This window comes from Mustela nivalis, assembly GCF_964662115.1.
Source record: "Mustela nivalis genome assembly, contig: HAP1_SCAFFOLD_1052, whole genome shotgun sequence".
NCBI classification, from domain to species: Eukaryota; Metazoa; Chordata; class Mammalia; order Carnivora; family Mustelidae; genus Mustela; species Mustela nivalis.
In genome coordinates, this window is record NW_028135612.1 from 24,586 (window position 1) to 96,674 (window position 72,089).

The window sequence follows — 72,089 nt, forward strand, 5'->3', positions numbered from 1 at the left end:
TCTTTGGTATGTATGCCCTAGTTTGGGATTCATAGAGTCAACTATAGTTATGAATATTTTCTTTCTTTTTTTGTATCTAAGTTTTAATCCAGTGTCTTGACTATTTTATGCTTGAGAAATAGATGTACATTAATATTCAAATATTTCTTTCCTTTTTCTTCTTTCATTAAAAAAAAGTCATTTATTTTATTTTATTTAAAAAAATATTTATTCATCTATTTGGAGTAGAGAGAGAGGGTCATGAAGAGTAGCTGATTATATACTTTCAATTTGGGAGGAGGTTAGGGATAGCACAAGCCTCCAAGGTATTTTATAAACAAGGTTTCCAGGACCTTGAGGGGGCTAGCTATTGTTAGGGAAAGGTCATTTATTACTATTTAGTAAAAACTCAGGGAAGAGACTCTTCTGATGTGTATCAGTGGGTATATGCTTGGGAGATGATTGCCAATGTATATCTTGAGGGCAGGGGTGGGGAATAGAGATAAAGAAGTTTCCAAAGTAATTTTTACATGTGAAAGTAGATTTTCAGTATCCTGGGGGGGGTGGACTAAGAATGCTTTTTGCCCTGAGTAGATGTGTCCACATGGAAGCAGCTGAGTCCCCAGAGGAACTTCAAGGACTTGTCAACAGGCTATGAGTAGTAAGGAAATCTAATTTTTTCTCTAGCTTTTGTTCCACACGTATCACCTACATCTTACACCTCTTTTATATTGATAATTTTAATGCTTTGCTGGTATCCAGATGACTATGTCCTTAAGTGACTTCTTATCTCTATTGAATCCATTACGTATTCTATCCATTGTATTCTTAATTCAACTAGATTACATATATTTAATCTATTAGTACCACTAGGTTCTTATTCTTGTTATTATTTCAAAATCTTTCCTTAATTCCTTACATTATTTATTGGGTATATTTTAAATCCCTGATATACTCACTTATTATATATAAGCTGTCAACCTTATTCTTATTTTGAGGTAGCTATATCTTTTTGGGTTTTAGGATGAAAGAACCGCGGATCCCCTTACCCAAGAATCCAACACTGCCACTGGATGCAAACAGCAAGAGGTTTATTGTCACGCAGGTACCGGCGGGTGGTCGGCAGCTCCAGCTAACCGAGCACACCGACTGGAGTGAAGCGGGGTCTTTTATAGGAAGGTACAAACAAGTTTTGGGTGGGGCGCAACTGATTGGTGGACAGTTCGAACTTTTGAAAAAGGCATACTTGGTGTTAGTGGATTGGCCCTGGAAGACACCCCTCGCGGGAAGAGAAAAGCGGGAAGGGGAAACAAAGAGGGGAAGTTTGACCTTATTACTGGGCAGAAAGGCATCCTGTCTACGTGACCTATGTGACCATGCAGCCCCCTTGCCTACGTGACCTACGGGACCATGCCCCGGCTATTAGGAGAGGGTATCTTGTTCAAACAGGAGTCAAGTGTCATGCCCTAAAAGCCAAGCGGTTACAGAAAGGCAAAAGAGCAGTTACATTGAATTCAACCCTGGGGGAAGGGTCTTTTCATTGCAAGGGGAGGAGGGGTACTTTTACACAACAAAAGAGCAGTTAATTACTTAACGACGGGGGGGGGGGGTCTTTCAAGGACATCATACCAACAATGCCAAATAATTTTCAGACAACAGCAGGATATCCAAGAATTCAACTAAATTCTGACACTATCTACCTGAACATAGCGTAAGATTTCATCAGTTAAGGGATCAGTCCTCCAAGACTATCTCCAACCCCATCTCAGATGCCAGTCTCACTGTAGGCCCCAGGTTATTACCTGTGCTTGTGACTGAGCAACTACAGGTTGGAGGTCCCAATGGCCTACTTCTTACGTTCTTTTAATTTGCTACAGGGGCTCACAAAACTCAGAAAAATACTTACTTTATGTTTGCCAGCTTATTAAAAGATATAATAGAAGATTTAAATCAATAGATAGATAAAGAAGTGCACAGGGCAAGGTATGGAGAATGGCCACAGAGCTTCTATTACCTTCTGTAAGACTGCCACTCTTCCTGCCTTTTTATACATTTCACAAACTAAAAGCTTTCTGAACCCAGTCCTTTCAGGTTTTCTGTGGAGGCTTCATGACATAGTCATGACTGACTAAATCATTGTCATTTGCTGATCTAATCTCCAGCTCCTCTTCCCTCCCCAAATAATCCTGAATTGGGAGGAAGGGGAGGCATGTTGGGCAAAAAGTTATGAAGGCTTTCACCAAGTGGTTGGTCCTTCAGGCAAACAGCCCTTGCCTTGAGTGAGGTCTGAAGGTCACTTCATTAACATAACAAAACACACCTCTCTCACCCTTATCACAGGAAATTCCAAGAGTTTTAGGAGCTGTGAGTCAGTAGCCATGGTTGAAAACCAAATATTCAGATGACCAAAATATATTTCTTGTAAACCACTATATTACCCTACATGCTTAAGTATTTAATTAGGTGATCTTTTAAACTAATATTTTTCTAAGAGTCTAAACTGTTCTGTCAGTAATCTGGATTGGGGAGTGATGTGTTGCCAAATTTCTGTCGTTTCAGTCCAGGAAGTCAAAGAGAAACAACAGGAGAGCCCCTTAGGGCAGAAAGTTCAAAGTAACAATGTTGACTACTACTCCCTTTTCTTGATTTTTTTTAAAACAAGCAAAGCATCTCTTCAGAGTTGCAGTTTAAAGCCAAGAACATGCGGAATTGGGAGAAAAAAATAGTTAAATTTGGAGACTTGCAGAGGTAGAATCAGAGTAGTGAAAGCCATTACAGTAACGGAACTAACTGAGGTCAGTCTTTGTTGAATCACAGAAACAGGTGGAGTTGTCAAACAAAGGAATCTTTGTTTACAACATACAAGGAGATCACAGGGAATAAGTTCCAAAGCCTTGACTGTTTGAACAGGAGAGAGATTTTTATTTAGTATTTAAGATGAATACTCAGAAGGGAGAGTTTTATTATCCCGTGTATGGTTGGTCATAAGGTTGTGGATGCATGCACATCCACATATGTATTTGTGCAATATGTATTGCATGTTCACCTGAATGAAGCTTGTATTCCACCGAGGGCAGAAACTTCAACGTTAGAATAAAGCAGAGGTAACTGTTGGACAAGGGAAAGGGACTCTGCAGGCTTCAAGAGCAGATATAAACTAGATGGGGTCTTGGACTCATTTTCTGGGACAAGGAATGCAAGGCCTTGATTACTTTTGAAATAGCACTAGGAGTTTTACCACTGATTTATTGTCTCAATAGCTTAGGCTATTTCCTGGTCTGGTGGTGACTGTTAGTTTTCCCATTGCCTTGTTCCCTCAAAATCCTTAACTAGTGAGGTTTTTGCATTTCTTTGTAAGAGCCTCCCAGGAAATTTTGGAAGAAGTGTGCTTGGGCAAGTACACAGGTGGGGTATAGATCATTGAAAATAGCTGGGGACAAAAAATGACTTTTCTTATGTCAGGAAAACTATATCTCATCTTTAATTTTCTGGGAACCTCTAACTCTTTCTGCTGATGTTACCAGCAGGCATCTGAGATATTACTGATTGTTCTCTTGAACCTAAGGAAAAGGAAATGTAGAAAGCAAATGACAAAACTTTAAAATCTATCCTGCAACTCATAATTCACTGCAGCCACCTCTCTGTCTTTCCCTTTCTCTTTTTCTCTCTTTCTATTTCTCTCTCACTTTCTCTCTCACATACGCACAACACACGCAAATCAACTTAAAACAATTTTTAGTTTTCCCTATTCCATTTTAATATACTTGAGGCATGATCATTTTCTTAGTAAATACAAGAAAAAAAATCTAGGATTCCATCATTCTGTGTGATTAAAGTATTGAGGAATTTACTTCCAATAGCACTTATAAAAACATATTTTATTTAAGAAATATTATATAATCAGGTGCCTGCATTTTTCTTATTCTCCAACTAGTGTTATTTGGCAATTAATATTTTGTCAATCAATATTCCCCTATATCTGAATGTGTGGGCAGTGAGAGATGAGTTAGAGGCAAGGATGGTGAACACTCCCAACAACTGCAGACTACATATATCTTAAGCCATGATTTTCTTTGCAAAGGTCAACATTGATAATGTTCTAGTCATACCTCCGTGTACCAGGAAAGAAGTAGCATATTTCTTGAAAGACACAGCTATCAAAGCTCCATTGAGAAACCGTAAAGATGGAGAAGGGATTTGCAAATTATATATCTGATAATGGACATCTATTCTGATTATTAAAAAATGAATAAAAATAAAAAACCTTACTAATAACCAAACTGAGTATCCAATTTTACATGTGAAGGAAATAATGAAAGAGACATGTCACCAAAAGGATATGGATGGCTTATAAGCACATGACAAATTTCTCAACATTTAGGCATTAAAGAAATACAAATTAAAATCATAATGAGACATGCTTACATATCTATTAGAATGGCTAAAATTATAAAGGCTAATTGTACTTCGTCTGAGCTAGATGGAGAAGCAACAAAAAATCTAAACTGTTGTTGGCATATATCATGATACAACCACTTTGGGAAATAGTCTGAACATTTTTTTAAATGCAAAATATGTTGCAGTTACACAAATAGCCATTTTACTTCTAGGCATTTAACCAAGAGAAACAAACCCTATGTTCATACAAGGACTTGTATATGAATTTCATAGCAGCTTTATTTTTAAGAATTGAAAACAATGGAAATGTTTATCAATGTCCATCAATAGAGCAAAGACAAATTATGATCTATTCATTAAAGAGATTACTATTCGGGGCGCCTGGGTGGCTCAGTGGGTTAAGCTGCTGCCTTAGGCTCAGGTCATGATCTCAGGGTCCTGGGATTGAGTCCCGCATCGGACTCTCTGCTCAGCAGGGAGCCTGCTTCCTCCTCTCTCTCTCTCTGCCTGCCTCTCTGCCTACTTGTGATCTCTCTCTGTCAAATAAATAAATAAAATCTTTAAAAAAAAAAGAGAGATTACTATTCAACATCAAAATGAACTATTTACAGTTGGAGATTCTCAAAATAATGATGCTGAGAAAAGAAAAGCCAGGCAACGAATAATATATACTGTGTGATTCCATGACTATAAAAAATCTAGAAAATACAAATTTATATATAGTCACAGTCACCAAATATATTGGTGAGATTTTAGTGCCTTCTTCTGTGCTCCCATAGCTTCCTACACTTGGATCTACGAGCATTTGTTACACCATGTGAAAATATGAACTCTTTTTCTTTATTCTGTCTTACTACAATAAGAATCCTTGAAATTTTATGGACATTTGAACTCTCAGTTATTAGCAGAAATTCTATCACACAGTAAGTTTCCAAATATAAAAGCCAGAGTTTTACAATGACTTCTAAGCTTTTACATGATCTAGCCACTCATTTAACCTCTGTGACCTCTTTCCCTGCTACTCTTCAGTCACTCACAGTGGCCTCCTTGCTATTCCTCAGATATGCCAGGCATGATCCAACCTTATGGCCTTCAAGATAGCCAATTCCTTTGTCTGGAGTGACCTTATTGCTGATAGTTCTGGGCAAATTCATCACCTTTCCATACCTTTGTTCAATTGTCAGCTTCATTGTAACTACCCTGATCTTCCTATTAAAAATTTTAACTCCCCATCCCCTGCCTAGCAACCTTGATTTTTCTCACCCTGATCGAATTTTTCTTTTTCCCCATTATACTCATCAATTTTGAATGCACTATGCAATTTTTATTAAGGTTTATAGCTTTTAATTGTCTCACCCATGAAAATAAAAGTTCTACAAAGCCAAGTATTTCATTTACCAGTGTAGTCTGAAGTAATATCTGCCATATAATAGGTTCAATAGACAATTGGTAAATTTCAGAATAAATTAATGATGAGAGTATACTGAATTTCATAAGTCATTTCAATAATTTTTTTCCAAAATATAAACTATGTAAAACATACCTTAAATTTACTTTCAAAATATTTTATAGCATATAATGGACAATATACATAAGCCTTAAAGAAACAATCATATAAATAACCATTTCATACCTACTTAAAAACTGCATAATACCGCACTCCTAGATCCTCTCTGAACGTTCTAAATTAACCCTTCAAAGGAAATACATTTTTAAAAATAACAGATTTTTTGTCAAATAATTTAATAAAATAAAAGTTTCATTCATCTATGTAGATCATAATAAATGTTTTTAATAAGCATGAAATTATAACTCTGAAGTGTGCTAAAATGAAACCACCTGTGAAGGGTGAGAGAACAAAAATAAACATCATTTTTCCAAATAAGAGGAATTTATTACTTTTGAATCCAAGCATGTGGATTTGTTCAAACTGGCAATAAAGGAATATGGAAACACAAACCATAGAAAGTCATATTTTAGATTTCTAAAAGACTTCGAAGTGAAGAGTTTACATTTTTTAAATGCTACATAATGCTACATAATGACAAGATGACAGGTTGTGACAAATAGCATTTTAAAAGCTCTACTCATAATGGAACGGAAGGTGTCATTTCCCTATAATTTTATATATATATCATTAATTTACTATATCTGGATACAACATATTAACAAACAGATGTTCATCAAAGACTAAATCATTTTTAATGGAACATAATAATTTGAACCTACATGTATTAATCATTTTTTTCGATCTAACATTTATAGTCTCGCTAAACATTTTATCAGTTGTCGACAAAATTAAAAAAAAATAGGATAAAAAGTCGTGTTTGGAAAAGTAGATTTTTTTTCAAATTTGCATTTAAATGAAAATATTTGCTGATATTTTTAAAACTTTAAATGTAATTTTATATATATCTGACCTATCAGATGATATAAAATTTTTGGAGAAAATATGACATATTTTTTTATCTTGGTTGAAGGTATTAATAAAGAGCAACTGTTTGTATTATTTGTATTGTGATATCTTAGTTAATAAACATGAATAACTGGTATAAAATATGTTTTTTAAAAAATTTTATTTATTTACTTGACAGAGATCACAGGAAGGCGGAGAGGCAGCCAGAGAGAGAGGAATGGAAGCAGGCTCCCTGCTGAGAAGAGAGCCCACTGTGGCACTCAATCCCAGGAACCTGGAATCATGACCTGAGCCGAAGGCAGAGATTTTATCCCACTGAGCCACCCAGGCGCCCTAAAATATGTTTTTTTTTATATATATAGAATTATAGTTCTTGCCAAAATATGGAACTAGCTGGAACTGAATGCCTCCTTCAAAGTCAGCTCTGGAGAAATTATGCAAGTGTAATATGGAACTATTTCAGATATTAACCAAAAACAAAGAAATGATGATAAATTCCTTAAAAGACTCAAAGTTGCTCTTGACTGGTATGTTTCAAGCTCTATTCCTGGTTTGAAGACAGGTTTTAACAGGCCTGTCACTGTAGAAATCAGCTGGATGTTTAGAGGCTATCAGAACTGTACAAAAACCTTGAAGGGGTAAAGACTTGAAAATTCTTTAGAGAGATTAGCTCCCTAAGGCATTATTCCTACACACATTTTCCTCCAATCAATTAAGACTGATGGATGAGGGGCACCTGAGTGGCTCTCTCATCACGTGGGTGGTGGGTTAAGCCTCTGCCTTCATCTCAAGTCATGGTCTCTGGGTCCTGGGATCCAGCCCCACATCGGGCTCTGCTCAAAAGGAAGCCTGCTTCCCTCCCTGCTTGCCTGCCTCTCTGCTTACTTGTGATCTCTCTCTCTCTCTCTCTCTTTATCTCTCTCTGTGTCCAATAAATAAATAAAATCTTTAAAAAAAAGGCTGATGGATGATAAATTATGAAAACTGCTCCCTCCAAATGATGCTTTTTCATAAGGATTTAAGAATTTAAAATTGTAAGAATTTAAAATTGAAACTTGATCGTAGGATTTATCTTATAGAATAACATCAAGTGAAGGCAGTTATTATTAGTTTTGAAGTATTTGTGATTCTGAATTCTTGGCCTCATTAGTAAATTTATTTTTAAATTCTCCCATGGAGTGGTGATTGGCCTTCAGTCTTTCATTGATGTACATCATTGGGTCAAATGAGATGTGTGTGCCCAGAACTATATGTAATCTTCTTTGTATTTCGCTGGAGATGGCATTTCTGAGTTTTGTTCAATTGAATTTGGACAGATGTTTTAATAGTCACTTCTAGAGTTGGCCCTGGAGAATATCCTCCTTTTTTTCTCTTCCCGATTCTCTGAAAAACCCTGACTAATTCACATTATCACAGTGATATCACAATTCAAGTTTTTCCAAACACTATAGCTGCAAAATAGAAGGAAGCTACTCAGAATGTAATACTATTGTGAATGATTGAGAAAGAAAACATTATTATAATTAAGCTACCAGGTTTCAATGTATTTTATTGTTGCTTAGAAAATCCTAGCATACCCAGACTTTACAGAGATTTGATGATCCGAAGAAGAGCTGAACTCATGGACCAAAATAACTATGCATATAAAAAGTACAATTACTTACCTAAAAAAGATGATGTGGTTAACTTTATATGGCAATCCAAGTGTTATTGGAACAGGAATTAAAAAAAATAGCTTAGGGGCGCCTAGGTGGCGCAGTGGATTAAGCCGCTGCCTTCTGTTCAGGTCATGATCTCAGGGTTCTGGAATCAAGCCCCACATCGAGCTTTCTGCTCAGCAGGTAGCCTGCTTCCCTTCCTCTCTCTCTGCTCGCCTCTCTGCCTACTTGTGATCTCTCACTGTCAAATAAATAAGTATAATATTTTTAAAAATAGCTTAAAAGTATATGATAAAATAATGATATACATATACAAAGAAAAGATACTATACTGTGAATATAAATTAAGTGAAAATTGTTGAAATAAAGAATACAATAAATGGAGCCTAAGATGAATATAGCTGTAAAATGAATAAATGAGTTGGGAAAAACAAACAAACAAACAAACAAATTAATGACTTCTGCCCAAATGCAGCAGAAAAGAAAAAAATAAAGAAAATATTTAAATAAGTACTGAGATAAATTTTGGAGAATTAAAGAAAGATAAAAATTACCAGACTTAAAATGATGCCAAACATGAGAAATCAGAAACAAAACAAAACAAAATCCACACACACACAAAACCACTCATATACATTATGGTGAGTTTTAAGAATATCAAAAACATAGAAGAGCATAAATGATGCCCAAGAGAAGAACAGATCACCTAAAATGTACAAGAATAATACTGACAGCAGAATTCTCAATAGTAATAGCATATAAAGGAGAGAGCTGGGGGTTTGTATAGATGGAAAAGATATTTGAAACTAGATATTATACATCAAGCCAAATTATTGATTAAATTTGAGAGTACAGTAAAAATACAATGAAGCATGTTAGGTCTTAGAACATTTATCACACAGAGACACACATTTTAGAAAACTTCCTTGGAGGACAGCTCAATTTAGATAGAGAAAACAGAATTATGTACTCAAAGGCACATTTTGAAGGAAGGATTGAATATAGTCTGCACTGCAAATATTCTTTAATCGTATGTTCTGAATTTCCTAAATTTAAGAAGTATTTGTTCAAATATTTATCTTTAAATAAACCCTAGGAGACTTTTTCTTGGATTCTGGAAAATCAGTCCATTTGGATACAAATCTTTTTGTCACTGATGGAAATTTTGATATTTCTTAACAGTGGAATGCCTAATGTATTGTTACAGCAATTGTAATTTGTCAATACATGGGTGATGTGTGTGTGTTGTGTGTGTTTATTATTATTTTTGATGGTTTTACTCTTCTATGAGATTTTTAAGTAGACATAATTTTAATAAATTATGATTTGTTGAAATTTATCTGAGGTTATATATAATAAAATGAAATTTGTGTGAACTAAAGAAGTGCGTCTCCATTTTTTTGTTTTAAGAGTAGACTGGTCTTTAAAAATTGTCCAAAGAAGTACATTATATTCATTATTAAATTTGATGATATACAATAAAGTATTTATGGGCATATGGAACCATATCAAATTCTACTATTAATTCATATTAATAATTACCATAAGAGGAAAAAGGGATATTTTTCAAAATGAAAATTAGCGTATTTTTCAGAATATGATATAGTGTTATTCACTGAACAGAGGGAACAAATGTCAAAGTTTAACACAGTTTACAGAATGTTTTAACATAAATTGAAATTTAAATCTGACCCAATTTCACAGTTTTAAGTAAAATGGTAGCACTTACAGTTGGGGATGCCCAGCTTGCTCAGGGCGGAACACCGCCCCTTCACAGAAGCTGGGCAGCGGGGGATACCTCGCTTGCTCATGGCGGAATGCAGCCCCCTCACAGAAGCTGTGCTGGCTGGAAGCCCGGCCGGCCCAGGGCGGAATGCCGCCTGCTTCAGGAAAGCGGAGCACCCGGGAACGACAGGTTAGCTCAGGGTGGAATGAAAACCGCCTGCCTCCCTTATCCGCCATAGAGCCTTTCTCTTCCCAGAAGTGCCTGTTGCTAGTTAGAAGAGTTCTTTCAATGTGCTTGTTTAACTATAAACTTTATCCTCCTTCTTGCTTGTCAGCAAGATGGGATTAACATTTGACCTTCCTCAATCCTTCTTTGGCTATTGTTTTCTATCCAATAAAAGTGAGACTGTAGAGTTGCTCTTGGCAGACGTCCTTTTCGACTGTTGTCCCCTGCTCCCAGTCTTTTCCAGCTGACTGGTTCGTGCCTAATTCTTCTCTCGTCGCCATCTGGAAGCGGCACCCAAGCTTTCTTGGGCTTCCTGTTTTTGGTGTTCTGTTCCACTCATCTCTGCCACCGCCCCCAGGTCCTCAAAATGGTTTTCTATGGTATCTTCCAGAAAACTTCTGATGTCCTCTTTAGTATGTAGGCTACATCAGTAGGGAATAGCGTTAAAACCTCTTCTGTTCCATGTGGATATTCACGTCGTTGAGCACCGCTTGGTCAAAGTCTGCCCTTTTCTGTTGGTCTGTTTTCTCTGGTCACTTCAGGAGTCCTTTTGTAAGAAATCCTATCCCATCAGATGCTCCTCTCACTCTCTTTCTCCCTTACTCTTGCTCTGGCTTCTTTCTTCAGATTTGCCGGGGAATGACGAGTCCTTTTCATTCCTATGAAGATAGAAGAATTGGCTAATCCACAGATACCATTTTTAGTGATATACAAGTGTATATATAATAACTGATATGGAGATGTACATGTGCACCTACGTATATATTCTATAATCTATAAAGTATGGAGGTTGGATTAAGTCTGAAGTCTCTCATACAGCTTGATAACCTGTGACTCTTTGATCAATAACTTCCATTTTCCCACAGGTCAGAGAAATGGGAAAAAATGCACATATGAACATATGTAGCACGTTAAAAAATGATCACAAATCCTATGACTCCCATTTCCCTTTGATTCACATGGGCTATGTGACTGTGTTAAACAGTGAAATAAACGTGTCAGTTTCAGGCCCAAGTCCAAAAGGAACCCCTCTCTTGGAACATTTGCTATTGGAGCTCTGAGTGGACAGGAAATAAGTCCAACAACCTTGTTACAAAGACTGCACGGAAGTGGAGGGCCATCTGAGCCTCATCTCCCAACTGTACCCATCAAAGTGACAGGCATGTACATAAAGTCATCCTGAATCCTCTAGACCAAGCAGCCGCCTGCTGAAGGCCACCACCCACTGACCTCAGTTAATGCCGTATTAAGCATAAAAATTGCCCCATGAGATCCTGCCACAATTTCTGACCCCAAAAACATATGTAATATGACAAAAGGGTTGTTTTAAGCCCCCAAATTTTGAAGTCATTACATAACTAATTGGGTAACATGGCAAATACGTATCCAAACTAATGGAAATCAAGGAATATGTTTAAAGGCACCAAGTTATCTTAAAAAGTTCTCTGAACACACAGAAAAACAGAAAGAGACCCATAACTACAGAGAACAAATTGATCGTTTCCAAAGAGGAGGCAGCGGGTGGACAGGCAAAATGCGTGAAATACAGTGGGAGATAACAGGCTTCCAGTTACAAAATTAATAAGTTGCAGGACGAAAGGCACAGCATAGGGAATATGGTTGGTGGTACAGTACGGTGAGCACAGCACAACATACAGACTTGTCAAATCTTGTTGTTTTATATCTGAAACGAATGCAACATTGTGGGTCAGCTATAATTCAATTAAAAATCAAAGGAAGTTTAAAAAAATTAAAAGTGAGCTCTGTTATCCAAATAGGACATACGAGATGGATTTCCCATCATACCATAAATTGAAAACGACTTCTCTTGATAGAACAATGCTTTCCTTAGTCTTAGTCCCTACTCCCTCCACAAAAACAAAACAAAACAAAACAAAAAAACAAAAAACAAAAAAACAACTACTTTTGAAAAACATCTTGGTATTTTGAAAATTATAACTGCAGTGAGTGATGAGAGTGAAAACAAACTGATAATCCACGTTTCCTCATTTCTTATCCCTTTTATGAAGATGAACAGTAAAATCATAGTGTAAGAATTAACCAGAGAGAGGTCCATTTTCCACTCACTATAATCAAGCTGGAATTCTCAACTATTATTTAGATTAGTTGATTCTGGTGGCAAATGCAAATATGGTTTCACTTCTTGGGCACATGAGGAAGATTTGGTTGGTGAAACAGACATACCAGGTTGGCCCAGGCCTGCACTGCCAGGGTTCAGAAAATTGCAAGATACAACCTGACACTTAAAACTTCCCATCAACAACTACCGCTGCCCCCCCAACATCTTGTTTCTTCCCACAGACAGCTCATACTGAGACCTGTCCACTGTCAGGGTCAAGCTAAAGGGGGATGCCCACAAACTAGGTGGGAAATGAGAGGATGCAACTGCAGCTCTCTAGGGATGCCTAAGGCCACTGAATGCCCCGTCATGATTCTCCAGCACAGATGGGGGCAGCCTGCACCACGTGGGTGGAGCTCGAGGACACAGAAAGTACTGGAGTGGCAGTCAACAAACAAATGTGTTTGTGTAATATATAAACCCCCATAGGGTTGTCAATTGGTGGGATTCACTTTTTCTAACTGTTCACCCCATGACATACAACTTCAGGAAACCTAGAGCCCATGGATTATTGTTGAAGGGCACATTAGGACTCAATCAAAGTGTAACTAAGCGTAATCATACAAATAAATACAAATATCATTAAAAAATCAATACCACCTCAAACTTTCTTTTTCATTCCCAAATGAGCTTTTATGGGTTTTAATATCAATTAATGTGCTTATAGAACTGGTAAAAAAAAAAACAGTCAATGATGAAATTTTAAAATTACCACTCTGCTTTCCCTAATTTCTGTTGATGTACTTTTATCTCACACAAAAATGAATTACTAAGGAATAAATCATACTTCACTGAACATGTTTCAGCTGAAATGATGCACCAAGATGTACAGCTTTGGTCAGGCTTATACTGTTGTTGTCAACATAGTATATGGGGTGTAAGAGCTACTGTTTTTTCCTTCTCCCATGAATATTAGTCCTAACAGATTCTTCACGTGGAAAGAAAACTTAGTCTAGAAGATACACTAATTCCTCTCCTCCCTGGTGAAAAATACTGTTAGAGGTATTAGTTTTAGATAGAGAAGCAAGTTCACTTTGGAAAAAAGCACACACACACAAAACCCTCCAACATGACCTTTAATACAGTGATAAGGGTGAAAGTGTAAACTTCATTTGGAAACAGCACTCAAAATACTGTTTTGAAGGGCCTTTACAACAGCGGTATACTCTTTGAAAAGATTTTTCAGATCAACTGATTGAATCATATTTAATTTACCTAGGGACAATTAGATAAAATTTAAAATTCCAAACAAAAACTTTTAGGACACAAATAAAATTATATGTGCTTTTATTCCTGCAACTATCTCCAAAATCTAATATTCAATGGTTTAAATTGCTGCATTTCTCATTTGCAATGCAGATGAAGAGAGGAACACAGCAGACACATGTGAGATGAGGTGTGAGGCATAAAAGGGAGCACAGGAGGCAACTGACCAGCTGAATAGCGACTGCCCCAAAGATGACCATATCCTGAGCCCAAGAAGCTCTGAGTACTTTACCTTACCTGGCAAATGGGATTTAGCAAGCATGATTAAATTAAGGTGTGAGGGGGGAGAGATTATCCTGGATTACCTCGGTGGTCCCAATGTAATCATGAGGATCCATAAGGAGACAGGAGGATCAGAATCAGAAGGCAATGTGAAGTTGGAAACAGAGGGATAAAAGGTGGTGCAATGAAGGGCCACAAGTCAGGGAATGCAGGCAGCTTTAGAAGCAGGACAAGGCAAGAAAGTGGATTCTCCTCTAGAGCCTCCAGAAGGAACACAGGCTGCTAACACCCCGATTTTACCACACTGAGACTGATTTTTGAACTTCTGACCTCCAGAACTGCAAGATAATCAATTTGTGTTGTTTCAAGCCACTGAGAATTTGTCATTTGCTACAGTGGCACTAAAAACTACTAGAAGAACTCACTGAGACATATTGAGTCTGTACAATGGCAGGGACCATTTCTAGGTAGGACTATCTTCAGGGTGTGGTAGTACTGGATCTGGAGAGTTGACTGCCAGCATCCTTCCTCCCTCCCCCTCCCTGAACCCCAGTGCACTGTGTGCCTCCTCCACTGCAGCCCAGGTGACTCACAGGAAGCTGGCCCCATCCACACTACAGGGAAGGGGTCTGTCATGGAAGCCAGTCATGTTCCTCCTGGGCCATTCACACAGCCAGCTGCACGACAGTCAGTGCCTTGTTACTGTTCTATGAGAGACAGTAACCTAGGTTGTCCCACACACACAAACGGGAAGGGCTTTACAGAAATATCTGGGTTGTCTCTGAATGTGAACAAGAAAAGCAGTGCCCCCACTGCGGGCAGCCATCACACAGTCAGCAGGGGGTGGAAGACAAACTGGCCAGAGGGAAAGGGCACAGTAGGGAAAAATGGAGAAAATCATGGAGACAGTGTGAATAAAACACATTCTCTGCAAGATCTGCCATGAGCTGCTTCTTCATGAGATTGAAGGTTGTTTTTTTTTTTTTTAATCTTTAAGACAGTTTGAGTTAGGATGAGACAACCATCCAAACTGATTCAGGAGGTCAGACTTTACGGAAACTAAGAAATCCAGATAATAAAAGTAGATGACTCACATGTGTGAAAAGTTTCCTTTCCCACTAAGGGCGGGGGGAAAACTAGAACCTTGAATTTGTGGCTATTCCATTATTCTTGCTATTTTTCATCACTCAAATGTATTTTTCAAGAATGAGGAAATTATTCTCAATAAATACAGTGATGGTTCCCTGAAAATTTGTAACCAAGTAGGGAACAGTCAGAGTCTCTAAACAGATTGTTTTGAATTGACTTAACAATCACACAAAATAGACTGATGAAATCCAGGGTCATTTCTGTTTCCTTTTCCATGAACTTCTCCTTCCTCTCATTTGGTCTGTTTTTCAATCGGACTGTTTGTCTTCTTCTCAATTTGTAGGCACGTCAGAGACATGAACTCCTTGAACAGCTGATGTTACAGATGCTTTTCACAGCCTGTTGCCCACATGCAGCTTTACTCTTTTTTGATATACAAATCTTTTTCAAATTTTTAAAATAAAGAGGCATGTCATTTCTTCTATGGCCTGTGGGTCTTATCTCTACCTAAGGTAGTCTACCACTTCCCAAATTTTTACATGCCCCTAGATTGTCTCCAAATTCTTTATCATTTTGTTTGTAGAGTTAGAACTTAAACCAATTTACAAGGTTAATCAACCTGAAATCTCCTTACATATGTGATAGGAAGCAAGAGTTCTAAGAAAGAGAGTTCTTTCAGCTCTGAGGGATAGAGCTTAAAGTCAATATTCAATGATACTCTGTCTCATTTTCTAGAAGGAACTGGTGGTTTCTGTTTGGAACTCTGACAATTTTTTCTTAGTCCCTTAAAGTCAAATAGGTTTACGTCTGTTTTGGTTTGAGTCTGTTCAGCTAATTCTCCCTGGGACTTGAAGGCTTTATGAACTGAAGGCATGACTGTTTTTCAGCTCAAGTAAAAGCTGCATTAGTTCAGTTATAACTTCTGTTATTTTCTCCTTTTGTCCTCAGGGTACTTGCAAGGTAGATTTGGACCTGACCTCAGATCTTACTTATTCGTTTCTCATTTCCATCTCTTTGAAATTTTCCTCAGTGTTCTGGGATATTCCTTTGGAAAATCAATTTTGTGGGGCACCTGGGTGGCTCAGTGGGTTAAGCCACTGCCTTCAGCTCAGGTCATGATCTCAGGGTCCTGGGATCGAGTCCTGCATTGGGCTCACTGCTCGGTGGGGAGCCTGCTTCCTCCTCTCTCTCTGCTTGCCTTTCTGCCTACTTGGGATCTCTCTCTGCCAAATAAATAAAATCTTTAAAAAAATCAATTTTGTTCTCAGCAGTGATCATTACTGTTTACAGGGTTCCTATTACATGTTACAACTAGTGAATTTAAGTTTCAAATCTTTCTTGTATTTTTATGTTTTAAAAGATTTATAAAATTTATTTGACACAGAGAGACAGAGAGTAAGTGAGCACAGACAGGGAGAGTGGCAGAGGGAAAGGGAGAGGGAGAAGCAGACTCCTCACTTAGCAGGGACTCCCCACACCCCACCACAGGGTTTGATCTCTGGCAGACATTTAACCAACTGAGCCATCCACGCACCCCAAAGCTCCCTTTCAAAATCTTCAGTAAGTATTTTGCTGCTCTTTACTGTAACTGTATCCCCCTCAGACTTCTTGACAATAAGTTTGTCTAGCTCTGTAGTCAGTTCTTAATCAATGAGGACACGTGCTCTGGACCTCAGTTTGGTGCTCCTCCACCAAGATGCTACCTGCCACTCAGGTGTGTGAACTCTTGCAGCTCAGGCCTAGTCACACTTTTGGGAACTCTGGGGCATCAGCGAAGCTACTCTAAGGGGACCATGCTTTGTGCATAAAAGCAGGCCCCTGCCATGAAGCAGCCCCTCTCAAACCTCCCCAAGTTGTCCTTCCTTACACAGCACAAAGTCTCTAAGAAACTCAACCTGCTGGGAAAGCCCATTTCTCTATGACCAAGGACCACAAGAGAGGGAAGGTATACCATGGGCCCCACACAGAAAGAGGTCTCCACTGAAAGCCTTCTAAAGAGAGTCTGCCTTTTCTTCCAGGCATTCTTTCATGGCACCTCAAAATCCTGAGATCTCTTCCACTGCTCCCTCTGAGATGCCAAGAGGCACTTGGCAGTCAAATAGGTCCTTCCCACAGCCCACCTACATGATTATTGAGGGCCTGCCTGGTGCTGGGGATGGGTGAAGGCAACACAGGCCCCTGGTCTTATGCTTTGATGTCACTGGCTCTTGAGCAAAGGAAGGAAAATGAGAGGGTCCAGGAGACTGCACACAACATCATGTTTTCAGAACATCTCCCTGGCCCCCAAGATCACCTTGTCATGGCAATGTCAGCAGGGCATGGCAAGTGCTATCTCAGAAGTCCCTCTGACGCCTCAGCAACAGAGAGAGAGCCCACCCATAAACATAATCCCTAGAACCAGCATCCTTTAGGAACCAAAACCCCTATGAGTCAATTACTTTGGTATGTGTTAGTGTATTTTTACCTATGTAAAATATAAGAAAAAGAGGAATGACATACCTGTATGATTTGGGGCAGTACAGCAACTCGATTTTGAGTGTTTTGGATTATAGCTAGATACTTTTTTCCAAAAAGAAATTTATAATCCATTTAATAAAAACAATGTGAATTGCCATGTATGGAATTTTTATACTATAAATGTTTTCATTGTCTTGAGTTGTAGTAATGTACATACACTGGCGCTGGTCTCAAATGGGGGATGTCTGGAAGGAAACAGAATACATGATTAGGGGAGTGAGTGTAAGCCACCACCCTAAACAGTTCAATTTCTCACAAACATATACCTCAGCTCTATATTTGATTGGATGAATATCAACTAAAACTTTAAAATTAAAGTACCAGAAATTATTAGGGATGACATTTTTTGGTAGACTTGTTTCTGATTCTGCCTTGTGACCTGACAAAGGTGGGATGGTGACTCCTGTTACTGCTTGCTTATTATAGCTATGGCATACAGCGGTGGAAGTACTAAGTACTAAGCCACTAGAAAATTTGAGAAAGGATAAGCAATTCTAATAGTAAGGATATTTTCACATACATTATAACTAATTTAATATTTTAGGACTGAAACAAATCTAGAAGAATGTACAGACATTCTTCATCATTTCAGGTACTTTAACATCCAATACTACCCTAATCCAATCCATGGGACTTTAGTTTTATAGCCTTTTCCTTGTCGATGAATCTGAAGAATAGAATCAGTATAAACTACTTTATGTCTGAAAAAATTCATCTTTGAATTTTGACTTGACCAGCTCCACAGAATTAATAACAAGTCCCTTTCTTGGTGCAGCCACATTGGGAAACAGTGTGGAAATTCCTCAAAAAAATTAAAATGGAGCTGCCCTATGACCCTGCAACTGCACTCGGTATATACCAAGAAGATACAGATGTAGTGAAAAGAAGGGCCATCTGTACACCAATGTTCATAGCAGCAATGGCCAAAGTCACTAAAGTGTGGAAATAACCAAGATGCCCTTCAATGGATGAATGGATAAAGATGTGGTCCATATACAATATGGATTATTATGCCTCCATCAGAAAGAATGAATACCCAACTTTTGTATCAACATGAACTGGTCTGGAAGAGATTATGCTGAGTGAAATAAGTCAAGCAGAGTCAATTATCATATGGTTTCTTACTTCTGGAGCATAAGGAATAACACAGACGACATTGGGAGATGGAGGGGAGAAGTGAGTTGAGGGAAATTGGTGGGGGAGACAAACCATGAGAGACTGTGGACTTTGAGAAGCAAACTGAGGGCTTTAGAAGGGAGGCAGGTAGGGGGTTGGGTGAGCCTGGTGATGGGTATTATGGAGGGCACATATTGCATGAAGCACTGGGTGTGGTGCATAAACAATGAATTCTGGAACACTGAAAAGAAATAGAATAATAAAAAAAGTCCCTTTCTCCTTTAAATTTCATAATCAATACAAAAAGTTACATGGTATTGGACTTGAGCTACTACTTGCTGTATGTCCAGCTCTCTTACTTTCTTTTTTTTTTTATTATTTTCAGCATAACAGTATTCATTGTTTTTGTACCACACCCAGTGCTCCATGCAATCCATGCCCTCTATATTACCCACCACCTGGTACCCCGACCTCCCACCTTTTATATACCTGGAGGCACTTGCATGAGGCAGACAAGTTCTCAATAAAGAACTTTAATTCAATATATTAAAGTATACTATGTTTTCCACAGTGAATATAGACTATTTATCAAATCAGAATCAAGTTCTGAAAAAAATACCCATATACAGATAGCTAACAAATACACAGCCCGGTACCTCTAAAGGTTAGTACTTCTACATATTTCAAAAGGCATCAAGTTTTTGCTGCTTTCCCCTGATCCAAGCATGCACATTTGTGTGTATGTAAGTAAACACCCAAAGACAACTGAATTAGTAGTCCACATTCACCACATGGATTAATGCCTGTTGTGATCTCTTTCCCTCCCAAATTGTTTCTGATTATTCACTTTAACTAATTTTGCCTGCTTTCCAATAATAGGGAGAAGAAAATTTGCTTCCCCACCCAGCACCAATCAAAGGGATACTTATGTCCTGTGAGCCTTCATTTTTCATAGGGGAAAACAAACAAACAAACAAACAAAAACCCAAAAAACCCTGAGCAGTGAAACTAGAAATTCCCTCATGTTTCCTTCCTTTCTGGAGCTTACTGCCCTTAGGTTGCACAGTTGCCCAAATATTGGCCCCTCCATAAGAAGCTGTAAGTAGCACGTAGTGGATGAAAGATTCAGGGTATAAGGAAGGGCTACTCTGGGCAGTTGCATGGCCTGGGATGGTCTGCCTCACCACTGGGCAAGGTCTGGGGTCTGAGGTCACCGTACCTCAACACCGTTAAGAGAAGACTTCAACGAGAATGTTTATTTCAACATCTTTGCATGAGAAAATAAACACTGCCTTCAATAAACAGTTTCAATTAAAAATTAAAATTTTAAAACTTAATTTTAAATATAATTATACCAAGAAGAATCATGACACATGTTGAATTATTTTAGGAGCCACAGTCTTCCTGAGGTACAAATAAATAGTTTGTACAAATAGGTAAAATCATTTATTAGGAAACTTTAAACCTCTTACAATAAAGTTACCATTAAATATAAGAATAAAGTGACTATTTTGCTTAAAAATAAACAAAGGTCACTTTGAAAGAGAATGGCAGCTTCCCTGTGGACATCCTCTATACCCAGCCCAATCAGTACTTACCAAGTACAAGTTTGTAGATTTTGCTAACATGGTAAATGATGGAAATAAAGGAGGAAGACAATATTTTCAAAACAGTGTAAAAAGAACTTTAAAACAAGTATCTTGATTCTCCTTATTCTTCCACTCTAATTTGTAGCCTTTGGATAATATGTGGGAAAGAACATATATACATTTAAATTTTAACTTAAATGTCTACTGAAATAAAATGCTATCTTATTAAAATTCCTATCCGAAATTTAAAAAAAAGTCATGGTGACAAATAATGTTGACAATCATGTAATGTAATCCTATCTTAAAACTCAAATTATGCTAAGAATGAATATTTCAAAACTAAATGGTTCACTTTGTTAAAAATATTCTTACTGAGTATTAAAAAAATCACCCAATGGTATCATGTTTTTAAACTCATTCTACTCATCATGCCTGTATTTTATCCTACCAGTTCTCTCTAATGACAGCATTCTTTCTTGTCTGCTCTCCTCTCTCATTTCCTTTCACCAGCACCAAAAACACAAAGACTCCAAAGTCCTGAGAGCAGACTGAAGTATCCCTTTGCCTTCTAGAAGCTGTGCATTTTGACCCTACTGGTCCATTCCACCTGCCCAATAGGCAAGATTGCCCAATAGGACAGTGCAGTCAGAAAGGGAGGCAAGGACAGAATCTTGAGGGATAGCAGAGAGAAAGAATCACCTTAAGAAAACTGGCAAGAATTCCTATCTTACATTGAGGTCTTCCATCCATTTTGAGTTTAATATTTTGTTCTAATAACACAACTCTGGGTGGGCTCCGAGATGGCTCCTCAGTGGGGACACATCACCAGGAAGACCACACCATGATTAGAATTTAGAATCTTCGGCACCCCCACCCCAACCCCTACATTCCCCCAGAGAGGGGAGGGGGCTAAAAGCAGAGCACATCTATGTAAGGAAGCCTCCATAAAAATCCTCATAGCAGGGACGCCTGGGTGGCTCAGTTGGTTAAGCAGCTGCCTTCGGCTCAGGTCATGATCCCAGCGTCCAGGGATCGAGTCCCACATCGGGCTCCTTGCTCAGCAGGGAGCCTGCTTCTCCCTCTGCCTCTGCCTGCCATTCTGTCTGCCTGTGCTCGCTCTCTCCCCCTCTCTCTCTTTGATAAATAAATAAAATCTTTTTTAAAAAATCCTCATAGCAGGGGTTTCAGGAAACTTCCAGGTAAGTCAACATATCCAGGTACCAGGAGGGGGATAAAACCCAGCTCCACAGGAATAGACATTCCTGTGCTTGGGACCCTCCCAGACTGTGCCCTTTGTGTCTCTGCATCTGACTGTTCATCTGTATCCTTTATCATATCTTTCATAAATTGCAAATGAAAACAAATGTTTCCCAGAGTTCTGCGAGCCACTCAGTTGAACCGGAGGAGGAGTTGAAGGAACCTCTGATTTGTAGCCAAGTTGTAGAGAAGTTGTGGGTAACCTGGGCTCCTCCTACTTATGACTGGCACCTGAATGTGATGGAACAGTCTCACGGGACTGAGCCCTTAACCTGTGGGATCAGATGCCATATCAAGGCAGACAGTGTCAAAGCTGAGTAAAACTACAGGACACCCAGCTGGTGTTGCAGAGTTGCCTGGTGAGGGAAAAATCCACAGCCTCAGCCACAGTGTTAGAAGTGAAGTGTTCTGTGTGAATATGGTAATATAAAAGCAGATGGGAGAACTGAAATGTTTGCTTGACATACACTGTCACACAAAATATTATGTATGCCAGGTCTTTGCTGATGTGATATAGCACATATTCAAGTTCTAGTGAAATATCATAAAGAGTCAACTCAAAAAACAAACAAACAAACAAACAAGCAAACATACAAAATATGGATGAGCTGGGAGAATATAAGCAATGTTTCCTCTTTCCTATCAAGAGAAAGACCATTCCTGAATTATCCAAGATTTTGCTTTTACCTGAATAACCATACAGTTCAATAGTACTTGAAGGAAAAAGCATGTTTGGTCCTCAGCGATCCTTTCCCCTGATATGGCCGGCAAGAGTGGAGTGATTCTTGTGGATATATCTTTGCTCCAGAGTGGGGAAAAAAAGGAGTTCTTTCACCAACGTTCAAAGGGTTTTTAAAAAATGGCCTTCATTAAAATACATCTGCCCCTCCTTTGGAACCTGCTCACGCTACACTCCAGGCCAGCGAGCATCAAGGGGTTGGAAATACGGTACAAACTCCCATGAAGCCACCTCTCCCTCTAAACTATTCTTCTCTCTGCCAAATTCTGCTTCGGTCAGCCTAAGGATCAAATACCTGTCTTTGGGCAATAAAGTGATGTGCATTAATCAATCATTGGCCCTAACTGGCAAGTTCCTTAAAAACTCATGGGACACAGATGGTTGCCATGACTTTCCCAGGAAGCAGCTACTGTCTTTCCATGAATGCGGCATGAAAATACAGGGCTGGGTGAGCAGATGAATGTCCACTCGTGAAACAATCATGCTGAGGACAATAAACAGTAGTTTTGGATGGCAGATTTAATTTCATTCACAGCCAAGGAAACACTCCAGATACATGATGTGTCTCCACTTCCTGTTGTTCCCAACATCTGAGTCCTCCCTTCCATTCCTGTTTCCACCACTTCAGTAAATGTCTCCCAGCCTCATTGCATATAAAAAAGGCTCTGATTCTTTCTATTCTAATGTCTGTAAGACATTACTGTGAACAAGAGCTGGGGATAATTCCTCCTCCAAACCCATCTACGAAATAAAGGGTTCTATTCAGGATCCTGACAAGCTGAGGAATCCCTCAAGAGAACTTCCAGAGTCATTTCAACCTGTAAGGCTGGCTAAAATGTTCCTCACCATCCGCCACACCAGGGCTAGGACTGATGAGTGTCTCCACCATGCAGGTCCCTCTGGATGACATGATCGCTGGGAAACCAGGCATGAGGCAAGCAAAAATCAGCACCTGCTCTTCTGCAAAGTTTGTCTGAAGTGCTTGAAGCCACAGAAGAAACAGATTGACTCCTTCAGATCTTACCTAAAAACAAAATTAAAGGTGACAAAATTAAACACATGTTTATGCAGAGATGCACTGCAATGCAGATTCAGTTCTGAGAAAGAAAAACTAGAAGTTAAAGGTACCGTTAAACTCCTGCACCAAGTTCTTAGTGACAAGAAATCAGGCGTGCTGCAAGAAGCCCAAGGGTGAAGAGTTGGGGTCTGGAGCCACAGTGCCTGGTTCCAATGCAGGCTCTGCTTTTTGCTTTTTGCTTGCTTAGCTGTGGCCAGTGGAGAACCACCAAACTTCTCCCTTTGCATCAGTCTCTACCTCTGAAAAATAAGGATGATAAAAGAATTTACCACAAAGTGTTTGCACAGGGATAAGTGACTTACAACAGTGCCTGTATCATCAACTGTCATTTAATCACAAAAATAATGCAAAGACAATCATCCTCCAAATTTACAGTGTGCTTTGAATAGGGTTTTTTCTATAATATGCTTATGTATCATGGAAAGTTCTTGAAAAATCTCAGAGCTAAATAAGACCTTAAAGACCTGGCTCAGTTATTTGACCTTGAAGCCCATTCATCAGGCATTTCTACACCAGCCCTCTTTTTTTTTTTTTTTTTTTTTTTGCCTGTGCAGGTAGCTACCTTGAGGGCTGCCACCAAATCATCACTTCCACAAAGAACCATTCAGAAATTTCTGGAACTCATATCATTGCTGGACTTCTGGCATAAGTCCATTGTTCCTGGTGGATGCTTCCAGTAGTAGGAAATGGAACATGCTCAATGAGGGCAGGGGGTTGTGTTTGACTTGCCCACTGCCATATCTCCAGCACCTAGAAAGGTGCCTGAAATACATAGCTGGCATCCAGTAAATGTGTGCAATAAATGAGTGAACTAGACAAAAATAGATATGCACTGGTAGATGTGGCCTGTGGAGTACAGCTTCAAAAGCAGGAGAGTATTGAGAGTCCTACATGGTAGGTTGCATGGCACTGAGTTAAAGAAAATGGGTCCTACAATCAGACCAAAGGTTAAACCTCGAAAGTTGTGCGATCTTGGACAAGTCACCTACAAGAACAAAGACCCCTGTCTTCTATTGATAACAGCTGGGAAGAGAGAATCCATTTCAGAACGAAAGGGGACACAGGACGGCTGTGTACGACACTTATATTGTGGTCAAGATGGCAGTGTAAATTCACTTCATGGGGTCCCACACCATCATCCCTCACTACCATTTGAAATACATGGTAATAAGAGATGAAATATATATATATATATATTTTTCAGTGTAACAGTATTCGTTGTTTTTGCACCACACCCAGTGCTCCATGCAATCCGTGCCCTCTCTAATACCCACCACCTGGTTCCCCCAACCTCCCACCCCCTACCCCTTCAAAACCCTCAGATTATTTTTCAGAGTCCATAGTCTGTCATGGTTCACCTCCCCTTCCAGTTTCCCTCAACTCCCTTCTCTCCATCTTCCCTTGTCCACCATGCTATTTGTAATGCTCCACAAATAAGTGAAACCATATGATAATTGACTCTCTCTGCTTGACTTTTTTCACTCAGCATAATCTCTTCCTGGAAGAGATTATATATATATATTTTTAAAAGATTTATTTACTTACTTATTTATTTGACAGAGAGAGATCAAAAGTAGGCAGAGAGGCAGAGAGAGAGAGGAGGAGGAAGAGGGCTCCCTGCTGATGCAGGACTCAATCCCAGGACCCTGAGATCATAACCTGAGCTGAAGAAACAGGCTTAACCCACCCACTTAGCCACCCAGGTGCCCCTAGATTAAACACATATATTTTTTAAAGATTTTATTTATTTATTTGGCAGACAGAGATCACAAATAGGCAGAGAGGCAGGCAGAGAGAGAGGAAGGGAAGCAGGCTCCCTGCTGAACAGAGAGCCTGATGTGGAGCTCAATCCCAGGACCCTGGGATCATGCCTTCAAGCCGAGCCGAAGGCAGAGGCTTTAACCCACTGAGCCACCCAGGCACCCCTAGATTAAATATATTTTTTTTTAAGAGAAGAGAAAAGTTAGCAAGTGAACCTCGGTAAAAAACAAAACAAAACAAACAAAACCCAAAACTGACAAACATCTCCATGAAGCAGCAACCGCAGAAATTCTCAGTGATGCACAGATGTGTAGCGACAGGAAAAGATGTCTGGAGGCTGACTTCAAGGAGGACAAGTCGCTCCCACTGGAGATAAAGGCAGACAGAAAGGCCTGCTCGCTTGCTGCCTGAAGCCACAACTTCAACTGGGCTGCGGACTTGATTGCACACCACTTGCTTCACCAGAACACTGTGAGGTTTCCAGTAGCTCATTACATCTAAACACTACTGCCTCCTTTAACAAGGTTTCCCTTCCAGATTGCCCCTGACTTACAGGGATAGGCAGTAGGTGTCCCTCCACGTGCTCCTTCCAAATTCTCTCCTCTCTCTGCTTTCTTCTGATCCACTTTTTATTTATGGGCTAGCTTTACAGGATATCCCTTCTGTGATTAAACAGGTCTTAATAATTCTACCTTTTGTAAAGGAAGCCTTCCCCAATTATTTAGATGTTGATAAATATTTACCTCTGAATCTCCATAAATCATCACTTTATATGGCACCAACATGTAGAAAATAAGAATGAAGTTACCCAATTTTCAGAATGAACCATACAAATGACAACCTACCATCTAAAGCCAGAGACAGAAAGCGAACATCTGCATAAACTAAAGTAATGCGGGTTCCTTATTCATTCATATTTATTATGCAAAATGGAAGTTTTAGGAAGATTAGAATAATGCATACTTGTTCTATTATATAGGCAACTAATCCTCTGTAGATGGTAATGTATCCATAACTCCATCTCCAATCTAGAATTTCTGAACACGAGGAGAGGGTATTAAAATCTCCTCTGTGGGAGGCAGAGCATTACAGTGTCTGGCTCTGGCCTTCCTGCTGCAGGATGAGACTTGCAATTAGTGATGGCAAATGGAATTCACAAAACATTTCTGGGCTTTAGAAGACATCGGAAAACTAGCAAAGGACTTAGAAAATGGTAGGAAAGGAAGCAGGAAGAGGGAGGTGGCAGAAACAAGTGAGCCAAAACCTGATCTGTAAGCAACAAGCTCAAGAGAAACAAATCAGGGTGCCAGAGAACAAATGCCATTTTCACTGCAGGATCTCTACAGGCCTGTGCCCTCCAGACCCCGTTCCCACCACACAGTAAGTTGGGGGAACTGATCCTGAGATTTCCTTAATAAACCAGGACCCTCAAATGGAACCAAAGTGATCCCAACCAAGAACACTCCCAGCCTCCTGGCAAAGGAAAGACAAACCCTCCAGGAAAAAACAGACAGACAAACAAACAAACAAACAAACAAAAAAAAAACCACCAAAAAACAGAATTAAAAGAGATTACATCTATGTTCCAATAAGTCTGGTCTCAAAATCCCTTCACAGAGCATGCAAGAAATGAGGCCACTGTGAGAGACAGAAGACTGAGGGAAAATGAAGACTTTAGACACTGGAATGATCAGATACAGAATAGAAAATATTACATGTTAATTGTTTAAGAACACAAAAGAGGTTTAAAAATAAAGAAGGATCAAGAGCCTATCAAAAGCAACAGGCCAAGTGTGAACATGGAACTGAAGGAAGTTAAACAGGGACCAAAAATCACTGAGACGTAAAACACAACAGAAAACACACCAGAATGGTGGGGCAGTAGATGAGCCCCGAATGAAGGACTTCACAACACTGCACCAAGAAGTGAAGACATTCCCCAGAATGCAACACAAGGAGGCAGGAGAAGAGGATGAACGCCAGCTTGAGAGACACGAACAACAGACGGGAGGTTTAAATAAGAATCCTGGGAAGTACAGCAGAAGGACAGAGTCAAAATTTCAGAAGAAAACAGCTGAGGATATTACAGAAATGATAAATCCAGAAATACAGGAAATGCACAGATACCAAGCAAGATGAGAAATCTTCAATTAAACATTTTGTGGTAAAGCTATAGAACACCAAAAACTAAGAAAAGGTTTTAAGGAAAAGGCATTTAAAGGAATGAACAGGGTGGAAACAGGGTTTAAAGCTGCTACAGTGGTAAGGAGATGCTAGTAAAATGGTACCTGTAAAGGGTGACAGGAGTATTTTTACTGCCACTACTGCTAATACTGTGTCTAATGCACATAACAACTGAAGACTGCGAAGGTTAAGCTGGAGCAGAAAAAAATTAAACGAATTATGACCCTCAAAAGAAGGATCATGTCGGGGCGCTTGGGTGGTTCAGTGGGTTAAGCCTCTGCCCTCAGCTCAGGTCATGATCCCAGGGTCCTGGGATCGAGCCCCGCATTGGGCTTTCTGCTCTGCAGGGAGCCTGCTTTCTCCTCTCTCTGCCTGCCTCTCTGCCTACTTGTGATCTCTGTCTGTCAAATAAATAAATAAAATCTTTTTTAAAAAAAAAGAAGGATCATGCCAATGAATTTCACAACTCTGGTGATCACTTTAAAAGCATCTCTTCTTTTTATCATAGCATTTGTATCATGTCCAGGATGAGATATTACAGCACACATGATAGAATATTTTAAAACAATAGTCCATTTTGCTCAAACTCCATGTTGAAAGCAAACGACTCTGTCAAACACTTTGAAGAAGGTAAAAGTAGTGGAACCATGTTTTGTCAAGAAAGCCCAGGGAGAAAAGCAGGTAGTAAAACCAAGTAGCAGTATCGAGGAAGGGCAGCCTCAGGAAGAAAATGAACACCGTTTTCTTCTGCTTTGTTCTCTTTTTTGTTTTCTTGTTGTTGGTATCTTTTTTTTTTTTTTTTGGTCTTTCCCAGAAATCACTTCATATATATACATTTATCTGTTCAACTTCAGTGAAAGTTGGGAGGAAAAGGTGCCAGAACTTTTGAATGGTTGTCTTCAGCTGAGTGCTTATTTTCTTCCTTCAGTTTCTCTGGGGTTTCCCACTATTCTTCAATAAACATGTGTTGCTTTCTGGCAGGGTAAAGCCAAATGCATTTTTAAAAGAAGTAATGGCAGGTCATCCGTCCATCCAGATCAGGAGAGAGCCCATACCAGAAAAGGCAGAGAGGGTAGTAGACTCCCCTCTGTGAGTTCCTGCCCTCTTGGTCTTTCCTCAGCCCTTGCTCTCTGCTATGTCTCTCCAGTCACACCCCAAACCCAGAGAAACAAAAGGACTCTTCAAAACTTAAACCCTGTGAGAAGGGCCACGCGGAGGCAAGGAGAGCCCTGTAAGACTCTGAGCCATGTGGTCTGTATCTGAGACTGCACATCTCCTTGAGCCACGTTCCATTCCCTCCATGCCTAATGTTGGCCTTGTGTTCTACAGAAGCAGTCAGGGCATCCATACACTCCTCTCTGTGTGCTTTTCTGTATACCTGATCCCATCTCAACCCACAACATCCAGCAGCATGCACCATCTGTCATCTCCCTTCAGTCAACCTGCAAATAGGTAAACACAGCCTGTAAAACCCACCCTTGTCCAAGCTATGTCTGGAGTTATGATCGTCTGTGTCTTTACCATCAAACTTTCTAAAAGGCTATTCTTGTGTGTGACCTCCATGGTCTCACGCCCAGGCACTCTATCTCTATGTCTGGCTTAGGACTCCACTACTCACCTCCCATTTTCTTTCAGTACTCAGTGACAACCTCCTTGATCTACCCCCACCCCCTAATCAAGCTGCTTTGCAACTTTTCACATCATCGAACTATGCTGACATTTCATTCCTTGAAATCTCTCTTCTCTAGACATCTGTGCAAAAATGCCTTCCTGGCATCAAAGCCATGTCCCTCCCCTTCCATCCACTACTCCTTTATTCTTCCCCTTTATCTGCCCAAGAAAAGAAGGAATTACCCTAAATCCTTAACTGTCACTTTCTCTACAAGGAAAATATCCCTTGGCAACAGCATGATTGCATCTCTCTTCCCCCAAGCACCCATTCCTACATTTTGACTGTCCAACCAGAACCTACACCTGCACGTCCAACAGACACCTCAACTCAGATTGCCTAAAGCTGCACTCCTCCTCTTACCTCCTGCACCTGGCTCCCTTCCTGAGTTGCCATGATTGTTGTGGCAGTTGACACATCAGACTCAACATTCTGAAAGCACAGAGGCACCCCTAAGCCTACTGCAGCATTTTTTTTTCCATAGCCGAGATATGGAAGCAGCCCAAGTGTCCAGCAACAGAAGACAAAGTGGTACATACACACAATGGTATATTACTCAGCCATCAAAAAGGATGAGATCCTGATATTTACAACAGTATGGATGTACCTAGAGGGTATTGTGCTAAGCAAAATAAGTCAGACAGAGAAAAACAAATACTGTATCTCCAGGGATGAATCCTTAAAAAATGCCCTACATATTCAAGTTTTAAGGCAGGACCAGAAGCAACAGTTTTAGCATATATCACCACGATATAAAATAAAATCTTTAAAAAAAAAAGGAAATAATAGGACAACAGCAATTAGGGTAAAAAGACTTAACAACTGTCTTGCTCAACATCACCAGCACCACACCAGCTACACGTCTGACCCCCAGACCAGCATAGCAGGTGTGAGGACAGGTCCAAGCAGAGAAAGTGTTACTTGTCACATTTTTTGAAAAATGATAAACAGAAGGGATGCCTGGGTGACTAGGCTGGTTGAGCGGCCAACTCTTGATCTCAGCTCGGATCTTGATCTCACGGTGGTGAGTTTGAGTTCCACACTGGGCTCTGCACTGGGTGTGGAGCCTGCTTTAAACTAAACTAAACTAAACTAAACTAAAATAACACCTCTGTCAAAAGTACGTGAATTCACAACTTACATGTAAGTCAAGTTCTACTTGTTCTAAGACAGCATGAAAACCAAGATGTCGTTAGCGAGACAGGAAGCAAGATAAATTGTGTATTCCATGTGCCGTGAGATGACTCCAACTGCATCCAAGTCAGCCATGGCCCTCCACACATCTGCAAGAGAGGGTATATTATCCACATTAGCACAGAGGAAACCAAGGCTCAGAGAGGTTAAAAAAAAAAAAAAGAGTCCAAGATCATAGCATCATTTAGCAGCATAGCCAGAATGTATAGGAATTACCTCAAAACAGGCCACACTAGTGGAAGAATACCTTAGTGTGGAGTTATGAAAACCCAGGTAGAACGCTGCCTCAGAAAGGCAGATAATCAATAAAGGAAAAATAAAGAGGCGCCTGGGTGGCTCAGTCGGTTAAGCATCTGCATTGGGCTCAGGTCATAAATAATCCTGGGATCTTGCCCTATGTCAGACTTCCTGCTCAGCAGGGAGTCTGCTTCTCCCTCTGCCTCTGCTCCCCATTCATTCTCATAAACAAACAAATCAATAAAATCTTACCCCAAAAAAAGAAAAAAATAAAGATTATAAGCTTACAATAAAGATATGAATGATGAGTCAAAGCTTTCAGTGACACACCCACACCTGCCTACAGTTCTCTGGCTAAAACATGGGTGGAATTGATGGGGTTAGAAGAACAGGAGGCACATAGGCCCGGACAGCACAGCCCCAGCAGATGCAGAATCCTGGTGTAGGTTTAGCTAGCTTTCATTGTCCTTTAAAATGTCAAAGCTAAAGAAATCTGGTAGGGTTATTGAAGTCTGATCCTGGGGGATGCCTGGTTGGCTCAGTCTGTTAGGCAGCAGCCTAACATGACTCAGGTCATGATCACAGGGTCCTGGGATCAAGTCCGACATCAGACCCCTTACCCAACCAGAAGCCTGCCTCTCCCTCTGCCTGTTGCTCCCCCTGCTTGTGCTCTCTCACTGACAAATAAATAATCTTTAAAAAGAAAGAAGAAAGAAAAAAAAGAAAAGAAAAATAAAATCTGATCCACAGTATAGAACAACACAAAGGATTGTACTTTCTTGGGCTGATTTCTGTTTGTTGAATTTAAGTAGGTTCCACAGCCAGCACGGACACTAGTGCAGGGTTTGATCTAAGGACCCTAAGACCATGAACTGAGCCAAAGGCACACAATCGATTAAGCCACTGAGGCACCCAACTTTCTTGGGTTCTAATGGGACTTTTCCTAGGTTCTAATCCTAGCTGTACTGGCTGCCAGGGGGAATGAAGTCCAGCACCACAAGAAAAGCATCCCAAGGCAGCAGTCCTCTGCAGAAGATTTGCTGGTGGCTGCCATCATCAAAGAGTCAGTGGGTGAAGTTGTTGAAGCACAGTGGGAACAATGATAGCCACTGCCTTTTGGGTGTCACTGAATCATCCTACTCATCTTCAGGAAGCCTGGCCCTTCTCCAGTCAACGCAGCAAAAGCAAACTTGTTAGAAGAACAGGGGAGGGGGTCATCTCCCTCCCTCCCAGAAACTGAAGCAACCAGCCAAACAGTGCAGCACTGGAGTAAAAATAAAAATATGAAGGAATGTGGCTGCACCTGGGTAGCTCAGTCTGTTAAGCATCTGCCTTTGGGTCAGGTCCTGATCTCAGAGACCTGGGATCTGAGACCCACATCAGGCTCCATGCTCAGTGAGGAGTCTCCCTTTCCTTCTCCCTCTGCCCCTGCTCCTAGCTCATTCTCTCTCTCTCTCAAATAAATAAAATCTTTAAAATAAGAAATTTAAAAATGAAGGAATGAATCAAAATGCAGAATTCAGAAACAGAACTACAGATATAAAAACTACATATAAAAACCTGAAATATGACCCGGTGAGTGAGGAAGGATTATTAAATCATGATACTGTATGAATTGATTGCCAATTTTTTCTTAGAACATAGAGCACACTGCACTACACGAAAACGAAAACACAAAATTAGGATTGAATACAAAAACAAAATTATCAGTGTTATTCCATCAAGTGTTTCTCTAACCTACTGATCAAAACCTCAGTTCATCCTCCAAAAGAATCTGGGCACCACCTCAGCACACATGAACACATTTTCAGGCCACAGTTCACACTGCTCCAGTCCTCACTCTAAGTCCTGAGCCATGGGCTCCTCCAGGCAAAGCCACCACCAACTAGGCCCCTGCCCTAGAAATCCCCAAACCCAACCACTTCACAACAGGGAGACTCAGGGAGATTCAAATGGGCAGAAACGTGGGACTTTGACTTTTTTTTTTTTAATTAAAAGAAAAATACAGCAAGAAACATTTCTAGCACAAAGTGAAGAGCTAATCTTTCACAATGTCGAGAGTATTAGAATTATCAATACACCATCAGTAGTTTGATAGGTCAAACAGGCCAAAAGCTGGAAACACAAGAGGAAATGCTCACAGCAAACAGACCTGAAAGCCAGGGCCTGGACCGGCTGACATGGCTCTGCCGCTTACCACAGCGAGAAAGTGTAACTTTCCTGGGCCTCAACTTCCCTCCTGGCCAGCAGGAAAGTGGCAACACCACAAAATTCATATCTGGTCGGGGATTACGTGAAAGGAGAATGCTCAGTGAGAGCCCTGCCACACCGCCCGTCCAGCCACAGTCTGCGCCCAGTGAATGGGAATTTCCTCTACTGCAGCCACACGAAGAGCTGAAGGATCTGCACAGGATGCCTGTTTATTTACCAGTCACAAAACCACGTTCTGCCATAAACAGAGAGGGCAAGAGACCCCAAGAGATGGGAATATCCCTCACCCTTGCCTGGACCAGGCTTTCAAGACAAGTTGGAAAGCCCACAGCAGCTCTGCCACTGACTCTGAATGAGCCTTTGGAAGACAACACCATCCCAAACAACAGTTTAATTTACTTCTCTTTAAAAAGCAGTGAGACAAGGTCTTGGCCACATCTTCATAAATTAACAGCTTAGGAGGCTAAACCCCAATGATTTAGTTATGTCCCCAGCAGGCACACCTCCACTCGTGGGCAGCTTCAGGGAGAAAGGGTGCCTCCCCATCCATGAGGACACCCTCTGACATTCATCTGAAGATGCTTCCTACCCATGGGCATTTACTCCCTGGAACCCCCCCCCCCCATCTAAGTTCCTCTCTGGATGCTGCACGAGGCAACTTCCTCACACCCCCATCACCACTGCTGACACCGCAGCTACCCCCGAGCCTTCAAGCAGGGTGCACCTGTCTTTGCTGCCAAGCGTCCCATCAGCCCAGCTCCATCACTGATTTCTGTACCCATAATTAATTAACTTATGCATGTATGTATTTATTTATTTTTACAGCTTCATTTATTTTAGGGAGAGATAGACAGAGAGAGAGAGATACAGAGAAAGCACACACACACAAATACAGGGAGATAGAACCTCCAGCAGATTCTACACTGAGAGCAGAGCACACCTCAGGGCTCAATCCCACCACCCTGAGATCATGACCTTAGCTGAAACCAAGAATTGGATGCCTCAACGACTGAGCCACCAGGCACCCCTCTGTACCCTTAATCTTAAGAAAAGACAGACACCGCTTCTTTCTGTCAGCCACGGCCTCATAAGCCATCTGTCACACAGCCAAAGTTTCCAGAGGGTAGGACCAGGTCTGCAACACCAGTGATGCCAGAGTATCTCCATAAAACTACAGTCTAGTGAGTACCAGGCTCTGCTCTAAGCTCCTAATATGGCCTTCTATTTTGTACCCCTCACAGACCTACATGCTAGGTATTATCCACAGTGCACAGAGGAGGACACTGAGGTCCATGGCTTACCCAAGTGATCTACTTTTATGTGGCAGCAGCAGGGGCCTGAACCCAAATCTGTGACTCCAAGGCCCCTCCGTCAACTCTGTTACTCATGCAGCCCCAACACAGTCATCAAATACCTCCCTAAACCCTCATCCCTCCTGTGAAAAAGCATGGTCTTCTGCCATTTCCCAGATGGGAAGAAAGCCGGCGTGAGCCAGATATAGTGACCTGCCCATGATGGTACAGGCGATGTCCCCTCTGTTCTCCCCCCAACACCCATGTCATTCTGCACGAGGCCCCATGGGGTCCTTCATGCTTCCAGTGGAAAACTCTGGTGAGACCACCAGTCTCCTGGCAGGCCTTCAACTTGACCCTGGAGGACAGGACCAGTTAGGAGAAAGCGGCTAGTTAAGCCTCTGAAATGGGGTCCTACCACCCAGGAAAAGCCCCTTATCTCCAGGGCATCGCCCGTGTGAATTAGCTGGATATGTAGAGGGCTCCACAAGCACCAGCCTTGCTGAGTCACTTTCTCTAAGGTGGTGGCTGAGACAAAAAGGACCCAGGAAAGAAAGGCATAGGCTGTTGTGGAACTCCAGTGCCTTGGCATCAACAATTAATGTGAGCAGCTGCCTCTGCTCACCAGATCTGCATTTTATGTGGGGCACACTGTTCAAAGTTTACACCCCCCATCTCTGTAACCTTCACGACAACCCCTGGAGCTCCCTGCACCATCATTACCACCTCACAGACAAGGAGACAAGGCATGAGGGGTGTGTAGAATGATGCAGCTCTGTGCTGGGGCCAACCGGGGGAGGACTCCCACAGGCTTGCTCTTCCCACTGCTGCAGAAGCAGCTGAAAACAATGAGTTTTTCAGTTTGCATTATGTAGAGTGGAAAAGTCAACCATAAAGGTCATTCAATTTTTAAATGGGTTATTCCTCAGGATAAAAACAGTTCCAAAAAATAATTTCCGAGAAGTTCAACATATTCCTCCTTCCAGGTGCCTGGAATGTGATGGAATGTTGTTAAAATAAGTTCTGGCCCATCAGTATGCCAGACAGAAACTGGAAGTAAGCTGTTGCAGGTCCCCAAAGGCTCCATCACAACCCTAAGGAGAAGACATATAACTTTCACTGTCCCAAAGTGGTTATGTTTAAAAAAAAAAAAAGGCACAGGTGGAACATTTTAAATTACAGACTTTCAATGCAGGGGCAGTGGGGGCGGAGGGGGTGTCCCCCAACTACCCCCAAATATTTCAGCTATATATAGTGACTTACCAAAGTGACTCATCACAAGTACCTACAAGGCGACTGACAGGCAACTGACCGGCAACTGACTGATGAGGAAGGTATTCGGACTGCTTAACAAAACCAACACAACTTAGAATTTTCATGATTAAGAAGAGAAAACCATTTATTAAACACTCGCCAGGCACCAAACCCGCTAGGCACTGTCACACGCTCTACTCATCACAAGGCTGCCAAACTCAGTGCAGAAACTGAGGCTGAGTAAGTCACCTAAGATCATGCAGCACCAGAAACTGGATTCCAACCAGTTCTGACATCATAGCCCACCCCAGCTTGCTGCAATGCTTCAGAACCTAAGCTTTGTGATAATCAATAAACTGCATGCTTAACAATGTTTACACATCTCTGTTAGAATTCAGGGAAAGGTTTATAAAAATGACATACACAAGGGGAAAAAATAATACAGTTTCTGGAGGCAGGCTTCCCAGGGTTCAAATCTTGGCTCCTCCACTTGCAAGCTGTGTGACCTTGGACTCCTTTAGCTCCCCTGTGCCCATATTTCCATGCATTAAAATGGTAGCCATAACAGACCCTATCTCCTAAGGCAAATAAAGCATTTTGGTGTTGTTGTTCTTGTTTTAAGATTTTATTATTTATTTGACAGAGAGAGAGAGACAGGGTGAGAGGGAACACACACAGGGGGAGTGTGAAAGGGAGAAGCAGGCTTCCCACTGAGCAGGAAGCCTGGTGAGGATTAGATCCCTGCACCCTGGGAGCATAACCTCAGCTGAACAACTGAGCCACCCAGGTGCCCACAAATAAAACATTGAGAATCATTCCTGGCATGAGTTAAACCTCAGAAGGTGTGGGCTAGTGTTACTTCTTGCTGGCCACTAGATAGAGTCAGCAGCCTCAGGCCCACTGTTTTAGCAACTCATTTGCATAAACAAAGCCCAGGCTCAGCCACTTTGTGCTTACCCTATGATTTCTTCCTGTCACTAACATCTCTCCTCACTCCTGCTCTGTGGCACTAAGCTCTGGGCCTCAACTTCCCATCTGTCAAATGAGGTGAGGAGCCCAGCTGATCTATCTGAGGTCCTTCCAGCTGGGCAACCTAGGGTTCTTGGTAACTCAGGGCCCAGAAATTTCAGAACCATCCTAACACAAACATTACCAGATGACACTCACTCAATTTCCTCAAATCTTCTCTTCCGTGTTATGTATAAATGCTTATTTTCATGGCAAATCTTCTCCAAGATCCCAGAGCTCCACGAGCACCCAGAATAGGCTGGGCAGGCATCCCCAGTGCTGAGGCTGGGGACATGATGGTCAGAAGCTCTGACCTCCAGGGGAGATGGATTCCAAATCAAGCTGCTCTGATAAGCAGGTCTTCCCTGTTAGAGAGGATTTCAACAGAGCACAGTTAAGAGGAAGTGCAGGTAAGGAACTCAGAACTTGGCCCACCGGACAGAGGGCAGTAGGACAGTGGGCCGGAGGAGTGACAGAGGGATTGAGAGGAATGGCACGATCAACAGAGGCCAGCCAAGGCAGCACTGATGCTCAATGTGAGAAGGTGGGCTGGGGATACACTGTGAAAATGGCTTCAAAGGCAGGAAGCAAGCCCAGCTCAGCACAAAGCAAAGTCCTGAGCAGGAACCTTCTGGGACCAGGTTGGACACTAAGGTGAGCTGAAAATGGCTGTGGCACCCAATGCAGTCTGAATCTCACCCATGCCCCTCACAGGCTGGGTGACCCCGGACCAGTTATGCTATGTCCTTTAATGTTTCCTAAAGGGTATATTCACTCCATAACCCTGAGCCATGTTCTCATTTCGGTGAGTGTGGGAGGCCGCAATAAGGCTTGAGACGAGAACCAAACCAGACCCTGACTTGTGCCTCCTTTAAAGTCCAAATAACCTAACAAAAGGTTTAGGACGGGAAAAGTTCAGTAGCACTGGGCAAGAGTCTGTGCTATGTGTTGTGCGCTCGCCTACGTGACTTCCCACACGCTTACTAAACAAATGAGAACAATTCGGTTGGGCTAAAAAGTTCGTTGCTGGTCCTTGCTGCCTTAGTACAACCCATAATTTACTTTCAGGTTTGCTGTATTTGTACTGGCATCAGCCATTTGGCGTCATGAGGAACCATAGTTGCTTAACTAAACACAGATGTAATGTCACTATATATATGGCCTTAAGGCTTTGAATAAACTTAGCACTGTTGGACATCCTCCTCAGTGCTCCTCCTGTCCCCCATCTCTCTGCTTCTCGAGTTCTTTTCTTCATCCTCTTACCCTCATGTTCCTGGTTGATTTGTTGCGCCGGCCACGACAGGTGAGGATCTGATGGTGCCCACTATCTACAGAGATCCAATATATACAACTAGGACAGCCTGGAGGGGGGTGGGCAACCCAGGCTGGACAGGGAGTTAAGAAGGAGTCAGGAAGGGCGCCTGGGTGGCTCAGTGGGTTAAGCCGCTGCCTTCGGCTCAGGTCATGATCTCAGGGTCCTGGGATCGAGTCCCGCATCAGGCTCTCTGCTCAGCAGCGAGCCTGCTTCCTCCTCTCTCTCTCTCCGCCTGCCTCTCTGCCTACTTGTGATCTCTCTCTGTCAAATAAATAAAATAAAATAAAAAATCTTAAAAAAAAAAAAAGGAGTCAGGAAGAAGTCATTCCCACACTTGAGGCATGGGTTGGTACTGACCAGAGACACTGGGCAAGAGACAGTGTCCTAGGACTGCTGTAAGACTAGCCGGGTCCAGGCAAAGCGCCTAACAGTGTGTAGATGTAACCCATCTGTAAAAGGTGGACGGGGGGTGGTGGTTGCAGCTGGTTGAGCATCTGACTCTTTGTTTTGGCACAGGTCCATTCACCTGGCCCATTCACCTGTGCCTGCATGTGTTCTGTGGTGTGCTCTTTATCTCTCTCTCTCAAATAAATAAATCAAAAAAAAAAAAATAAAAAAGGAAGTCAGGAAGGATCAGGAGACCTGCTGTTAAGGTCCCAAAGACTCCACCCTCCTCAACTAGCCTCCGGAAATAAAGTAAGTGGATGCCCAGGAGCCTCCTGGACACAAAACTTTTCAAAGCAAAGCTTTCAATTTCATACTGGAGAAAAGGTTGCTGTGCAAATTAAAGACAAAAAAGCCGGCCATGGTGGGGTGGGTTTGGACAGGGTTGGTCCTGTAGGGCTCTGGCCACTAAATGCCCACTGCCCAAGCCAGGAGCCTGGAGTCTGTGCAGCCAGTGCTTCCTGAGGCTTCCACATCATAGCCTCACTCTGAAGTTTCCTCCTGGAAGCTCTTTACCCAGGGAGGCCACCTGTCAGCACCCCCTCACACACACCCCAGCTTCTGCCCCTCCATCCAGCTGGAGTGAAGGATCCCCAAGCCTGCTCTCTCTGGTCTCTCCTGCACAGAGAGGAGTATGTGCCCTGGAAAGGAGGGTCCCTGAGGATACCTGAGTCCTTGGCCCAAAGACAGCTGGCTTGAGAATGTGGGGTTTCGGTGCTCTAGGCATAGCAGTTCCTAGAGGAAACAGGGTAGGGAGCTCCAAGGTGGAGGGGAGTCCCGGGAGTCTGAGATCACAGATGCCAGTGGCCCCCAAGTGGAAGGGTTTCAGTAACTCCAGAGGTGAGAGGGGCCAGGGGTCATGCCTGGAGGTGGACAAGGACCACCAACAAGGGGTAGGGGGCCGGAGATGGAAGTGATCCCAGGGTGGTTGCAGGCCCAAAGTAGAGGTGTGGGGGTGGGGGTGGGGGAAAGGGGTCCATGGGCCAGAAAAAACTGGTATCCTGGGGCTCCTGGGTAAAAGGCACTTGAGGTGGAGGGGGCCCAGTGGGGCCCAGGCTGCGCGGGCTGAGCCAGCGCCTCTCAGGCTGGGGAGCCCGGCGATTCTGAGGGACAAAATTTTCCATCAAGTTCTGGAAAAGAAGCCTGTCAGCACAGGCGTCTCTCCGGGGTCCAGACGAGCCCAGTGGTGCTGGGCCCCTTGATGTCAGTAGGGCCCCACGGGTTCCCTGGATACCGAGAAGTGGAGCGAGGGCTGTGGGGCAAGGGCTATGGGGCGTAGGAGCACCAGGCCGCCAGGAGCCTGTCCGCCAGGCCCCCCTCCCGCTCCCTTGGACGAAGCAGCAGGTGGCAGCGGGCAGCAGGGCCCCAGTCTCCCTCTCTGCCTAGCGCCCCTACCCCTCCCCAGCCCCTCAGTACCTGAGTCAGCGGGGCACCGATGCACTCCCCTGCGCCTTGCCCAGCCAGCCCAGAACCCCTGCCTTCCCGGGAGGGAGGCGCTACTTGCGCAGTGAGTTTGCTGGGCCCACAGAAGGCGGTGGGCGGGGCAGGCAGGTGCGGGCGAGCTGTGGCGGGTGGGGGGCGGCAAACAGCAGTGCAGGCCTCTCTGCAGGCCCGCGCGCCCTCGCCCAGCCTCCTGTTCTGTCCTGTCCGGTGAGGGGGCTGGCTGCGCCCCCTGCTGTTTCCCGCTGCTCTTCTGCTGACTCCAGGACCCCAGGCCCTGCCCAGTCCTGGCTTCCCTGCCGCTCCCTGCCGCTGCTTGAGCTCCAGGCTAGGCCCGCTGCTGCTCCTGGGTGGCCGAGCTGCGGCCCCGGTGCGGTGTGGCTGGCCCTTTTCTCTCCCCAGGGCACAGTGGAGCCACGAGGGAAGGCCTGAGGGGATCTTCCGTCTGCTCAGTGCCAGTGGACACTCTCCAGGGGCCTCTCTACCTGGTGGGCTCCACCCATGGCCATCTTGGAACCCCTGGAATCCCCTTCAGAGACCAGGTGAAGCCCTCCTTGGGGAATCCAGGCTCCTGGGACCAAGGCGAGTTGATCTTGTGTACTGCTGTGTTTGTTCCCTGGCCTGGCATGGATTGACAGTTGCTGAATTGATCTATTCTGGGGTCATCAAGGGCAGAGCAAAGAGTTCAGGGCTGGGATCCCCAGGCCTGGGGTCCACACAGGCTTGGAGCCCTCTTGGCTGTCCCTGACAGAATGACCAAAGAGGAACCCTCAGAAACATGGATCTGCCTTGAACTGGCAGAGCATTCAGGGACAGGAAGGGGAATGTCTCCTTCGCAGAGTATCTGGAAGCCTGAAGTGGAAGATGGATTTGTCTGAGCCATGGTCATTAGTGTTGGGCCAAGAAACCCCTGGCTTGCTTCTCCTACCTGCATCCTAGGTCTAAAAGGGTGTCTGGGTGGCTCCCTCAGTGCAGCATCTGTCCAGGGTCCTGGGATCCAGCCCTGCATCTGGCTCCCTGCTCAGTGCAGATCCTGCTTCTCTTTCATCCTCTCCCTCTACTTGTGCTATCAAATAAAATAAAAAAAAAAAAGTTAAGAGGGGGGACAAAATGGCGCGGAATTAGAAGGCGTCTTTTCAACTTGTACCCCAAAATGAGCTGATTACCTACCAATCACCCATGAACTCCAATCACCCATGAAATCAGCCTGAGATCAAAATTATACATGTGTGGATCTCTACAGGGGGAGAAGAAGCCAGTGGGCAGGTAAAGCGGAGTGGGAACTGTGAACTGATATCAGAAGATAAACAAAAGGGGGAGGGAGCTACCAGAGGCAAACAGTTGGAAAGTAATACCCCAATACAAGCGAGAGTGCCCTGCATCTGGGGACCAGCATTAACTCGGAGACTGGTTGAAAGCACTCCAAAAGAGCAAAGCATCTCTGGGGAAATTGTGGGAATCGGGGCGGCTAGGGACAAGGGCTTAAGTCCCTGGTCCCAGGACAGCCTCCCTTGGCACTGAGTCAGAGAGAGTGCAGCAGAGAAACCAGCTCTTGGTCCCTAAGCTGCCAGTGCAAGGAGAATGCATGGGGTCCGCTTCCTGTGAGGGAATGGGAGCCACACCAGGTGGCAGAATGCAAGAGTCCTGCTATAGAGCCTGAGATACTCCCCTGAAAGAGGTATAAAGGCCCAGCCGGTGCCCTTTGATAAACACCCTTGTTTCAGAGCCTGCATCAAACTCTCGCCCCAGAGAGGTGCGCGAAGGCCCAGCCTGGTGCTCTCGGACCTGTGCCTCATTCTCAGAGCCTGAGACCCGCGCGCGAACCTCTGCCTTCCCTGAAATTGGTGCATGTAAGGTGGGCGCTCTTAGACCCAGAAAGACCGGGCACTCCCAGCCTGGGCCAGCGGGAAAATCTCAGTGTGCGATTGCTGCTTGGAACCTCTCTAGCGGTCTAGAGGTGCCCAAAGCTGCTGCTGCCGTGCTTTTGGGTACAAGCAAAAGATCCTCCATCCCCAGGGACAGCGACTTGGAACCAGCTCTGCCAGCGGCCAAGGGGGAACTTATTTGGGCTCTGCAGCCAGACTGAGGCTTCTCTCTGAGAGGGAGATCAGGGTGCGGTTTGTTTTCCTCTAAAACTACAAAAACCATCAAAAGCGGTCAAAGTGAGAAAAAAAACGTGAACAAACAAAAAACCGCCAGAGAACAAAAGCCTGAAAAAAAAAAAAAAGTTTCCTCAGAGCCCACCCCCTTCAGGGGGGCGGTAGGACTTAAGTCAGGGAACATCATTGACTGAAAACCCACATGGCAGGCCCCTTCCCCAGAAAACAAACCAAGAAAGAAAAAAAAAAAGAGAGAGAGAGAGAGAGAGAAAAAGTACTACAAGAGAACTACCACTACTACATAGGAAACTTTTATCTTTCATTCATTCCCACTATTCTGGTCCTTTTTTTTATATATATATAGGTAATTTTTTTAACCCCAGCAGGATGGTGGAAGGGATACATGGCTGAGTGCCTCCCGGGTCTGACCCTGTGTGACGCCACCCGGTGCCTGCAGCTGCCCTCTGGAAGGTGTTGCTTTAGTGGCAGAGCCGGAGGGCACCAAGCATGTGTGTGTCTCCAAAGTCCTGGGCACCACATCACAATGCCTTCCTGAGAAGCAGAATCAAGGACAGTTGCTGATCTTCATTCCTTCCTACCAAAGGTATCTCATACACCATAATTGGAAGTTGGAGCCGGGGGGCGCCTGGGTGGCTCAGTTGGTTAAGTGTCTTTCTTCAGCTCAGGTCATGATCCCAGGCTCCTGGGATGGAGTCCCACACATTTGCCTCCCTGCTCAGCTCCCCTGAGCCTGCTTCTCCTTCTCCCTCTGCCATTCCCCCAACTTGTGCTTTCTGGCTCTCTGTGTGTCAAATAAGTGAATAAAATCTTTTTAAAAAGTTTGGGCCAGGGGGCGCCTGGGTGGCTCAGTGGGTTAAGCCGCTGCCTTCAGCTCAGGTCATGATCTCAGGGTCCTGGGATCGAGTCCCGCATCGGGCTCTCTGTTCGGGAGGGAGCCTGCTTCCCTCTCTCTCTCTCTCTCTCTCTCTCTGACTGCCTCTCCATCTACTTGTGATTTTTCTCTGTCAAATAAATAAATAAAATCTTAAAAAAAAAAAAAAAAGTTTGGGCCAGGGATGCCTGGGTGGCTCAGTTGGTTAAGCCGCTGCCTTCGGCTCGGGTCATGATTCCAAGGTCCTGGGATCGAGTTCCACATTGGGCTCCTTGCTCGGCGGAAAGCCTGCTTCTCTCGCTGCCTCTGCCTGCCTCTCTGCCTGCTTGTGTGTACTCTCTCTCTCTATCTCTGGCAAATAAATAAAATCTTTAAAAAAAAAAGTGTGGGCCATACTCTTTAGCCATTCTACTTTCCCTGGGGAAATTTGCCACCTCCCTGAATTTACCTGCATCTTTCCCAAAATCTACTTAGCTTCCTGCCTTCGAGACCATAATGAGTCTATAAATTTTCAATAGTGTGAACTTACACTTGCTAATATTTGCATAACATGCACTTCTTTCGATCTCAAAGAAAAGCTTCACACCACAATGGTCTCTAATCTCCAATTAGGTTCTGTTCTGGGATCCCACTGGAATTCTATGCGCCTGTCCCCTAAGATCCCATAAATTGTGGTCCAGTTTCCCAGCCAGCCAAGGAAAGCACATGGGAAATCTTGCTGAAGTATGAGTAAGAGCCAACGAAAGGGAACATATTTATCTGCCTCGAATGCTGGGACCTGAGGAAAGCAAGTTTCATTACAGACAAATCAGGAAGGAGGTGCAGATTGCTTTTTATGTCACTCTGGAGTGGAGGTCTGCTCACTCACAGAAGCTCAAAATCTTCACAAAGGACAATGCCCCCCACCCCCAAAGTCAGCTGGGGATTCTCAGGAAAACTTTAATTGAAAGTATTACGGATTCTCCAACTTCCCAAAATGCAGGAGGAACATCTACAAGCAAGACTGTCACCACTTTTAGGCAATTACACTTATTTACCTTTTTTCTTCCTAGAAAATCATCCTCTCTCCCAATCCATGATCTTCTTTTTGTAACAGTTTCCTAAAGAAGGAAACAGGTGTCCTCCCATTCCAGTTCCATCCAAAATAATAAAATAAAAATCTTTAAAATTTAAAAAAAATTGTGATTTGTTGAGACAGAGCACATATGCAGAGGGACAAGCAGACTCTCCCACTGAGCAGGAAGCCCTATTTGGGGCTCGATCCCAGGACCCTGAGACCATGACCTGAACGAAGGCAGATGCTTAACCAACTGAGGCACCCAGGAAGCCCCAAAATAATTCAATTTTTAATCACTTTGCCATAGACACTTTTGGGTGGCTTTGAAACACCAGAATCTCATTGACTTATCAGTGTCCTCTTCACCATCTCAGAAAAGGACTGGGTGCCTCTCAGAGGCCTCTCTCCCCTCCTGACCCAGGTCCCAGCCAAAGGTCCTTCACATTAGAGTATGAGGAACTGAGCGGGATGGGGTGTGGAAGCACCCTGGGGTGGGGGGCTCTGGGGCCCTCCCACTCCCAACTTCAAAGACAGCGCCTGCTTTCCCCTGCCTCATATAGGTACCCTGGGTTTGCCCTCTTTAAGGTTCCTGGTTGCTGCAAAGGTCTGAAAATCTCCTAAGTAGCACAAAAGCCATCATGTGCATTTTGGCCACACGGGACAGAGGGAGTTTAAAGGAAGAAAGATAAAGCTCCCCAGAATGAGCCAGCAGCTCTGGGCTTCCCCGCACATCTTTCCTGACCTTCAGAACCCTGGGAAGGAGCCCCTTGGTGCAAAGTCACAGGGGGAGCCCACGCACAGCCCAGGCCTCCTGCTCCAGGTCCTCTCCAGCCATAAACTGACCCCCTAGCCCCTTCCAAACCGTCTACAGCCTCAAACCACTGACGTGCGGTTCAGCACCCAACTCCAGAGCGCAGGATGCACGTGGCTTCCCAGCACCCTTCCGTGTCCGCTCCCAAAATCACCGTGGGAATGTCGCAGCAAGGAGACAGGGAATCGATTTTTATCCTCTGGGTTGTCTTCCATCGTAGCCCCTCAGGAGTCCCCACGCAGCAATGCCGCGTGGGCCCTACTGCTCTGAATCCACTTCCCTGGAGGAATCCGCTTTTCTTCAGCATCTGTGTCTACAAACCCGGCTCCTCTAACACCCCCCACCAAACGTACCAAGAACCAACGGGGGAAGAAGTTCATTTCTGGCCGACAAGCCTTTAATCCCTGAGAGCTGTGGCTGATGCAGGAGCAGCTTTTCTCCAAATGGTGATTTCGATACGAGGTCGTTTTGCCTGCCAGCCCCCAACATCCCTGACGTGTGGCTCCCAAGGGCCTCCCCGCGGCCAGGCCTGAGAGTGGAGCCCACCCTTGGGCTCATTTTCCACCGCGCTGAATCCAGGCAGCGGCCCCGTCTCACGACAAATGGTGCTGAGCAATGAGGTGCCGCCACCAGGAAGAGAGGCAGCAGGTCAGACAGATCTGGAGAATGACACTGGCCTTCAAGGGCCCCTCACAAGGGAAATACCATTAAGTAGCAGATCTGAACAGATATACTGTGTTCCACATTCACGCCGTAAGGATGGGGTTTCCTCGAGCCCTAATCAAAGGAACTCTTTCACCTGAGATCACTTGACCAATCGGTGACTCAGTTTCCTTATACTAAAAATGAGGATAACAATACATCACAAGATTGTTTTGAGGAGCACACACGTTACAAAGTGTTTAGAGGCACCTGGGTGGCTCAGTGGGTAAGCATCTGACTTCAGCTTAGGTCATGATCTCATGGTCCTGGGAGAGGGCCGTGTCAGGCTCCTTGCTCAGCAAGGAGTCTGCATGTCCCTCTCCCTCCCTCTTCACTTCCTGCCCTCTCTCTCTCTCTCTCAAATATATAAATAAAATCTTTAAAAAAAAACAAAGTTCTTAGAACACGATATGCACATAGTACAGGACACACAAGCACTTGTTAAACAGATAAAAGGGTACAAGAGGCTGGCTTCCCTTCAGATTTCTAATAGGCTCCTGTCTGGGGGTCTCTAGCTCTTAGGAAGTGGGGAGGCCTCAGAAGCCCAAGATTGTAGAGTTCCTCCGAGGCCAAGTTCAGTTTTCTATGCAGGACAGAAAACCTGTAAAACACATCCCAGACTTGCTTCGCTGCCTTCCTAGTAGGGAATCCGTTCCCTCAAGAGTGGTCCAACCTCTCTTCCACTATTTGGGATGTAGAAAACGTTTAGACATTTCTCCATTGGTGCTGATTCCATCCTCATTTTTAACAATCTAGCTGTGTGTTCATCTGGTCTTCTGTTAGTTCCTTTATTCAACAAACATAGAGAACTCACCGTGTCCTAACTGTGACCAAGACATCCAGCATCTCATCCCACAAAGGAAACATATTAGCAAATGTGGCAGCAAAGAGGGATGGGGTAAGGCAGTGACATCTGAATCAAGATCAAACTAACAAGCAGAGCCTGCCATGAAGAACATTCCAGGTATGGGCCCCATAGGCATGAAGGCGGAAATGAATAGATTATGTGCAGACAGCAGGACAGGGGACTAAGGGGACACTGGAAAGGAAGGCTGCGGAGCAGCTGTCGGCATTGGAGGCCTTGCGAAGGACTCTGGAATTCCCTTTGGTTTCAGCCAGAAGCTACATGAAGGTTTAAGCGGGGAATCATCAGATTAGCTTATACTTGTAAAAGATCGCTCCTCTTCCACAGAAGACATGGGGATGGGGTGGGGGTGTCCACGAGCCTAGAAGCTGGAAATGGAAGCAGATGAAGTTTCCAATATCCTGGCCAAGGAGTGAGTCTGTCGCAGTGAGAGTGTCAAGATTTGCAGTTCTAAACTTTTTAGTAAAGTGGCTTATTAAACACAGAGCTAACTATTGCCCGGGGTTCCTACTTTTGTAATAAGTTTTTTCTGAAACTCAAAAAGGGGAGAGGGGCTCTCTGCACCACGTGCCAGTCAGGGCGGAACATCATTGTCACATTACAGGGTGTTTTCAGAGCCTGTTATCCTTTTAGTACGACATCCCTCCCACCCCGAGACAACACCGTGCCTCTTTCCGCCAACAGAAGTTGAGTTTTTCCCTTTCCCTCTTCCTTCTTTCGAGGGCAGAGCTCAGGGCTTCTCCAGAGATTTCATCCTAAGTTCATAGATCTCACCGAGCCGACCACATTCCCCTCCCTGTGGGCGCCAGGAAACGCCGGAAACATCTGTATCTGCACCTGAACATGGGACCTTCGATCCCAGCTACAGTTTCTTGTGCTGTGGTAACAAGGACATCATGTCGCGTTTCAGGACATTTTCGTATATAAGGCCTCGGGTCGGGATGCTCAGGGTAGGAAAAGGGTGGGTTCGCCCCTGGGCAGAGTGGCATACCTTCTCTCTCCTCCTGGCCTTTGCCCGAGTTGGAGATGCCCTGTTCCTTCCTCTTCACCTGAGTAATCATTATCTCTGCTTCCAGAAGCAGCTCAGGGGGCCACCTCCTCCCCAACCCCGCTGGACCAGGTGACCCTCCCCAGAATTCCATATAAATCCCTGTTAACGTTGATCCCACTGCTTCCCAGAGGCTCTTTCTCCTTGTCTTTACTTTGTCTCTCCTGCTGGACCCCAGGAGACAGGTCTCACTCATCATTTTATCCCAGCAGGGTTCAGTATGTTGCTGAATTAACACATGGCATGTCCCGCACATCGCTGGCAGCTGGATGAACTAGAACACAGTGTGGCAGCATGTACTGAAGCAGGGGTTCTCAGAGCACCAGGGGATTCAGTCTGTGAACCATCTGCCTTCGGCTCAGGTCATGATCCTAAGGTCCTGGGATCCAGGCCTGCACCGGGATCCCTACTCAACAGGGAGTTGGCTTCTCCCTCTCCCTCTGCTTCTCCCCTCCCTCTCAAATAAATACATAAAATGTTTTCAAAAAATAAATTTTTAAATAAATTTGAAAAAAATTAAGCAGTTGTTCTCAGCTGCAGGTGATTTGGCTCCCCAGGGGACATATGGCAATGCCTGGAGAAACGTTTGGTTGATGTAATTGGAGGAAAGGGCGCCACTGGGCATTTGGTGGGGAGAGGCCAAATTGGAGGTGGCCAACATCTGGCCATGCACAAGACAGGCCTCAGCAAAACATCACCCAGTCCACGAGGTCGACAGGGGAGACCCGCATCTAATCTAGGACCTGGAAAACCTTTTCCTAGCTTTACATGATCAAGGGAAATGTATCTGTCCATCAAAACCACAAGAATGTCTAAAGCAGCTTATCCTCGGAAGCCCCAAACTGGATGCCATGTAAAAGACCATTAACAGGAGAACGGATAACCGACTACAGTACCTACGTGATGAAAGACAACAGACGATAACGAAATTTAAGATGCCACATACGCGACAACAAGAAGGAATCCACAGATGTCCTGAGGAACCGAACCACCAGAGCAAGGTAACAGGCAAACTTGATCGCTGGTGATGGAAGAGAAGCAGGGGGCAGGGAGTGACTGACTGGGAAGGAGCAGGAGGGAACCTCTGGTGTGCTCAGAATGTTCCTGATCCTCATCTGGGTAGTAGTTACACACAGCGTGCCGCATGCTAGGACTCATGTGCTGTGTGTGTGTATTACACCTCAGCAAGCTTTACCAAAGGCAACAGTCCTCCAAGAGCCCTGGCGGGCAGGATTCACACACTGGAGCAGGTCCTCCGAGCATGACTTTCTAAGGATTTCGGTGCACAGCCGGCAGGAGCATTGTAGATATGTTTATGGAGACCTATTTCACCACAGACACCAAAAACCTTACAGTGGGTCCTTGATTCAATTCTGCTTTGGTCATTTTCTGCTAAGGATTATGCTACAGATGTGCACACAGACTTATGTTTCAAGAATATTTATCACAGCAGAACAAATACAAGAGGGAGGCAGCAACAACACGGACCCAGAGGAAACTGTGTGATACCGCGGACTCATTAAAATCGACATTTAAAAATGTAAATGGAAAACGACTACAATATATTAATTACAATTAAAGAGCAGGTCACCCAACAAGCTGACACCTAAGATATATGAAGAATATACTCAATATGATTAACTATGATTAGCTAAGGTCATGAGGGGTTATGGGATTTCTTAAAATTTTATCATTTTCCCCTAAAATGTACATATATTACTTATTAATAAGAAAAAATACACAATCACACTTCTTAAAAATAAAGGTGAGTTTTCAACTCTAAAACTGAGTACCAGGGGCGCCTGGGTGGTTCAGTGGGTTAAAGCCTCTGCCTTCGGCTCAGGTCATGATCTCAGGGTCCTGGGATCCAGCCCCGCATCGGGCTCTCTGCTCAGCAGGGAGTCTGCTTCCTCGTCCCTCTCTCTGCCTGCCTCTCTGCCTACTTGTGATCTCTATCTGTCAAATAAAATAAATAAAATCTTTAAATAAATAAAATAAAACTGAGTACCAGACCCCACACAACTCCCAGATTCCTCATGGATTCAGAGCCCTGCTGCCTGCAGAAGCGCTCTATCGACGCTCATCACAGTGGCTGAGACAGATTAAATAAAGAGATAACATTGCAGATTTCCTGTCTCTTATCCGACTGTGCAGATTGGTTACACAAATCCAAATCCATACATGCATTAGATCTCACTGAACTGCGTACACCCTGAGAAAAAGACCCTGTAAAGCAATTCCCTGTAAAAATACAAAAGTATTTCTGACAGCAAAAGTTTTCAGATGCTGTAAAGAAAAAAAAAACTAAAAAGGCACAACCTTCCCTGATTAATCAAGTCTCCCTCGAGAGAAGGCTACCACTTCCCCAGGTAATCTCATCGCCTCAGACGAAACCATGTTTCTCTGTGAAGTGGAGGTGATCGCAGCTCTCTCGGAGTACTCGCAAAGGTTTGGCGTGATTATGAAACGAAACACTATGACCGGGGCCCGCTGGTTGTGGTCACCGTCATGCCCACAGCCTGAACACCACCTCCCTCCAGGAAGCTCCCTTCTCTGAATTCTGTGTGGTAGGGGCACGTGGCTGACTATTAGGGAGCACTGCATAAGGCGTACCCTGTCGCTTGCCCAGACGCCCAGCTCCTCCCGGAGCCACCGAATGCCATACAGAGCTAAAGCTGGGAGCAGTGGCTCACCGTGGACACCAATGATGAGGGCTCAGGTACCTCAGCTCACAAACCCATTACAAGCATATACATTTAACTCTAGCTTTAAGATGTTTCTCCTCTTACTTCTCAGTCAAAAAAGACTTTAAGCCGAGTAAACCAACAACAAACCCTAAGATAAAACATTTAACCGTGTTAATTTCCTAAAGCCTACGGTCGTCTTCAGCTTCTCAAGGTCACACCTCCCTGCTGAATGATTACCAAGGGTTGCTGACAGGGTACACAGAAAAAAAAAAAAAACTCTTAGGATGTCCAGCCTCTAAGAGAAAAAGCAAACAGCTCAGAATGCAGCCAGCCACGGCAAAGGAACCACCGACAAAGCCAAACACAGAGGAGCCCCTGAGCATCTGGGAATCTGCCTGTTCCTTTGCCTCCTCAGAGGAAACGAGTCACAAGACTGCTCAGAATGGGAAATGAGAAGGGCAGAAGCCCAGAAACCAGCGCGTCCTGAATTTCGTGCTGCTTCCAAGGAGTGAGCCCGCCTGCTGTGCTGCTGTGTCAGTTATTTACACAGTGGGCAGGTGAGGCTGACAGCTTGAAGGGGTTATTTTAGAGGGAGAGCTGTAAGACTGATCAGGAGAAGGTTCTGGACCCTGGGGTCCCAGCACGCATCTCCAGCTTCCAAGCTGACCCTCCCTTCAGACAGGGTTTAAGAGGCAGCAGGGCAAGCATGGTCTTTGTATTTAAATCACCTCAAGGGGGCCCATATCTCCAGGCACAACCAGAAGCCAGGGAGGAGAGGGAAGGGGGAGAGGGAGAGGGTACCTCCACTCCTATCTGCTGGCTGCACTTCTGGAGCGCCTGATCCAGGAAGCTAAATGTGTGGACAGAACAGAAGGAAGAATCTGGGAAGACTGGAAGACTAGAAGAGCTGTTCGTGGACTAGTCTCAACCTGAACCACAGAAACACCTCTGCCTCCCTGCCCTCCTCCCCTCGGCTGGGCACCAGGTGCCTCCCTACTGCACTCCAGATGCAGATCCAAGCTCAGGGGTGCCCAGTGCCGATGCCTCTCTCCGGCGCAGGGACTCTAGGGCATCAGTGGGACTCCTAGACAGCACCTGTGATCTCTAATTTAAAACCAAAACCAAAATCCCCAACCAGCCCAATCCAGCACAAGCAATACATATTTATGTGTAAGACACCTATGCACACATACACATTCACTTATCTACACACACACACACACACACACACACGCTTTTGCAGCAGAAGGCAGGCATGAAACCTGTTCCCTAAGTCCTTTGCTTTCCTCATCTGCTTCTAGCAGCAACAGCCATTTCTGCTACAGATTTTCCTATTCGAGGGTTGATCACAGATCCAAATGCCACCATCCTGTTTGCCACCCTTTCCTACCCCACCGGCCCGCTGACGTCTGTCAGTGAACCAGGGAACAAAGATGGAAGACAGGCCCAAGCTGCCTTCCTAAAGTGGGGTTATATTTGACACTTTAATAAACCTCAGAGCCTGAGCCTCTCTGCTCTCAGACTGGCCAGGGTGCAGCTCTCACTCTTACCAAACCCGTCCATCTCTCCTCCCCCCACCGCGGGGCACAAGGGTTTTCTCTGCCCGGCATCTATTTCCAGGCCCCATAAATCATATCCCATTGTTCCAGGCCATCTGAACTCATGCTTAATAAACCATCCACCTCACCCTTCCGCCACCACCCCGAATTTCCCACAGGGAAAGACTGTTTCAAGAAGAAAAGGAAATTCTTCATTAGGGCTGGATTTTAAAAGCAAGCTTCCACAAAAAACCAGAAAACAAAATTGGGTATAAATACCATCCAATAACCACTAAATGTCTTTGGTTAAAGCACCTGCCTGCCTGTGATTCTCAGGTCCAGATGTGAGCTCAGTGCACATCCAAAGGAAGCAGAATTTGAACCTGATGCTAAATGACAAATGATCCTGAACTTCATGACCATTTAAGTGCCACAGTGGCTAGACTAAATTGCTCTGATGCAGAATTTCTCCCAAGTATAGGTTACTGAGAAACAGAATATTGCTTGAAAATGTATTTAGGTGCGCTCATCCTTCTCAGACCAACACTCATGGGCTCTTAGTCATAACCAGGCTTAAGCTAACACGATTCCCCTATTTTCCCCAGAGAGGGAGGGAAACAAGAGGACATGTCTCTCATGTTCCAAGATCAAAAACTGGATCACAGCACTCACAGCATCAAGTCTGCCAAACCAGAGCTCTGGGTACGTACAATTCTTAAAGAGCTAATTGAATGGAAAACAGCCATCTGGGGCTGGAAACCCTTATGACATTCTGGGAAATGTATGGGCTTTAAAAGGATTATGCAGGGTGATGGGACTTTCAAAATTCCCAAACTCTGAACTGAAGCCTAAATGAGAATATGTTAAATTCACCCATTCCAAAACACAGCACAGTTGACTCGGACCCTAGAGCCCAGCTGTAGCTCAGGGTGTCCACACTGCAGCCTGTCTGTGGGAGGTCTGCAGACCACTCCCTGCTGAGAGAGTCCAGCCAACCCAATCAGCCTACCAGCAGGCTGTGGCACAAGGTCCAGATCCTAGCCCAGGCACCAGCCAGGGTTCCCTTTGGCCTGCCCTCTTATGGTTGAACAACAATCATGGAGAGCCACAGGGAGAGCGGCATTGGGTCCAGTATGGCCACTCCCTGGTCCTCCACAACACTGGTTGCACACTCTTCAACACAAGAAAATGGTGTGCAGAAACAAGGGCCTGCCACAGTAGGCTGTCGAGCAAGGAACAGAAAGCATCAGGGGACAGGTGGGACTGCTGGCTGGTCTCCACCTCTCCCAGAGGGCAGAGGCCGCAGAGCTTCTGCAGGCTAAGCAGAGACGTGTCAGAATTACCTTCCCAAAAAGTAGGCAGTAAAGGAGGATTTCAAGCAGCCACAACCACCAGCAGGCCTGCGACCTCCAGATATCAGGGGCTTGACCATGACCGTGTCGGTAAGCAGAACACACAAGTGCCTTCTGGAGCGAGAGAAGACAGCTTAACGCTGATAACTGGTCCTCTCACTCTTCTCTGCTCTCAGCAAGTGATCCTGAAAGGGATGGACAAAGTTGGTCAGATTCACTGGAGAAAACACGAGCCAGTGAAGACGTCCCGGCTCGCACTAGGCCTCCCTCCAAAGGCTGGCTGCCCCACCCCTGGCACCTGGGTAACGCTGCTCTGGGGCCATCCACACAAAACGATTTACGTACCCCCCACCCGCAACAAACACACACAGACACAGACACACACACACACACACACACACACACAAGCTGCATCGGGCTTTAGGAACCTAACTCAAACGCACCCCTAACAACAACCCCACAGGTGTGACTGGGTTGGACACTCCCAGCAAGGGAGGAAAGGCCCTCCCCTTGGGTCCTTGCCAGCGGCAGGGTGCCACCTGGGCCTCCGCCTCATCCTCTCCATCCGCGAAGAAGTCGGAGCGGCCCCCACCAACCACCACCACGCAACCAGATTCTCGCACTTCAAATCCCCGCTGCCAGGGCCCCATCTGTGTGCTGACCGAAAAGCCGCCCTCAAGCAGCCGGCCCGCGGAGCATCCGGAGTTCTCCCAGCCCCGCGCTCACGCCTCCCCAGGCAGCCCCCGCACCCGCGGGCCGCGCCTTACCGCCAGTGTCCACGAAGCGCGGGGGCGGGCGGTCCCCCAGCGTGGCACTCCAACCCGCGCTGGCCTCGTCCTCGTCGGACTCCTGCCCTTCCGGGGCATCGGGAGGCAGCAGGGGGCCGGGGCGCTTGTGTTTGGCGTCCGAGGAGGCGGCGGAGGAGGAGCGCGAGGCGGCGGACGTGGAGCGCGAGGCGGCGGACGTGCTGTAGAAGGCGTTCCCGCCGCTGTCCGGGCCGGACTCCCCGAACACTTCGTCCCAGATGTGCAGGCTCTCGTGGCGCGCGAGGGCCGCCTCGAGCAGCGCCGGCGCCCTCCTCCGCGCGCTCCCGCCGACCTGGGCCCTGGCCCCGGCCGCCGCCCGCGCTCCCGCCCCCCAGAGCGCCTCCCAGCCGCACGCGCCGGGCACCGGGCCCGCGCCGTGGCCCGCCGCCCCCCACCAGCGCGGCCCGCCGCCCCCCACCAGCGCAGCCCACAGCACAGCGCCTGCTGCCCCACGCCCGGCCGGCCCGCCATCTTGGCCGCCTCGTGCCCAGCGCCCTCGGAAGCGCCCTCGGAGCTCGGGCGCCGCAGGCTGCAGGCCGCGGAGGGACGCAGGGCGCGAGGGCGGGAGGCAGGGGCTGCGGCCGGGCCCAGGTGCCGCCGCTGCGTCTCCTCCGCGCCGGCTGCGTCCCGCGCGCCCTCCCTCCGCACCCCGGGCTCCCTGGCCTACCTTCCCGGGCGCGAGCCGCCAGAGACGGCCCCGGCTCCTCGCACATCCGGCCCGCCCGCCGGCCAATGGGGAGCAGGCTGGGGCGGGGCCCGCGCGGGGCACGCCCCACACCCCTTGGCCGATCGGGGGCAAGGAGAGCAGCTGCGGCGGCGGTGGCGGTAGGGGGGAGGGCGGCCGGTGGCTTCCTCGCCTGCGGGATGTGTGGCCCCGGACGGCCACCCGCAGGCCCCGCGCGGCCCCGCAGGGGGAAGGGAGGAACCGAGTGGGTGTCGGGGGTTGGGGGGGACGCAGCCGGTCTTCCCGCCGCCCCAGCCGGCTCACGGAGCGTGAAGCCCGCGCTCTCGGTCCCCTTCCGCAGTCGGCGCCGGCGGCGGCGGGGAGCTGTCCGCCCCGGTGATTCTGAACCAGGCGCTGCGGAAATTCCAGGTAGGCGCCGGGCCTGAGGGTCTCGATTCCCGTGGCTGCTGTGGCTGCTGCTGCTTCGGTGCTCCACAGCCGGCTGTACCTTGAGCTCTTGCAAGCACAAGGGCTATCTGGCTTCCGGGAGCCTTGCTCTAATAAGGAGCCCTCCTCGCTGGTTCATTCCTGGGGTCAGGTGGTGACTCAGTCTCGCTTCAATACCCCTGTAATTTGAGGGGGTCAACATCCGATCTTAGTCATTCCTTCCGTCTTTGACCTTTGACATCTTTAAACTCAAAATATTCATTACCTTCCAAATATTAATTACTCTAACACCACCACTGCAACATCTTCACCCATACATTTGACACACTTGTCTGTTAAAGTACGGCACAATCACCCAGGCTTCAGTGTTCTGATAAACAATAGATCAGAAAGGTTTCATCCATCCCTCTGCCTTGGCCAGGAGTGCGTGGCACTCATTCCATTGATGACGATACACGTGATCAGGCGTTTCTTGCTCCTCTCTCCCTCCCACAATAATGCAATAAGTCACAATGATGGTAATTGGGCCATAAAGTCACTTGCACTCTGAAATAAAATAAATCCACAGAGATGTGAAGGGCTTGCAAATCCTACTGGGTATTAACTGAATAAGGATTACACGACAGGGAAAGGCATATTGCTATTTCATGCATAAAGGATGCAGATGCATAAAGGGTGAAGATGTTGGTACCACCAGCTAAGGTCGTTCTAACAGCAGGTGAGCTGCTTCTGCTCTCGGCCTCCCCTCGCAAGCCCCTGTTTCCTCCTCCCAAACCAGAGTCTCTGTACCAGCATGAATTCCTGATCATCACTGAAAGATGATATATAAAAAGGAAAGGATTCACATGACATTGCTTTGTATATGAATTGGCTGATATACGTGAAATTGTTTGCAAAGCATTTCAACTCCGTTGGAAGAATTGTGTCACAGAAAAGAACTGGTTTCCAGCACTTCTCTATACTGTGTTAACCAGGGAAAGATTCTGAAGAGAGTTCATACAGGTAATCAGACTTAAAAAGGTCATTGACACATAGATTAAAGACGAAAAGTAAGATTGCGTAGCTCAAGTTCCAATTCTGCAATTAGGAATTCTGTAATACTCCTGTAAAATTTAATGACATATATTTTAAAAAATAATTGAAAGGGATCAAAACACTGAAATACATAGGCAAGAACTCCTTCTCTTCTCCAGGCAGCCAATGAAAAAGTCAGCAGCTAAAGTAAGTATTTTAAAAACAGTGGCTAGCTTTGCTACCCAGAGGAAGCAGGAAGTAGAGCAGTAACAGTTACAAGGATGGAATCAGTCTTCCATTGTGCCAAATCTGCATTTGTATGGTACTAATCCCAAAGAAACCTTAGAGTCTTTGTGCTTCTGAGCTCTCAAGTGCTTGTAGCTCACAGAGCATGCAACACTGGGAGAGGATTATATGGTCACAAAAGAAACAGACTGGGAAATCAAATTGTTATCCAAACCCTGGCCCAACAAAAATGAGATGGCTATGTCCATTTAGAATCAAGGGTTTAGCAACCAAGTGCTACTTTGTTTAAACAAATGTTTCCGACCAAGAACAGTAAAAATACTTCAGCCTTTAAAAACAGGTGGCTGATTCTCCTTGTGAAAGGAGGGGAGGAAAGAGAAGAAAACAACTGGAAAACAAAAACCAAAAAGCTTTCCCATCTGCTTGGCAACCTCCTACTCGATGCTATGATTATGGTTCTACATCATTAAGTTTTACAAGTAATGTTTTCTGGGAGGATAATTATAGAACCAGCATTATACTGAGATCTTTTAACTTTGAGTCATTTAAACACATCTTCCAAATAATACAACTTTGTAATATAATTAATTTTAAGATTAATTATAATTAATATTGAGCTTTTGGTTCATAGTCTGCACAAAAGGCTCCAGGGTAGTAAGAACAACCCATTTCTGTAGTAGATTCCTTAGGCTTTGTTAAGCCAGAGAGGTTCATGCTCTTGTGAAACTGGGGATAATAGCCATATTTCATTGAGTCTTGGCCTCCTTTCCTGGTATAGTTTAATAAGAAACAAAAAATGCTACCATTCAAACTATGATACAATGTTTTCTTTTCATTAATATTTTAATTTAAATGTATTCAAAAAGCTCTTTGGTAAGTATTTAGACAGATTTTTATTACATATGGCCTTAATGCATACATAAAATAAAAGTTAAAATTTTTGGTTAACCTTTTTCCAAACCTCACATTAAGAATCTCACTACTTTTATTTACTTTCTAACTGAGAGATTTCAGTGCCCAGATTTTTCTCACAATATGTTCCTCTGAGCCACCCAGAGCTTTTGTCATGCTGCACTTAAAAAATTATTATTAGACATATACCTGACATTCAATGTTAAATTAGTTTCAGGTGTACAACATAGTAATTTGACAATTCTATACATTACTCAGTGATCACCACAGTAAGTATATCATCACGTCACCATATAAACTTATTATAATATCATTGGCTGTATTCCCAATGCTGTACTTTTCATCTCCAGATGAGAACAGGAAATTATTTTATTTATTTTATAACAGGAAATTTGTACCTCTTAATCCCCTTCACCTATTTCACTCATCCCCCATCCACCTTCCCTCCCATAACCACCAGTTTGTTCTTTGTATTTAAGAGTCTATTTTTGTTTTGTTTTTTTTTGTCTGTTCACTTGTTTCTTTTTTTATATTCCATATAGACGTGAAATTACAGGGGCCCCTGGGTGGCTTAGTGGGTTAAAGCCTCTGCCTTTGGCTCAGGTCATGATACCATGTTCCTGGAATCGAGCCCCGAGTCGGGCTCTCTGCTCGGTGGGGACCCTGCTTCACCTGCCTCTCTGCCTGTCTCTCTGCCTACTTGTGATCTCTCTCTCTTTCAAATAAATAAATAAAATCTTAAAAAGAAAAAAAAAAGGAAGTGAAATCATATGGTATTTGCCTTTCTCGGTCTGACTTATTTCTCTTAACCTAATACCTTCTAGATCCAGCCATATTGTCACAAATAGCAAGATCTCATTCTTTTTTATAGCTGGATAATATTCCATTATATATCTATATACACCATATCTTTACCCATTCATCTACTGATAAACACCTGAACTGCTTCCATATACTGGCTATTATAAATAGTGCTGCAGAAAACCTAGGAGGGCATATATCTTTTTGAATCAAGTGTTTTTATTTCCTTTGGGTAAATATCAAGTACTGGAATTACTAAAGCATATGGTAAATCTATTTTTAATTTTTTGAGGAACCTCCATACTGTTTTCCACAGTTGTTGCACCAATTTACATTCCCACTAAAAATGTACAGAGGTTCCTTTTTCTCCACATCCTGGCCAACACTTGTTCTTTCTTGTCTTTTTAATACTAGCCATTCTGACAAGTATAAGGTGATAGATCTCCCTGTGGTTTTGATTTTATTTTCCTGATGATGAGTGATATTGAGCATCTTTTCACATGTCTATTGGGTGTCTGTATGTATTTTTTGGAAAAATGTCTATTAAGTCCTCTGCCCATTTTTCAATTGGATTATATGTTGGGGTTTGGGTTTTTTGGGGGTTTGGTGTGTGTGTGTGTGTGTGTGTGTGTGTTCTTTACATATTTTGGTTATTAATTCTTTATTTTATTTATCATTCACCACTGTCTTCTCCCATTCTGTAGGTTCCCTTTTGGTTTTGTTGCGGGTTTCCCTTACTGTGCAAAAGCTTTTTATTTTGTTGTAGTCTTAATAATTTATTTTTGTTCTTGTTTCCCTTGCCTAAGCAGACATACCCACAAATAATGTTGCTAAAACCAATCTCCAAGTGATTACTGCTTATTGTCTTTTAGGAGTTTTATGGTTTCAGGGCTCTCAGTTATTCATTTAATTTTTTTTTTAAGTAAGCTTTACACTGAATGTGGGACCTAAACTCACAGCCTCAAGAATAAGAGTCACATGCTGTAAAGGCTGAGCAAGACAGGCACACCTCACACTTCACATTTAGATCTTTGATCCATTTTGAGTTTCTTTACGTGTATGGTAAAAGAATGTGGTCTAGTTTCATTCTTTTGCAAATGGCTCTCCAGTTTTCCCAACACTGTTTTTGAGGAGACTTTCTTCTGTTACATATACTTGCCTCCTTTGTCAAAGATTAATTGACCATATAATTGTGGATTTATTTCTGGGCTCTCTATCCTGTTTCCGTTGATTTATGCATATATTTTCTCCCAGTACCCTACTGTTTTGATTACTATAACTTTGTAGTATATCTTGAAATCCAAGAAACTGATACCTCCAGCTTTGTTCTCCTTTCTCAAGATTGTTTTGCATGCTACACTTCTTATAAAAGTATTCTGAGGTCATCCATTCTGCTTGGTTTGATGCTGGTAGGGTTTCTCTTTTTCTTTTTTCTTTTTTTTTTTTCCTTATCTGAGATTTTCATATAATAACCAGTTTATTTTCTTTCTTTAAATGGTCCTCAAAAGGCCTGTGGCTTGGCATGCCAAGGGATGTAGATGATCAGTTGTGCCCTAGGAGCAGTAACCACATGGCACAGGGTCAAGCTGTGGTAACTTTATAGGGACTTCCACCTGCTCAGCCCCAACTATAAGACAATTCCTGACATTGGAGATGTGAAAGAAAATGGGAGGGGAGGGGCATCTTAAAATCCATAAAATATGGCATATTGTCTCCTGTTTGTACTTTTACAATTTCTGATTTTGCAAATGGCCAAGCTGCCGCAGGGAACAAAAATGAGGTCCTAAGGTGGCAGAGACTGACCTGGTCAGCCCTGTACTGCACAGGCTATGCGTTACTGGATCAGTATGAATGGAGAAAGCAGGGGTGAGTCAGGGAAGCTGCTGCTTCTCCCTACATTGCCTTCATCACCCACAGGAAGGGGGCCCAAAGCCAAGGAGGACCTCCTGGAACTGAGACAGGGGAGGGGAAAAGAAAGTTGAACGATGCCACAGCTGCTGAACCATGACCAAAATATGGGGGAGAAGGCTGGAGGCAAATGTGCATGGTACACCGTGACATTTGGAGTCCTAGGTGACATAGAAGCTTAAGGATCCAACCTTGCTCAAACTGATTTTACATGATGATTTTATCTACTAATCAACCCAGAGATGCAGAGAATGAAATAGGGCAATACTATAGAAAATGCTTGAGAGAAATCTCTCTTATGATTGAGATAACCTGATATTTCCATTCATTCATTCATTCATTCATTCATTCGTTCAACAATTATGTACTGAGTATTATGTATCAAATCCTCTTCTGAACACAGAATAAATAAGGAAAAAAACCCACAAATACCATTTTTATAGCACATGCATTCAAATAGAAGAGAGAGAACAGACAGTAAATAAATAAATATATAATATGTCAGCTGTTGATAAGAAGTCAAAAGTAGAGAGGGACAGAAACTATGTTGATTGTGATGGTGCTGGTGCTGGCTGTGTGTGCAGTTAGGGGAGATTACTCTGATAAGAAGACATTGGCAGATCCTTGAGTGGATTCAGAGAACAAGACGGGTACATTTAAGAAGAGGAAACAAGTGCAACGCCCCAAGAAAGGCACGCACTTGCTGTACTCTGTTAAACACTAAGGAGGCTGGTGAGCGGAGGCAGAGACAGCTGAGTGAAGAGGTAGGAGATGAATTGAGAAGGAAGTTGAGTGTTAAATTTTGTAAGACTGAATTTTGTATTGAGTGAAGTGGGGAGCCATTGGAGATCTTAGAGCAGAGAAATAACAAGGTCTGACTTTTGCCTTAAATGGATTGCTTTAACTGCTGAGTGGAAAATAAACTAGAACAGAGCAAAGATGGAATCCAGAAGACCAGATAGGAGACTATTACAATAACTCATAGAAGACGGTGTTTTGGACCACAGTGGGAGTAACTGAAATGTGGAGAACTGGTCAGATTTAGAATATATTTTGAAGATAGAATCCACAGCTTCTACCAAAGAATTAAACGTGGGCAGTGAAAGAAAGAGATGAATCAAGAATGACTCTACAGTTTCCTGTTTGAGCTATTGCAAGACCAGCAGAGCTCGAGAAGAATAAGAGCTTGGTTTTGAACATGTTGGGTTTAACTCATCTAGGTAGATCTGGAAAGCAGGCAGTGGAAGAAAGCTCAAAATCCAGGTCTGGACTGGAGGTGGAGATGTGGAGTCATCAGGAGATAGATGGTAGAAGAGGGACAGTCACCAAGGACTCAGTGTAGACAGAGGAGAAGTCTGAGGTTGGGTCCTGGAGCACATTCATACTCAGAGATCAGGGAAATGAGAAGAAACCCCAAGTGGAGGGGCTTGTCCTCACTCAGAAGGGATTGGAGTAAGGGTTCCACCCAGGTAAACTTAGTGGGATTCTGTGGGTCTTCTTTCCTTACCGATTTTTCTTTTCAAGATTTATTTGAGAGAGAGAGAGAGAGAGAGCAGGAGCACACACATGCAGGGGGAAGAGACAGAAGGAGAGGGAGAGAATCTCAATCAGATTCCCCGCTGAGCATGGAGCCTGACGTGGGGCTCGACTCCATAACCCTGAGCTCATGACCTGAGCCAAGATTCACACGCTTAACCACTTAGCCACCTAGACACCCACCCAGTTTGTTTTTCATTCTTTTTTTAAAATAATTTATTCATTTATTTATTTGACACAGAGAGAAAGAGAGAGAGAGAGAGATCACAAGTAGGCAGAGAGGCAGGCAGAGGGAGAGGGAGAAGCAGGTTTCCTGCTGAGCAGAGAGCCTGATGCGAGAGCCCGAGACCCTGAGACCATGATCTGAGCTGAAGCCACCCAGGTGCCCTCAATTTACTTTTCTCAGTGAAGTCATCAGAATGGTCGGTCATCAGCTGTATCTGATGGAAGGTGTTCAATTCTCACTCTGAACAAAATGGCTGTACATTAGAATCACTGGGAGAATTTTAAAAGCACACTTATATCCAGACCCTAATTGGATATTAATCTAATTGGTTCTACACCAATTAGATCAGGTCCTTTGGAGGTGGGCACTCCTGTGTTTTAAAGTCTTCCAGGTGATTCAAAAGTGTGGCCAGTGTTGAGAAGCCCTGGCTTAAGGTTGGAGGAAAGAAGATGTGAAATAGTCAAAATATTTCACGAGAAGAATGGAGATTCTGTCGGTCAGAGAAACATACTTGGATTTGTGGCTGAGAATTTAATGTGAAAGGGGCGCCTGGTAGGCTCAGTGGGTTAAGCCGCTGCCTTCGGCTCAGGTCATGATCTCAGGGTCCTGGGATCGAGTCCCACATTGGGCTCTCTGCTCAGCAGGGGGCCTGCTTCCCTTCCTCTTTTTGTGATCTCTTCCCTTCCTCTCTCCTACTGTGATCTCTCTCTGTCAAATAAATAAATAAAATCTTAAAAAAAAAAAGAATTTAATGTGAAAGCTTCCAGCATTGTTGCTTTTCTCACCAACCACCTTCAGCTGCCAGGGGCAGACATAGGGTGGACAGAAGGTTGGGTTTTTACCAGGGTGGGGTTTTATCAGGTATGTATGATGTATGATGGAGGTGAGAGTATGGGACAGGGATTATAGTTATGGGAGTGGACTCTGTGCCAGCTGCGGAGGCCTGTGAGAATTTGGGGTAAGGATCAAGAACCACAGAAAATGAAACAGGGGGACGCATGGATGGCTCAGTTGGTTAAGCAGCTGCCTTCGGCTCAGGCCATGATCCCAGCGTCCTGGGATCAAGTCCCACATCAGGCTCCTTGCTCGGCAGGGAGCCTGCTTCTCCCTCAGTCTCTGCCTGCCACTCTGTCTGCCTGGGCTCGCTCTTGCTCCCTCTCTCTCTCTGACAAATAAATAAAATCTTAAAAAAAAAAGATTCTCTTCAAAAAAAGAAAATGAAATAGGTAAATGGATTCTTCTGAGTGACTTAGATAATTAATACTTCTTGAAATAATTTAGTGCAGCCAGACCCCTGCAAAGCAGCACAAACAACTCTGATGAGTGCTTCAATCTACCACTTCTTCCCAGGGCTTCAATCAATTGCTTTCAACAAGTGAACATTGAGATATTTAGAGCAAAGGAAAAAAAATAAATATTGGAAGTTCGCATTTTTTTTAAGATTTTATTTATTTATTTGACAGAGACACAATGAGATAGGGAATACAAGCATTGGGAGAGGGAGAAGCAGGTTTTTCCTCTGAGAAGGGAGCCCGATGCGGGGCTGGATTCTCAGGCCCCTGGGATCATGACCTGAGCCAAAGAGCAGATGCTTAACAATTGAGCTACCCAGGCTCCCCTGGAAGTTAGCTTTTTACATTCTTGGAAAATGGGATTTTGTACATTTATGTCCTTTTTCTGTCCCCTTGTGGATATTTTCCCTCTTGAAGCACACCCAACCCCTGCTCCACAGTTGTCCAGTAAAAGAAAGGGATCTGAGTGCAATCCCCAAAGTTCACTTGCGTTTAAAGGAGAAACAATCCTGGGAAGCTGTTTTACACAAAAGAGTAGATTGCTCAGTTGTAGAAACTCAGCTATTATAAGAAAACGGGAGAGATATTCGTTACTAGAAGGGGGACTTGCTCAGCGTTTCTAAATTTACATTGGTAGATTGTTGAACTGTTGTAGGCTGAGTGTTAAAATCACATCTTTCCCTCCGTTTTCTTACAGAGACAATGATGGTTCTTCCAAGATTGTCTGTGAAAGGCTAGGCACCTGCAAAACCACACATTTGACCTGAGCCATCACCCAAGTAGAATGTAATCCGCTCTCAGATCATAGGAGAAAAAAGAGAGAGAGAGAATCCCAAGAAGAAACACTCACGTCAGGATTTTCATCAAATTTAGTGCACGTCTCACCATTTATCTTCATTTGCGGTAATTTTTTAAATAAACACTAATGTCGAATTGCCCTGCGTTACAACGAGCAACTCAATTATCAGAAAATCACGAGTCTCCAACGTTTGTTCTAATTACTAAAGCAGAAGAGTGGACAGAGTTTAGAAAATTTTCAACAAGGCTTAAACAAGAGAGATTTTCCACTTTTCTAATCAGGTCAACATAGATACCACTTTCCCTACAACCTTGTAGGCAGTTGGTATTTTTCAGAGATATCATTTGGTTCTTTATAGAAGGCTTAAAGTTGGAGGTCCATAAAAACGATAATCAACTTTTATGTGTGCCTTCTATAGGCCAGGAACTGTGCTAAATGAACAGTATCTAATTTAATCCTCCTAACAAGCCCTGTGAAGTCAATACTACTGACTATTCTCACTCCAAGGGGGGGGCAAAGCAGATGCTTCGAGAGTTGAACTCAGTTTTCCAAGTTCATACAGCTCGTATATGATGGAATCAGGACTTGAGCTCAGTCTAATGCCAGGTTGGACCCTCAGTGGCAGCTACTGTAGTTTTTTTGACCATCACCTGCTTCCCTCCCCCACCCCCGCCCCCATCTCATTCCCATTTAGGGATAATCAGCCATACCTAAATGACAGTGGCCAGGCAGGAAGGGTGGCTACTGGGTTTAATTATTTATATCCAGGGGGAAGAGCCGCCTCGCCCCATACGTTCTGCTTCAGCTCTTGCCCTGCCAGGGGAGTAGCCATCCTTCAAACCATCAGTGTTAATGGCTGGTGAGGGATGAATTAGGCGGCAGGGGTCACACACAGTTTACTAGTCATGCATATTTCTTTCAGAATACCTAAGTACCATTCCCTTGGAGATGAGAAGAAATGATGGGAGGGATGTTAAAAGGGACTCCCAGAAATATTTCTGGACCAGTCATGATCACTAGCCCTTATGATACTCTTGGAGTCATTTTACTGGTTCTTGAAATGAGTGCACTTGCCCTAGGATGGCTTGGCCCCTCCCAGTAATCAGAAGCTCCCAGGATGGGTCAAAGATTACTTTATTTGCTATAATTCTGCAAGTTGAATGTATCTCTCAGCCATTTCCTGTGAATGCTATTATGGGGCAGGCACAGGGGGATGACTATGGGACAGAAACATATCAGGTGAGAGGGATCCTATGCTTTTGTATGAAGGAGAAGCCCATTCTCCTTGGTGATGGGAGTTTTCCTTCTGCTCTGACTCCTGCCCAGCCGGGATCAGTGGGGAGCCTCCTCCTTTGGGCGACAGGTCTCTTTCTTTCTAAATCTTCTTTTTTTGGGACAAAAAGCAAGACTACCCTTCTTTTCATCTTTCAGCTTTTTCATCCTGGCCAACGACACTCAAACACCCTCGCCCCCAATTTGGGCTGCTAGACTATGCCAAGAGGCCACATACTGGATATATTACCTCAGGCCCAGTGTTTGGACTTCACTGAACCTTAATTGTAACATCTGAGAAGGGTTGGGGAGGCGGATGTTGTGAGGATTCATTAAGACAATGTTAAATTTTTATCACGGAGTCAAGAAAGATCTCTTGTTAGGAATGTGTTCAATCTTACCAGGATAGAGGGCAAAATAGCATTTTACATATATTTTTTTAATAAAGTATTTCTTTTTAAAAAATTATTTATTTGACAGAGAGACAGAGCAGGAATACAAGCAGGGCAGTGGGAGAGGGAGAAGAAGTCTTCCTGTTGAGCAGGGAGCCCAATGTGGGCCTCCATCCCAAGACCCTAAGATTATGATCTGAGTGGAAAAACGACGCTTTAAGGACTGAGCCACCCAGGTTCCCTGCAAAACAGCATTTTTTAAAAGATTTTATTTATTAATTTGACCGACAGAGATCACAAGTAGGCAGAGAAGCAGGCAGAGAGAGAGGGAGAAGCAGGCTCCCCGCTGAGCAGAGAGCCCAATGAGGGGCTCCATCCCAGGACCCTGGGATCATGACCTGAGCTGAAGGCAGAGGCTTTAACCCACCGAGCCACCAGGCACCCCGGAAAACAGCCTTTTAAACAATATTTTTATTTTTATTTTATACATATATATGTAAACAGAGAATTGAATGTATACATATAAATATAACTTGTAAACACATTTGATATATATTTATGTTTATCCTAGGATGCAACACTGCCCTCCTGAGCAGCGCAAGAGGGTGGGTTTTTACAAAGAATCACCAAACAGCTTGACCCAACTGAACGGCCTGCCTTGCGCTGCTGCTTAAGAGAAAGCCTTGAGTTGGTTAAGGTTTGACAAATACTGAGAAAAACCAGTCAATTAATATGTTAAAAACACTACCCAACCACAGTATGAACCATTTAGACATATGGCTTTAATTTTGACTTTAGTCTCCAAAGCCTAGTGGTCCCTGGGGAAAGGGGGCAGAGGGAGAGAAAGGACCAGCTTCTCTGTGGGCCAGGTTTCTGGGGTTGCTCCCAGCCCTGCCCCCAGAGGGAATGCCCCCACCCAGGGCTTTGCTCCCAGAAGGGCCCCTCCCCCAGAAAGCCCCTTCCCAAATGGCCCTGACCTTTGGCCACACCCTCAGAGGTCCCATTATCCACCCCCAACCCCCTCACACCCCCCTACCCTGCCAAGCACCGCCCTCAGAAGGGTTCTAAGGTGAAGTCAGTGTGCTTCTCTCTCAATGTCTAGGAATTACTCAGTTTTATTTTTGACTTTGTGTTTTTTGAGCGAAGTGGGTGGTGTAAGGACCTACTTTATATTTTTATATTTTAGCCAGAGGCTTCCATTGAGGTTACACAATAACCTTGTTGTTTAACCCTTAAGCTGTCCCTGCTCCCCTTCTCCCAGGGGACTTACTTAAAAACAAGTCCCGGAAATCAACCTCAGGTAACAAAGCCCAAATACAAGGGTGGGTCAGGCCAGGTAAGACATCTGATCAGTGGAGGGCTGCATACTGTCTCCCTAGCTACCAAGGAGTATGGGTCCCGCCCTTTGTGAGTCTTTTGGGCGAAAATCCTAACCAAGGTGATAGGCTAGGTCAAATATCTACTAAAAGGTAAGTTGTAATTCAATTGGTCACCTAGCATCACTGTGCAGCTTTCTCTGTGTGTTACAATTTCATTGGCCACCTGTGCATGACCAGGCCCAACCGCATGGCCTATGTCCTTAAAAGCTAGTCTGTAAAGGAGAGAGGGGTTGACTTCTCTGTAAGAAAAGCGGCCCTGGCTGGTCAGTTTGATTCTTGATGCTTGGTGCAAAATAAAGCTTTGTTTGACCTTCGCTTTGTATCAGTCTCGCTCTTTTAATCATGGACCCATTATTGGGGCATAACAGGTGGGATAGTGGAGCACGTACATAGTGGAGGGGACAGCCCACTGTGGGTATCCACCATTCCTTGCCTGTACTGCTCATTTGCATGTACTGCTCGCCCTGCCCGGTGAGCACAGCATGGAAATGGACACCTCATGAGTGGTGGTCAACGAGACTCACTGACCACGTGATGTCTATGACCGAGTCAACCGGAGCTCGCCTTCCCTACAGACCAGAGCTTGCTCTGAGCACCGGCAGGAGGCGGTGGCCTCTTGTGAGCAGCCCAGAACCCTGTCTTGTCCTTTCTCACTCATGTCACCTCCCTGTGTTAGCCAAGCCTTGGAAGTGGTGACTTAGGAGGGAAGGGAAAGAAAGGCAGCCCCTGGCTCCTGAACCTGTCAAGTTCCGTACTCATCAGGAAGCCGAGGGCAGCAGGGTTGGTGGAACAGGTGTGAGTCCCCAGGTGAGGTAAAGATGGCAGAGCTGGTCTTGTGCAGGATTTCTACGGTTCTGATAAGAAGAGGGCACGTGGGTGTGCCCCAGCTGTGGAATCCCTGCGTGAATTATTTAACACTGACATTGCACCCTGCGAAGATGAATGGCATAAATCATGCCCATAATCACATTATAAAATTTTTATTTGCTTGGAATGACATTAAATGCAAATAGAAAACAGCAGCCATGCCCCTTCAGAAGACAGATGGTGGAGGAAATGAGCTTTCTATTTTAGTACCTTTAACAAACACTTCCTCCCTGTTTTTGCCCAAAGGGCCCTATATCTTCATTTTGCATGGGGCTTGTAAATTATGTAGCCAGCCCTGGGGACAGCTGTGCAGTGTCTCAATGACCCAGTGCAGGGAATGGCAGGAGCCTCCCTCCTTGATACAGTAGTATTACACAAGCCCCTGAAGCTGAAACAGAACTTCAGGATAAAGTCTGGGGGGGAGGTCCTCAAATTTCTGAGTCATGGGCTGTCGTAAACAAAATAACAGCCGGGTGGCTTAGGCAACATACAATTTATTTTCTCATGGTTCTGGGCGCTGGAAGTCCAAGATCAAGGTGGCAGTAGGGTTCGATTCTTCAACCGTCTCTCCTTGGCTTGCAGATAGCTGTGTTCTCCACTCTGTCTTCAAACGATTGTCCTTCAGTCTGTACTGTCTGTGTCCTAATCTCTTCTTCCTGTAAGCACACCAGTCCTGTTGGCTTGGTGCCCACCCCCAGTGAGCTCGTTTTCCCTTTATCACCTCTTTAAAAATCCTGTCTCTGAATACTGCCACATTCTGAGATGCTGGTTGTTAGGACGTCAACGTAGGAATCTGGGGGCATCCAACTAAGCCCATAACAATAGTCAAAACTGGATCCGAAACTGAAATATAGACACATTTTAAAATGCTAAAAGTGTATATATATAATTTTTGTGGTAGGCCTGAGATGGTTGGTAGGCTGAGATGTATTTGTAACCTTTGAGGGAAACATCCTTTGGAATGATCAAAGAGAGCTTCTATGTAATTCCATACATCCACAATTAAACCCCAGAGCTTTTTAATTTGGAATTTGGCTGTTTTGTGCTTGGTGGTAACCAAAACCAGCCTAGGGCTTTTCTTTTGTTTTGGCAGAAAAGTAGGAGGCAGAGGACTTGAGCATTTAGACATCTTGCTGCTCTTTGGTTTAATCATACTCTACTGAGTTGCCCGAAACTAATTAAGCTCTTGGCTCTGTAGAGGAGAGATGATGTTCCTTACATGTCATTGGCCACAATGTTCCTTTTTTAAATTGTTGTTAACATTTGTGTTATTTTTCAGTATAAGAGACAAGCTTTACCTTAGTTTGGGCTGATGTAACAAGAGCACCATAAACTAGGTGCTTTAAAGACATACTTATTTCTCTCAGTTCTGGAAGCTGGGAAGTCTACGATCAAGACCCTGGAAGATTCCGTGTCTGTTCAAGTGCCCACTTCCTGGGTCACAGATGACCATCTTCTCCCTATAACCTCCAAGGTGGAGGAGGCAAGGGATCTCTGTGGGGTCTCTCTTATGGAGACACTAATCTCGCCCATGAGGACTCCACCCTCATGACCTAAACATCTCCCAAGGACCCCATCTCCTAGTTATGTCCCTTTGGACATTGAGTTTTCAACTTACGAATCCTGGAGGGATACACTGTCTACAGTGAGCTTCGTCAAACATCTTTTATGTTCAAGGCACTGTTTTTTGGCAAAATTAATCATTTCCTACACATCCTTTGAAGCAAGAGTATTTCTGCACTTTGCCTTCCTTTAGAACCTTTCTCTAGAGAGGATCCTTAAAAGTTCAGAAAAGATGCAGAAGAAACCTGCTGGTTAGCTCGTTTTTCACAGTAGAGCAGAATTCATTTTGAAGTAGGTTAATCTTAGAAATCCAGGCGAAGACACTTCGCTTGAAAATCATCTCAAATGATCAGTTAGTTTTGTTAGTAGGAGTAATAGTAACTATAAGATCAATAGAACAACTTTTTGTTCTACTGTGGGCCTACTGTGTGCTGGCTACCTCGGAGCACCTGAGTCGAACCATCTCGTGATCCTTTCAACAGCCCACTGAGGGTCACACTGTCTTCTCCTCCACGTTATGGATGAGCCTTAAGTCTGGGCCAGAAATGACACAACTTTCCCAAAGCCATATTGCTACTGAGGGGCCAGCTGGGATCTACGCCCACTCTGGTGCCAGAGCCTGTGATTGCAAACGTGGGCTGCACTAGCTGTTCAGAACAAAGGACTGTTCATGGAGGTGACACAGCTAACCCGTGAGACCCACCACCCTTTTCCCTAAGGTCATCCCGGTACAGCCTGCAGTGATGGCCCGAGTTAAGCATTTGAACTTGGTGCTGCAGAGGGCGTGTTTTAGGGACAAGATTGGTGTTAAGGGGGTCTAATGAAGCCCAGAGGGAATGGAAGGAAACAGGACTTGGGGAAATATCTGGGTCCCTGGAGCAGTGATCTCCTTTTATTACTGTGCACCTCTCTTTCACAAAAATACATACATACATACATACATACATACATACATACATACATACAAAAAATATTTGCGGACATAGCACAAATTTAAGCAAATTTTTGATAAATTATAAACTCTACTACTCTACTAAATTATTATAAAAGGCATGCAAAAGCTAAACAGTTAAATGGATGACATGAAATATGAATAAAACTTATAATATTTTCTTCCAGCCCCTTACTGGACTATTTGTCAAACTCCCTTTGGAGAAGACTTTTTAAAGATTTGTTTATTTATTTATTGAGAGAGAGAGAGACAACACGTGTGTGCACATGTGAGTAGGGGGGGTGGGGCAAAGGGAAAAGGAGAGAAGCAGACTCCCCATTGAGCACAGAGGCCTCACTAAGGGCTCAATCCCATGACCCTGAGATCATGACTTGAGCCAAAATTTTGAGTCAGACATTTAATCAACTGAGACACCCAGGTGCCCTGGAGAAGACTTTTTAAGAAAGAGATAGGACACTGGATTTATAGCAATAGTTCCTAGAATTAATCTTTAAAAGTGGGAAGATAGAAATGGTTTTTTTAATTTTTTTTAAAGATTTTCTTTATTTATTCATAAGAGATGGGAGGCAGAGACAGAAGCAGGCTTCTCGCAGAGCAGGAAGTCCAGAGTGGGACTTGATCCCAGGACCTGGGATCATGACCCTAGCTGGAGATAGACGCTGGAGATACTGATAAACCAAACTTTAGGGAAAAATACTGAACTTTACTGGGAAGATGAAGCAGAACAACAGCATATGGCAGCAACATGAGTTTTAGATAGTTGTTGGTCGCCCAGAAGGCTTAAGGTGGAGAGAAAAACAAAAGGCTGTAGTGACCCAAAATTGTCCGAGTTGTGACCCAGGAACTTCCGGGTGACATAAAGATTTGTTTATTTATTACACGGACAGCGCCATGTGGGGACAGAGCGAGGGGGAATGAGAATTCCATACAAACGTGTGAGTGGCTCTTCTCCCATCTCCAGGGGGGAAGGAAGAGATTGGGTTTACTCCAGTAAGCATGGTGATGAGTTGGTGAGGTAGGTTGACTAGATGTCTGGACACCTGAAAAAGCCAGCTAAGGGGGCTTCCTGGCCATCTTGTCAGTGTCTTATTGAAAGCTTGTCATGTGCAAGACTTTCTTTTAACAGGTTGCCAGGTGAATTGAAGTACAAATCAGACTACCGGCCGCCATGTGTCATTGCTCAGGTGGTCCATGACACAGTGCCCTGCCACTAAGGGGATGCACTTAGCATTACAGACATCGTTCTGTCTTTGTTATTTTGAAATTTAGAAAATATCTTATTAATTTGTTCCCCCAAAGAGGCAATTTATTGCTTACTATGACAGTCTTTTGGTAGAGGACACAAAACTGCTTTCTTTGTTATGAAAATCAATGTGTTACACCAATTTTCTGAAAGATAGAAATGAATTGCCTCCTTCCAGCTGGGTCAGGACATATGTGTACCCTATGTACTGGTTTTTCAATAGATTCCATTTACAGATTATACATGTCTCTCAATACAGAAGACATTTGCTCACATTTATGTGTAGAACATTCCCGAACCTGGTCCAGGTTGCGGATGAAACCATCACTCTGACTGGCAAGGCATAACGAAGAAGAGTTTTCCTGTAAACAATATGTGGTCATGGAAGGAATCAGCACTGCAATTCGTGGCTGATTCCAAAGGCTCTAAGAGGTGGTAGATGCACAGGCAAAGTGGTGACTTTTGCAGAGGAAGCAGGCTGGGGAGAGATAGCAAAACAGAAGTTTGAGAGGGCCCTAAAATCTCCTCCTGTGGGATTATTGGCCATTGAGCTTGAGAAAGGCTATGGTGAAAACTTGAAAGAGCATCAGATCAAACCCTTGGCCACTGGAGGTTGAAACTGACATGAGCAGCACTATCTCTATTCCTGACCCAAGGCCACAGGATGACAAGCTTTGCTTTTTCAATGTGGTCTCAAGTCTCTATACTGCCCTATAAAGAAAATAATACAAATAAATGCTGAGAGTGTAAAGTGTAAGCAGAGCTCCCCTTGGCCATTTCCTGTTTTCTCCACTCCGAAGTGAGTATCACTTTGGTGAGTGCATTGCAGGAAATGGCCTTAATGATCAATGGCAGACCTCCACTCCAGAGTGACATAAAAAGCAATCTGCACCTCCTTCCTGATTTGTCTGTAATGAAACTTGCTTTCCTCAGGTCCCAGCATTCGAGGCAGATAAATATGTTCCCTTTCGTTGGCTCTTACTCATACTTCAGCAAGATTTCCCATGTGCTTTCCTTGGCTGGCTGGGAAACTGGACGACAATTTATGGGATCTTAGGGGACAGGCGCGTAGAATTCCAGTGGGATCCCGGAACAGAACCTAATTGGAGATTAGAGACCATTGCGGTGCAAAGCTTTTCTTTGAGATCGAAAGAGGTGCATGTTATGTAAATATTAGCAAGTGTAAGTTCACACTGTCTATTGAAAATTTATAGACTCATTATGGTCAAGAAGGCTGGAAGATAAGTAGATTTTGGGAAAGATTCAGGTAAATTCAGGGAGGTGGCAAATTACCC

The 72,089-nt window shown here is 44.2% G+C and overlaps 1 long non-coding RNA gene across 1 annotated transcript; it reads right to left on the bottom strand.

The window, feature by feature from the left end:
- Positions 1–17,727: 17,727 nt before the first annotated feature.
- LOC309857670 lies at positions 17,728–30,220 on the bottom strand. Its single transcript, XR_014307845.1, has 3 exons — positions 30,171–30,220; positions 23,184–23,361; positions 17,728–17,821 (listed from the first exon to the last, which is right to left on the bottom strand). It is a non-coding gene; the product is annotated as an uncharacterized lncRNA (long non-coding RNA).
- Between the last annotated feature and the right edge of the window lie 41,869 nt (positions 30,221–72,089).